The 72,089-nt window shown below is 34.7% G+C and overlaps 6 protein-coding genes across 6 annotated transcripts; 4 read left to right on the plus strand and 2 right to left on the minus strand.

Moving 5' to 3' along the window:
- Positions 1-15,712: 15,712 nt before the first annotated feature.
- LOC133291661 (7-deoxyloganetin glucosyltransferase-like) lies at positions 15,713-27,232 on the minus strand. Its single transcript, XM_061489961.1, has 3 exons — positions 26,848-27,232; positions 20,486-20,733; positions 15,713-15,943 (listed from the first exon to the last, which is right to left on the minus strand). The coding sequence occupies exons 1-3, from the start codon at positions 27,230-27,232 to the stop codon at positions 15,713-15,715; spliced, it is 864 nt and encodes a 287-aa protein (XP_061345945.1).
- A 1,615-nt stretch (positions 27,233-28,847) lies between these two features.
- LOC133291662 (uncharacterized) lies at positions 28,848-30,455 on the plus strand. Its single transcript, XM_061489962.1, has 4 exons — positions 28,848-28,906; positions 29,062-29,156; positions 29,232-29,869; positions 30,120-30,455. Exons 1-4 carry the CDS (start codon positions 28,848-28,850, stop codon positions 30,453-30,455), a joined length of 1,128 nt encoding a protein of 375 aa, XP_061345946.1.
- A 3,439-nt stretch (positions 30,456-33,894) lies between these two features.
- Positions 33,895-36,345, minus strand: LOC133291663 (uncharacterized). Its single transcript, XM_061489964.1, has 2 exons — positions 35,184-36,345; positions 33,895-35,096 (listed from the first exon to the last, which is right to left on the minus strand). Exons 1-2 carry the CDS (start codon positions 36,343-36,345, stop codon positions 33,895-33,897), a joined length of 2,364 nt encoding a protein of 787 aa, XP_061345948.1.
- A 13,301-nt stretch (positions 36,346-49,646) lies between these two features.
- LOC133291664 (protein PHOSPHATE-INDUCED 1-like) lies at positions 49,647-50,690 on the plus strand. The gene has a single exon (XM_061489965.1). The coding sequence runs from the start codon at positions 49,647-49,649 to the stop codon at positions 50,601-50,603; it is 957 nt and encodes a 318-aa protein (XP_061345949.1). The 3' UTR covers positions 50,604-50,690.
- A 9,805-nt stretch (positions 50,691-60,495) lies between these two features.
- On the plus strand, positions 60,496-61,525 carry LOC133291669 (protein PHOSPHATE-INDUCED 1-like). Its single transcript, XM_061489969.1, has one exon. The coding sequence runs from the start codon at positions 60,496-60,498 to the stop codon at positions 61,423-61,425; it is 930 nt and encodes a 309-aa protein (XP_061345953.1). The 3' UTR covers positions 61,426-61,525.
- Positions 61,526-68,178: 6,653 nt separating this feature from the next.
- Positions 68,179-69,120, plus strand: LOC133291665 (protein EXORDIUM-like 2). Its single transcript, XM_061489966.1, has one exon. The coding sequence runs from the start codon at positions 68,179-68,181 to the stop codon at positions 69,118-69,120; it is 942 nt and encodes a 313-aa protein (XP_061345950.1).
- Positions 69,121-72,089: the final 2,969 nt, after the last annotated feature.

Genomic DNA, 72,089 nt, shown 5'->3' on the forward strand with positions numbered 1-72,089 from the left:
TTGGCTAGCTCAGTTTGCGACTCATCTAGAACCTGGTTTGCATCGTCTTGATGATAGGCCACCAAATGGTGTGACGAAACTCATCTTAGATGATCGAATTCATGTTAAAATTACGTAGTTTCTTATTTTTTTAGGTAGATAATCTAGAGGTATCCTCACACAACTTCCTTCATCCATCTTATCCTCGGAGTATTGCGCCTAAGGCTAGATCCTCCTTGGAACAGATGGTGCATTGAATTAATCATTGATATCGGAGGAAGTGTGAGACTAATCCTCCTTCGAGAGTTGTGTCTTTCCTGCGGAAGAACATCTTCACTAAATTTGCAGTCCCAAGAGCTATCATCAGTGACGGAGGGACCCACTTTTGCAATAAACAGTTTGAGAGTATGCTCACGAAGTATGGAGTCACACACAAAGTAGCTACACCGTATCATCCTCAGAAAAGCGAGCAAATTGAGATCTCTAATAGAGAGCTGAAAAGAATCTTAGAGAAGACTGTGGGAAGCTCCAGAAAAGATTGGGCAAAGAAACTTGAAGATGCACTCTGAGCATACAGAACAACCTTCAAGACTCCTATAAGTATGTCACCATTCCAACTGGTATACGGTAAGTCTTGTCATCTCTCGGTTGAATTAGAGCATAAAACAATGTGGGCAATAAAGTTTATAAATTTTGAACCAACTAAGGCTAATGAAAAGAGATTATTGCAATTACATGAGTTGGATGAGTTCAGGTTAGCTGCTTACGAGAATGCAAGGATATACAAGGAGAAAACAAAGAAGTGACATGACAAGAAAATAATTCCAAAGGAATTTGAGCCAGGACAACAGGTATTATTGTACAACTCACGTCTGAGGTTGTTCCCAGGTAAGCTCAAGTCTCGTTGGTCAGGTTCGTTTGTGGTTAAAAAGGTATTTCCTTACGGAACAGTGGAAATTTCTCCTCTTGATGCCAACAACCCTTTCAAGGTTAATGGCTGTAGGTTGAAATAATATCACGGAGGAAAAGTTAACAAGGATAAGGTATCTGTCCCGTTAGCTTCACTGATACTTAAAAACTTGTCAAAGTCAAGCTAATGACGTTAAACAAGCGCTTGTTGGGAGGCAACCCAACAGATTTATGCTTTTATTTTATTTTGTTACATTTAGTTTTTGTTTTTGTTTATTTTATTTTAGTTTTAACTTTTTATCCATGGTGATGTATATTTGATGAATTTCTTATGCTACTGCTTGTTTTTATTATTATTATGTGCTCTTTGTTTCTGATGTGTAGTCCATTGTTGAGGACAACAAAATTCTAAATCAAGAAATGAGGAGCACCAATATACAGTAGCAGAGTCAGATTTCCCTGTGAGGATGAGTAGAGCTTCAAATTTTTTTTCCAGATAAACAGGGAAACTTATTTTAAACTCTCCTCTTAATCTTAATTTTTTATTTTCTCCTCTTTATTTGATTTATTGATAATAATTGGATTATGCCAATGGAGAATTAGTCAGTGAAATTGATCTATTATATATATGATGACTTAGGATATATTTTATTTTTATGAGTAAGCATTGATTGAGTTAGTCTAAGAGTCAGCGAGAATAATAAAATTTCTGTATGAGTGATTGAGAAAGAGCATAATTTACTGAATTGCACACCTATAGCCGTTAAGTTTTGAGCCTAAACAGAAAATTCTTTCGGTGTGCACTTCTCTGTTGAAAATACTTCTAGAACTTGCTTTATTTCTCCTTGAAGTAGTTGTTTACATGCATGTTTGAAATGATTGAGGCATTTTTATTGTTCTAGCTACTTAACCAAAAAGCCAACCATTATGATATCCTTTGTGTAGTCCTTTGAGCCTAAGCCTGTTCTTTTCTTAATACCTGTTATTTTAATTAGTCACTCCACATACACATCTATCTTAAATAGGATTGGATTGTAGAAATTTTATGGTAGGGTGTAAACGTGAGTATTTCATCATGTAATTTTAAGTGGTGGAAAAGGAGGTTTGATGAGTTCAAAAAAAAAAACAAAGGTTGGAAAATGATGAAATTTTTTTTTATTGCTTCTATGCAAATAAAAGTGTTGAAAAAGGAAAAAGAAAAAGAAAAGTATTGGGTGTTGAAAAAGAAAAGCACAGAAAAATAAAAAAAAAATAATAAAATTAAAGTGCTGAAAAAGAAAAAGGAGAAAAGAGGGAAAAAAAAAGGATTATTAGTCTACGTGTTTACTCTTTACCATAATCTTTATGTGTTCGAATGCTTTAGATAATTCTCTCTTATTTATCCTTCCTTTAGCCAAGCCCTATTACAACCCAAATAAAGACCTCTTGATCTTTTATGCATGTTAATTAACTGTAGAGAGTGAGAATATGACCAAGATTATGGAAGTATTGATACAGTGAAAGGATGAGTGAAACACTTACCCCTTAGACAGATGAGTGATTAGTGATTTAATATTTATAGTGAGAGGTGTGTTGAAATTCAGTTAATATGTTTGATTGATAGATCTCATGCTTTGATTTTATAACTTGCTTGCTTCCAAGACTGCTTAGTTGGATGTTTGTTCTCAAACTTTGTTATCTTATACATAAGTCTGATCATTTTTAGATTGATATACTATGTGAATGTGACGTTGAGCATGATTTTTGAACTTTTGCATATATCCCATGTTCTTAATTTGATTCATTGCTGAGGACAGCAATGAGTAAATCTGGAAATGTTTGATAAGTGTCAAAGACACTATGTTTTTAATATCAAATATAATTCAAATACGAACTAATATAATTAAAAATATGGTGTTAATTAATAAAATCTTAAAGAATATTAAAATGCCAACAACTAGATAAGATTCTAATCTTTATTATTGTTTCGGGTTGTTTCACACTAGAAGAATAAATCCCTGATATCTGATATGATCTGATCTGATGAGAAGCTAGTTAGCATTGGATAAATATAAAGAAAATCAAGAAAATAAAGATTTAATGAAGATTTGGTCGTCCATGCCCTACTGCTCGCTTCAGCGAGAAGCTCGCTCTGTTGCTTGCTTTAGCGAGCACAACAGCGAGCTCCTCGGCGAGCTTGCCCAAAAATAAAAGCCCAATTTTAAGTCTTTAAATACAAACACGATGAAGCCTTCAGGACGGACATTCAGAAAAAGGAAGAAAGGCGAGCTCGGAGACGAACGCGCAAGCGGAGGAGACATTCTGGAGCGGAATTCCAGTAGAGGAGAAGGAGATTGAAGTTTCATTACTGATCATCAACCAAGTTTTATCATGAACCCTTTTTATCTTTCATCATTTTATTCTGAATTTATGAATATGTTAGGCTAAATTTATTTATGTAGTTAGGATTAAAGGTTCGATGTGAATCCTAGTTATGGTTTAATTTGGTTTCTTTAATAAATTGTTTTAGTTATTTGTGTTTTACCTTGCATGAATTTCCATATCCTTGTATGAATTGACCACTCTTATAGAGATTTGGGGGTTAGGGCTGGCAATAGACTTATTGGGATTTTAATCCTGACAGGGGTAAAATACCAATTCTTGCATGATCTAGACATAGGGTTGCTTGAGTTGTAAACTTCATAATTCATTGTGCCTAATTAGGGGTGTTAATGGGTCGAGCCGAGCCGAGCCGAGCTTTGGTCTTAAAAGGCTAAGCCTGTGTTTAAATGTGTCAGCATGACCAAGCTTGTTACCTGTTATGAATATAATTTCAGCCTGTGGCCTGTCTTATTTACAAAAAATAAAAGTCTGGTTTAGCCTCTTAGCCTGTTTAAAACAAAATAAGACAACAAAAATTTATCCAAACAAAATATACAGTCAACACCATTAGTAATTCCATAAATATTCATAAATTTAATGTATATCCAAACAGCATAATATAAAACAAAATCATTCAAAAAGTCTATTTAATTAATAAAATGGGATGAAATGAATTGAGGAGAGAGAGAGAGTTATCACAAGTAGTATAAAAAATATAAAATAAAAATAAAAATTAATATATTAGGCTAGCCTGAAAGGCTCTAAGGTCTAGCTTTTAAATTGGAGCCTGAGGCCTTTTTATTAAACGAGCTTTTATACAAGTCCAAGCTTTGTTCCAACAATCAATTTTAGACACAAAAGCTCAGGTCTTCACGAGCCGAGCCAAAGGCCCCTGTAAGGCCCCTGGCTCGTTTAGCACCCCTATGCCTAATGCTTATTCTAAGAGGGATTACTAAGACATTAGGATTCTAATTAGAGTAAAGGGTTAAGGTCACTAAGACATTAGAATTTAACCAACTAATTTTTAGAAGATGAATTGTCTGAAATAGCTGAGATAATTTAATATTGAAATTAATTTAAACTACTCTAGGAGGATTTGAGGTGAAATAATTCCTAACTGCAGTTCCGTTTTTGATATTCTAAATTTAATTCTCAATTCTTGCGTTCTTGATAATTACTGCAATTAATTTCGTTTTATTTTAAATTCAAAAATTATTCTCAACAACCAAATCGAATTATCCAAATTAAAGAGAATAGTTATAATAGTACTTGGTGATTTAATCCTCGTGGAACGATACTCTTTCTCACTACTTTATTACTTAAAATGATCGGTATACTTACCGTAATCGCCACAAACCTCCAAAGAATTCCAAGAGTAAGCAACCTTGGAGGTTACATTTCTTATTTTTTAATCATAAATTAAAATTTATTAAAATAAAACCTTGCGGCATTTATAGTTTTGCTATTGGAAAAATATTTATGTTTTTGCTACAGTAGAACTAAAAGCTAACTCTGATATAAATAAAGTTAAAAACTTAGTAATTATCATAAATAGAAATAGGCTAAGAAAAATAAAGAAAAATTCTTAGGATTTGTCCAAAAAATCATATGGCTAAAAAAGTAAATAAATATATTTAAAAATTACAAAAATTAGAAATGAAAAAAGAATACCCATTATAAAAACACTTAAAAGAAGGTGACAAAATATCACAAATGTGAGATAAACACCATAGGGGAGAGAAATTTCTAGGCATTCGGACCATAATCTCAAGTTCAGGTTCATTTTGGGACCTATGTCTTTTCTCTCTTCCTTGTGGCCACGATCCACAAGAGAAAATTACAAGAGCCCACTACGAACTTATGTGGAGAAGGAAAAAAAAAAAATCCTCCTACGTCAATGATAGTATGTGATGAAATTACATACTTTTCATTTTAAAGAAAAATACATAAATATACTTGAACTAAAAATAAAAATTATTTTAAAATTTGTCCCCACTACAAATATGAAGATGATGCCTTCTGTGAAAAAAATAAAAGAAAGGACGAAATATTTTCCATGTGTATATCTTTATTTACATGGTCTAATATGATGTCATTCTTACAAGCTCAACAGATGAAAGATAAAAGTGAATAGAGTTCACGACTTCGTCCTGCCGATACTGTAAGGGGTTTGATTTTCTCATGTTAAATGAGAATTCAATTCTCATGTTATAGAGATAAAAAGCATGTGAGACTCAGGTGTTAGAAAAAATTATATGTAGGACCCATGTCAGCACGAAAATCGAAAAGTGTGTAGGAAAATTTGAATTCTCTTGTTAAATGAGAATTATAAAACCCATAGTGTAATTACGGTTTGACGCAAAATTTATCACTCGGTAGTCTTTCTTATTATTTTTTAACATGTCCATGTAGGGTCCAAAAACATATCATCTTCAGACTTCGTCAAATTCAACCTGCCGATATTGTTTCCACTCTTGATAATAAAATCTTAATTGTTATTGAGTTTCCTGATGATCTCATACGGCTGCATGCATAGGGACGTTTGGTACACGGGATTTTGAGGGATTTCTGGGAAACTAAATTTTTCTAAATTTTAAATTTTCAGTTATTATCATTAATTGAATGCAAAAATCATATTTTTGAAAATCGAGATTCCCGGACAAATAAAAATTTCTCCTGTACCAAACGCCCCCTAAATACTATAGGTGTTAGACTTCGCCACAATCTATCACCCTTGTTCAGTTAAAAATTACAAAGAGTTCTTCATACACACGCTTTTTATTTTAGACTTTCATCCATACAGGAACTCTTCCTTGAAATTGGCATGAGCATTTATTGTGTCATGCAACTATCATTTCCAAAATCTTAAACTAATTAAGCGAAGACACATGAAACAAATTTGGGTTTTATAAGAGTTATGTTGTAGGAAGAGTGATTGTGTTATGTTATAGAGATTCGTTTTGCGTGCCGAATTTTTTTTTTTTTGCTGCGGGCCCACAAAATATTGTGTGTGTAGGAAACTTTTTGTGGTCATGTTAAATGATAGATGATAAACCCAACAAATTTACTAGAAGACTGAGAACACAATTATCGAATTTTAGATCACGTGATATAGAAGCTTTGATTCTACAGTCATGCAACTAATTATCCCGAAAACTCAAGCTAGGTAAAAGGATATGAATGATTTTTATATTATATTTCTAAAAAATTGGACGCTTATATTGTTATACATCTTAAAGTAATGAACCGATCGTCAATGCCTCAACAGTGGACAGCTATGAAGCACCGACACTTCAAAAATCCTGACGTGTTATGTCCGACACTTTTCGACACTCATCGACACTTCGACACTTCCCGACACTCCAATACTCTGTTGCAAAATCTCAAAAAAGGTTCAAAGTTTACGTTGCATTGCATTTTGAGTTCCAACTATTAGATTCTTTATATTATGATTACCATTTTTTTGAGTTTAATATAAACATTTCGAATATCTTATGTTTCTTTGCAAAATTGATGGGTATTATAAATTTAACTTTATTTTTTTGTTAAATTATTGAATATTAAATATTACTTATACTACATAAATTAAAAATATTATATAATATCAAAATGTGTCCTAAAGTGTCGAAATTTAACATTTTTTAGACTCAACGTGTCAGAGTATCGTGTCGTGTTGTATCCCCTCGTGTCGGTGTCGGTGTAACATAGATACACAACATGAGTTGTGTGAAGACTGGAGAGTGGGCTAGCTGGTATTTTTCCTCTGTTGTGTAGCAGTTTCTTTTTCTTTTCCTTGTTAGAAATCAAATTTGATTTTGCAACTATCCACGGTCATCCTAGAAGAATCAAGAGTTGCCCAACCTGAGGATTTCTTGAAGTTATGAGTTTAATGGATGGTCAATGGCGGTTGGGAATTTATAGCTACAAAAGCAAGACAAATTCAAATTGTCAAAAGCAAGTCAAGGTGGTTAGCAACGTGGCTAGCATCAAACTTAGCAAAATAAACTTCTTGTTAAAAAGGAAAGCAAAAACCAAATTGATTTAGCATATGGTATGAGTGTGTAAGAGTGCAGTTAAAATAAAAGAGTGTGTGCAGTAATTGAAAATAAACAAAGAAGAGATAGAGTGCCGAAGCACTAGTTGTGAGAAAGAAAATTATTGTGTGTGAAGTGAGAGACAAAGTGTTGTAGCACTTAGGTGTAATAGAAAGAGAGAGTTATTTTGTAAGAAAAATTTAACCAGAGTGTTGTAACACTTGTATTTTGTTTTTTGTGAAACCTTATATAAATTAAAGTTATATTGTCCTTTCTATTATTCTACGTTCTTATATTTCCAACAACGGAAATAATAACATAGTGGCAACAACAGAAGCAAGAGTAATTGTATCATTAATTTAGTTAGGACACTCAAATAAGAAAAATAAAACGAAAATAATAACTCCAAGCTTACCTGCAGTTAGTTAGGCTTTTCATCCTTTTATGCTATTACAAGAGGAAAAAGAAAGGAAAAGAAGAAAACTCCTGACTAGCAGACATAATATATTAATATCAAGATAGTAAAAGCAACAAGATTTGGAACTTGAAAAATCAATATTAAAAACGTTTTATACTCAGGTTTTGTATTTCATTGACTAATCAAGCTTATGAGCCTCCAGTAAAATCAACACTTCAAGCAGAATTGTGCAAAATATTTTATACATATTTATTTAGGGAAATACTATATTTTACATGAGAGTAATATTCCCCATTTATTTATACATGTTAGCTAGAGCACAGAACTGCCACCTCAGATACTTCAACTAGTGATAATGGGAGTGCTAATATCACATAATAAGTAGAGTTTTTCTTGTCAGGCGGGTCCAAGGGGAAGTCCGTGGCGGGAGGCCACCACCATACTTCAACTAGTGATAATGGGAGTGCTAGTATCACATAATAAGTAGAGTTTTTTTTGTCAGGCAGGTCCAGGGGAAAGCCAGTGGCGAGGGGCCACCACCAATGAGCTAAGACTACTCCAAGTACACTAAGTGGATCCGACACCATGTCTCAACCCAAAACCTTGAGGCATTGGGTTCATGGGTCCTTCCACTTATATACTCTTCACTTAGCCTATTACCAACCAAAGTGGGACTCATCACACTTGAATATTCTAATAATTCTCACTCCCCTTTTTTCTTGGGAGAAACACGTGGGCAACATTATAATGAAGAAGGGATAGAATTTTATACAAGGGGATAGATACTACATAATCAAATGAATGGACTTTTCTTTTTTGATCCCAAAAAAAAAACGCCTTGGTCCATACGTAATTTTAACGTGAATTCGATCATCTAAGATGAGTTTCGTCACACCATTTGGTGGCCTATCAAGACGATGCAAACCAGGTTCTAGACTTGTAGATGAGTAGCAAACTGAGCTAGGCGCCAATGATCACATTTATTCGCTTAACGCGGCACCAGTGAGGCAATGACATCCCACTGCTTTTGAGTTCACCCCTTGATTTCAGTGAGGCAATGACATCTGACTGTTTTTCGTAAAAAAAATTTACGTCAAAATTTTTCGATTGAAACGTGTTTCGTCAAAATTTTGGAGACAAATATTTTCGTTGAAAGTTTTGACGGAATTTAGATTCTATCAATAATTTTGACTGAATTTTTTTTCGGTAAAAAAATTATGTTAGTGATTATGGCAAAATCTGGTTCCGTCTCTAATTTTATCTTTAGTTTTGACAGAATTTTTTTGACTTATATGATTTTCATGAAAAATTTCATCATTATTTTTGACGAAATATTTTTTGTCGATAAATTCTGTCGGTATTTGAGACTTTTCTAATAATGTTACATTTAAAAATAATTCACATTTATGTAGTTTTCACATTTTAATAATAATGGTAGATAAGTAATTTTTAATATTTTCCCCTTCAAATTGGAGGAACTTTAATTTTAGGAAGGAGGAGGGTTTTGGAGGGTTTAGTAAAAATCCTCAATGTCTTCCTCTCATTTTTTTAGACTCACAAATAAGGGAAGGACTTATTAAAACCCTCTATTTTCTTTCCTTCCCCTCCTAAATCCAACTCCTAAACAAAACCTAAGGTAGTGTTTGGTTGGGGAGAAATTTTTTAATACTAGGGAAATGTAAATACTAGGGATCTGGAGGAAAAATGAGTTAGATAGAAAAGTTGTAAAAAAGTTGTTTGATGGGGCAAAATTTTATCAGGAAAATTGAATTAAATTTCTAAATGTGTATTTAGTTGAAGATAAAATATTGATGAAAAAATTTAATGAAATTATAAAAATATCCTCGTAAAAACACATATAAAACATCCTTCGAACCACAATAAATAATGTGTCAAACGGCTTTCTTAACAGTGCCCTTCTCCAATTTATCCGATTTTGTTCTACAATTCCACATGGTCAAACAGCTTTCTCAACAGTGCCCTTCTCCAATTTTTTATCATCTTTCTCGTTTGCTAGCCAACGCTCTTAGATGGGAAAATCAACTCAAAACCTTCAACCAAACGTGATTATGACAGATATCCACATGCAATTAGCCATCAAAATTTACACTTCTCCCCGTCCAAACACTACCTAAAGATTCAAATACCCAAGGTCACTGGTGTAGCCACCTACCCAATCTCCTCTTTCATCCCTGATGAGTCCCCCAAAGCCGCCTTTTCGAGTTCTTCCATTTGAAGTTCCATCAAAGTCTGCTTCTGTCTTTCGATATTATGATAGTACGGAGTGTTTGGAACCTACATTTTGTTGCATTGTTTTTTATCTTTTTAGAGTTACTTTGATAATCTATGCCAACTTTACAACACGTGGACAGATGTGAGATTCTTTTTTTCCTTTCACTATTTTAAATATGAAAACCATGTTTGAAATATCATTTAAAAGAAATAAAAAAGTAAAACCAATAAAATGTGGTCTAGAAGTAAATTTGATAAATGTAAGAACCTGCACCGTTAATTAAGGAAATTAATTAATTAATTATGTGAAATTAGCAAATAATTCCATAATTGACCCTAATAATTATTATGAGGCTTTATTAATTATAATAAGTGAGTAAGAATGCTGAAAGTCGTTTTTCGGAAGAAAAGTGCAGATACCGGTTCTGCTAGTCGGTATAAATGCGTACCGAAAAAGTATCCCGGAAAATTGTAATAATTGCATGAAAATTACTAGGATAATATGTAAGACTTTTAAAACGAGTTTCAAGTCAAAATAATGAGAACTGGTGCCGGAAACTGGCACTGGCTATGAAAAGCGCGTACCGAAAAGGTGCTCCAAAAATTATAAGAAAAATATGATAATTCTTGTAAAATTGAGTAGGTTAAGAATCCTAAGTTTGGGATTAAAATGCTAAGCGTAGCAATTAAAGTTAATACTGTGTGTGAATTGGTTATGTGGCTATAAATAAGCTTGGCACATGATCCTAGGTCATTTTCTTGCCTTGCTACGTGAGAGTTTTCTAAAGAGAGGAGCCAGCCACCTTGCCATCCTCTTACACCACCATTTCTTCATAGAAAATCCTCAAAGTAACCACCTTTCTCCATTTTTACTTCATCAAAACACCATGGTTGTGTGTGGGTGAACCTTGGGTGGGAGGAAAGCTCTTAGTTTCTGAGTGTAAGCTTCTGAGTTGCTTTGTTTGGGACTGAGTTGGGAGATACCTTGATAGAGGCCTTGTTCTTGTCTTTTGGTGCCAAGGAGTGATCTTTTGACTTAAAGAACTTACCTTGTGTGGTGATTTTCGTGCATCACTAAGGCAGAGGCTTGGGGCACGTCATTGAGCATCTAAGGCTCTTCTTTTTCTGAGTTTAAGGACCCCATAGGTATACCTTGAACCTTTCCTTTGATTTTTCATGAAAATGGCTTGTTTTGGTCATGAAAAGAGATAACTTTGATTAATCATGTTAAAGGTTGTTAATTTATGTTTAATAAGTAGTATTGAACATTTGTTTTGGGCTAAAAATGAACCTTGGACCTTGGGGAAGCCATGGAGGCTCAGTTTATGCAGAAAAATTCTGCAGAAAACTGTTCTGCCCGCGTGATAATCGATTACTTTTGGTTGGTAATCGATTACCATGTGCAGTAATCGATTACCTATGTTTTGGTAATCGATTATCTAGTTCAGTAATCGATTACCATGTCTGGGTAATCGATTACCACTTGTGAAAAATGACCAGAAACCAGTTTTAATGTGTGGGAAAGTCCCCATTTGGGCATGATGGCCAAAGAGGTTTGTGTTACTGTTGGGAAACAGTGATACCTTTAATTGTGGGACTTAATTCTTGATAATTATGATCTAGAAAAGACGTAATCGAATAAGGAGATGTTGTCATAATGAAATGAACCTTTAAAGTATGGTTATTGATGATATTTCTCATATAAACAGATTGTGATTGTGTTGTTTGTGGGTCTTGAGCTTGTGCGGACTCTTGGTATTGGATAGCTAGTTTACAAGGTAAGCTTTCGTGTCCTCGGTTTAGCCATGTTGTGGTTCCACCATGTCCCATGGGGGTAAGATTATATGCATGCTGTGTTACATGCTTTGAATAATTGAAATGCTGTTGAGCTTTATGTGTAATGGCTTTTAATATGCATGTGTTGTTCCATCTTGACGGTAAGCCTGAGTATGTGGCGTCATACAAGACGGTGATACGGGGTGGATGCAAGTGGCGTCTTGCACTATGTGTGAGTATTAGACGTATATAAATCCTGCATTTCTCTGGCCAATAGAATATTATTTGACACACATGACATGATTATCTGTTGCATTGCACTGATTTAGAACTGATGATGATAAACTGCTTTTGAACTTATATTGCACATGTAAGTGAGCTTGGGGTGGAAGATCCTTGAGGACTCACTGTCTTACTGAGATTTCTAGTTTAGAGATCCTACCCCACGTTTGGGGAATGCTTATTTCAGTATCAGGTAGTATGGGGGCCGATGCCTCAGGCGGCAGGAGGCCGGAGCTTAGCTGATTTATGTTATTACTACTTATTTGCTAGCATGACTGGACTAGTTGCTGTTTATGTTTTCCGCATTGAGATTATGTTATTATGTTGAGACTGATGTTGGGCTTTGTTGCCTTATTTGTGTGAGCATGGGGATTGTCCATGTCACTTGTTGTTAGTACTTTTAGTTGGAGTTGTATAACCTGATAGTGGTCTGGTCTACTTAATGTAGTTCCATGACTAGAGACTCACATTTATGTTATTTATATTTTGAGGTATTACAATTAGCTGTTTTATTGCAATTTATATACAGGCGGTGTTTTATTAATTGATTAATAAGCAAGTTGGTAATGATAACGACATCATAATTGAAAAGAAAAAGATATTCCGCAATTTTAATTAAGCGCCGCTTAATACGATATTATGATAACATTACTGGATATATACGAGGTGTTACAATAAATAAATTTGCTTGGTCGGAAGAAAAAGAAAAAGAGGAGAATGAAACAGTACTGACACTGCCAAAATCAAAGATAAAACCCCAAAGAAATTTCATATTGGATGAAACAATGACAACAAAGAAAAAGCATATAGCAACTGAAGAAAAGAAAGTTGAAGGCATATTCTTTACAAATGTTAATGACTCAGAAGAGTAGACAGTTCAAGATAGAAATGATCAAACTCCTTCCCAAGTCCTACTCCAACAACTCCTGCATCTACAGCATCAACAGGAAGAAGCAACAACAACAAAGAATTTGAAACTCTAGAAGTAAAGCCAAGGAGCCGTAGCAACAAGTCAGGGGGAGTATCAACAAAGAAAAAATGCAAAGGTAAAATGGTTCTAGTAACAGAAAATCAATCTTTCGTTAATGTGGCAGAAAAGCAAAAGAAAGAAGATATAATGAAAAGTGAGCAAAGTGAAAAACCAAGGATTACTTGGTCAAATTTAGCAGAGATCATGTATGTACCGGAGATGCCACAAACACCGATAAAGATTGTTTATCTTCCACCAGTCCCGAAGCCACCGGACAAATGTGTTCCATAAAATATGATTGGCATGTAAAGTCAAATTTGAGGGGGAGTGTTAGAAATCAAATTTAGACTTTGCCATATTATCTCTAATCTCCATCATGCTAGAAGTATTTAAAATATCGTGGAAGTCAAAAGTTGTAGAAGAATATGGATGCTTGTGGAAACCTATGGAAAATTAAAGACTCTAGAAGAAGATAAGTTGTAATATTATCCAAATATGTTGTCAAGTTTATCCTTAGAAACATTATGAAGCCTTATATATATATATATATATATATATATATATATATATATATAATTTGGAGATTGAAGTGGTCAAAGGTGTTGAACAATTTGTGGCTATTATAAGTTGTCAAAACCAATTTGAAGACTACAAAGTTGCAAGAATAGTCAAAGATCGTGGCTAGCGGTTGTAATAGGTTGTCAAGTTCAAGTTAAACTCTTTCATGTACACACACACACACACACACACACACATATATATATATATAGTATGTTAGGCATTAGATGAAAGAATAGAAAGTTAGAAAGTGTGTAAAAGTGTGAGAAAATAAAGTGTTGAAACATTTGTGAGAGAAAAAGAAAGAGATTTCTGATAAACATAAATAGAGAATAGTGTTGTAATACTTGTGTTACGTCTCTCTAAAAGTTTGATATAATAATATTGCTCTTCGTTATTGTATTTCCAACAAGTGGTATCAGAGTATACCATTATATTTCCAATATTCCTTCTCTCTGCATGTTGCTTTTTGTTCAGTGATGTGTGTCCAATTCACTATGTATTACGGGTCAAATTTAGCACTTAATTGATCTAAATTCAACCAAAACACATGAAAGATGTGATTTAACTATTAATTCTTTTTCAGGAATACTTTCATGAAATTATTATGTTATGTAGGAAATTTTCTCGTTAAAGAATACCAATTGGAAAGACAAAGTCCTGCAAAAGAAAGCTCATGGCACCAATCTCTCTCACAATTTGGCTTCAAAGGCACCAAAAGTCTAACACTTTTGTGAAGACGAATACGGTGGTGCCAAAGATGCCATTTCCTCTCACAAAATGGCGCTAGAAGCTCTAATCCGCGTGCTGTGATTAAAATGAATGCAGTGGCGCCAAAGGCGCCATTTTCTCTCACAAAATGACGTTTTAATTTGCCACTTTCTCGCTTTCGCAAAAGTTACACTGAAGATTTGAATTTTAAATAAAACAAAAAAGAATCTTTTCATTTTATGGCAATTTTGGATTTAATTGAAATTTTGGATCATATTTGATAGGGGACTTAAAAAGATACCGCTTCTTCATATAAAAAAGGGAATTCAGAGAAATCAAAAAGGGGCATTTTGGAGCACGAGAGAAAGGGGGTTGGACACAGTGGAAGAAGTAGAACATCAAATACCATAGCTAGAGATAGAGAACTTCATATAAAAGGAAGCTTGATGGATATCAATCATCTTTGAATTCTTCTTTTCTTCTTCTTCTTCATGATTTCATCTGTTTTATTTTCATTCTTTATTTTCTTTAAGCCATCTATGTCTTGATAATTTTCATTTGTAGTTAGGGATATAGATCCGGCGTGAATCTTATTTATGGTTTAATTTTGTTTCTTTAATAAATTGTTTTAGTTATTTGTGTTTTACCTTGCATTAATTTCTATATCCCTGTATGAATTTATCACTCATATAGGGATTTGAGTGTTAGGATTCACAATCGACATATTGGGATTCTAATCCTAACAGGGGTAAAATACCAATTCTTGCATGATCTAAGCATAAACTTGCTTGAGTTGCAGACTTTATAATTCATTGAGTTTAATGCTTATACTGAGAAGAATCACTAAGACATTAAGATTCTAATTAGGAAAAAGGTTAAAGTCACTAAGACATTAAGATTTAACCAACTAATTTTAGAAGATGAATTGTTTGAAATATCTGAGATGAATTACTATTGAAATTAAGTTAAACTACTCTTGGAGGATCTGAGATGAAATAATTTTCAGCTACAGTTTTAGTTATTAAAGTCTTAATTCATTTTTTTACTCATCTTTATTCTTAGTCTGAAATTATTATTAATTACAATTGTTTTTATTTTCATTCTTATTCAAAATTACTCTTCCTACATAAATCGATATGTCCAAATTAAAGGAAATAGTGAGAATAGTATTTGATGCATTAATCTTCATATGATGATACTTTACTCACACTTTATTACTTGTACGACCGGTATAATTGCTGACATCACAACATTCGGTGTCTTATATCTAACGTCGTTGGCCCATAAAAAAATGGTGAAATAACGTACAATGGAGAGAAGAAATAATATGCTTCTGAAAATCATAGGGAATAGGATTTATTATGCCTCTAACATATACGAAACACTTAAAATGACAAGTATTAACTAGCCTCCTTGAATGGGGAAGTACTACAAATGAAATTCAAATTCCAAGATTAGATGCGCAGACAACTCCATTGTGGTCTAACTTGATTTCAAGTTCTCACTCAAAAGAACTTGACGAACCATGTTATCAAAATTCATAAATGAAGATCCATCTTTGTGAATGGCGACATCTTCTGCCAATTTCTTCCATTCCAAGGCTTTCTTGGTCAACACTTTTCCCTGCTGCCCCTCCATCAACTCTCTCACAAGGCTCTCAACTCTATTCCTCTTAACATCATCACCTCCTATCTGCAACCCAATCCCCCATTCCTTGCAGCATGTTGAAAGTATGCCTACAAAAGCTGCAAAGTGGGATATTTTATTTAGATTTTAGGAGTTTGTTATTTTCTGTTTTAGTATTTCAAATTTGATATGTTGCTGATTCTGTTTGTTAAGATTAGGATGTTATTATTCATGCCTACAAATAATGAGATATCTGATTTGTTCAGTTAGACTTTAACTCTATTTAAAGAGTTATTCAATAAAAGTTATGTGTATTCTCTGCACAACACTTTCAACCCTCTTTTCCTCTTCTTTTACTTTTCTTAAAACAACAAATTGGTATCAGAGCTACTATTCTGAGGGATCTGTGAGACTGAGTGACAAGCCCAACCACAATTCCTAAACACAAACACAAACACACACAAAACCTTTTCAGAATGAATTTAGAAGGTTCATCCATTCCAATTGCGCTTCCAGTATTTGATGGTCAAAATTATCACCTCTGGGCTGTTAGAATGGAAGCTTATCTTGATGCAAGTGACCTTTGGGAAGCTGTTGAACAAGAATACGAAATTCCAACCTTGCCTGATAATCCTACTATGGCTCAAATCAGAAACCACAAAGAGAGGAAGCAGAGAAAATCAAAAGCAAGAGCAACCTTATTTGCTGATGTATCATCCACTATTCTCACCAGAATAATGACATTGAAAACAGCCCACGAGATTTGGGATTTTTTGAAGCAAGAGTACGATGGAAATGAGAAGGTTAAAGGGATGCAAGTGTTGAATCTGATCCGAGAATTTGAGATGCAAAGGATGAAGGAATCAGAAACAATTCAGGAATACTCCAACAGGCTTCTTGGTATAGTCAACAATGTAAGACTTCTTGGTACTGATTTCAGATTCTAGAATTGTTCAAAAAAATTTAGTTACAATTCCTGAAAAGTTTGAAGCCACAATTGCATCTCTGGAGAACTCAAAGGATATGTCAAGTATTTCCTTGGCAGAACTATTAAATGCTTTGCAGGCACAGGAACAGAGAAGAAAAATGAGACAAGAGGAGGAGGTACAAGGTGCTTTTCATATAAAAACACAAAATTCTGGAGGAGGCAAAGATAAGAATAACAACAAATGGAAGAGTGAGAGGGGTGAAGGCTCCAACAAGCAGCAATATGAGACTTTTCCACCTTGTCCACACTGCAAAAAAACAAATCACCCTCAAAGAAAATGTTGGTGGAGGCCAGATGTCGAGTGTAGAAAATGTGGCAATATAGGACACGTAGAGCGGATCTGCAAGTCTAAACTGGAAGAGGCAAAGGTGTCCACAGATGAGCAAGATGAACAACTCTTTGTTGCAACATGCTTTGCTACAAGCAACAGTTCCAGTGATTCATGGTTAATAGACAGCGGCTGCACAAACCATATGACCAATGACAAAAAGTTGTTTATTGAGCTTGACAACACCATCGTTTCCAAAGTAAAAATTGGAAATGGTGATTTCATATCAGTCAAGGGAAAAGGGACAGTTGCTATAGAAAGCTTAACAGGTTTGAAACATGTTTCTGATGTCTTATATGTTCCTGACATAGATCAAAATCTGCTTAGTGTTGCACAGCTTGTTGAAAAAGGCTTGAAAGTCATATTTGAAGACAAATGGTGCTTGATCAAAGATACAGAAGGAAGAGATATATTTAAGGTGAAAATGAAAGCTAAAAGCTATGCTCTTAATATGATGGAGGAGGAGCAATTAGCTTTTTCAAGTACTGTCAGCAACACTAAATTATGGCACAAAAGGCTTGGACATTTCCATCTTGCTGGACTTCTATACATGCAGAAACAAGCCTTGGTGAAAGGTGTGTCATTGATTGAAGACAAGATGGATGATTGTGAGGCTTGTCAATATGGCAAGCAAGTCAGAAAATCATTTCCTCAAACAGCATGGAGAGCAACACAAAAACTGCAACTGGTACATACAGACGTTGGAGGACCTCAGAGAACATCATCTTTAAATGATAATAGATATTATATTATATTTATTGATGACTGTACTAGATTTTGTTGGATTTATTTCTTCAAGTCCAAATCTGAGGTTGCTAACATTTTCTGGAAATATAAAGCATTGGTGGAAAATCAAAGTAATTGCAAATTGAAGACAATAAGGTCAGATAATGGGAAAGAATATACAAATGATGTTTTTGAAAAATTTTGTGAAGAGTCTGGAATTGAGCACCAACTTACAACACCTTATACCCCACAACAGAACGGTGTAAGTGAGAGAAAGAATAGAAGCATTATAGAGATGACAAGGTGCATGCTACATGAAAAGGAGCTGCCAAAAAAATTGTGGGCAGAGGCTGCAAACACTGCAGTCTTCTTGCTAAATAGACTCTCTACAAGAGTTCTGCAGAAAAAAACTCCATTTGAAGCCTGGTTTGGTTACAAACCAGATTTACAAAATTTAAAAATTTTTGGTTGTGTTTGTTTTTCTTTTGTTCCACAGGTTAAAAGAGACAAACTTGATAAAAAGGCAGAACCTGGAGTTTTCATTGGATACAGTAGTACTTCCAAAGCTTATAGAATTTTCCAACCACAAAATGGAAAAATTCTTGTAAGTAGAGATGTTAAATTCATGGAAGACAAACAATGGAAATGGGAAGAGACAATAAATGAGTTGCCAAAAATTCCACAATACTTTGATGATGATATAGATGACATTCCAGTCAGAGGTACAAGACCGCTATCTGAAATTTATGAAAGGAGTAATGTAGCTGTTCTAGAACCTGCAGATCTCAAAGAAGCAGGGAAGGATGACAAGTGGGTAGATGCTATGAAGGAAGAGCTAAAGATGATCAAAAAAAATGACATGTGGGAGTTAGTGGACAGACCTCAACACAAGCAGCCTATAGGTGTCAAATGGGTTTATAGAACCAAACTTAATGCAGATGGTTCTATAAATAAATACAAGGCTAGGTTAGTGGTGAAGGGATATGCTCAGATGTTTGGAGTAGAATTTTCAGAAACATTTGCTCCAGTTGCACGCCTTGATACAATTAGAATGCTGCTTGCCTTGACTGCACATAAGGGATGGAAAGTTTACCATTTAGATGTAAAGTCTGCCTTCTTAAATGGTTATTTGCAGGAGGAGATATTTGTGGAGCAACCAGAGGGATTTCTAGTCAAGGGACAAGAGGATAAGGTCTACAAGCTAAAAAAGGCTTTGTATGGTCTTAAACAGGCTCCCAGGGCCTGGTACAGCAGAATAGATGATCATCTTCAAAGTCTTGGATTCATCAAAAGTCCAAACGATGCAACATTATATGTGAAGCTGTCAGATGCTAATTTAATTACAGTTTCAATCTATGTTGACGATATGCTTGTAACAGGAAATGATGAAAAGCTAATGCAGGAGTTTAAAGATGAAATGCTTCAAGTGTTTGAAATGACAGACCTTGGCTTGATGACTTTTTTCTTGGGAATAGAGGTGAAGCAAGATCATGATGGAGTCTTTATAAGCCAAAAGAAGTATGCAAAGGAAATACTAAAAAAAATTCATATGGAGGACTGCAAAAGCACTTCTACTCCAATGGACCACAAGGAGAAATTTAGCAAGGATGATGGAGCTGATAAAGTTGATGAACATCATTACAGAAGTCTAATTGGTTGCTTAATGTACCTTACTGCAACTAGGCCTGACATTGTATTTGCAGTAAGTATACTTTCAAGGTTCATGCATTGTGCTAGTGAAGTGCATTTTCAAGCCACCAAAAGGATTGTGAGATATATTAAGGGCACTATAGATTATGGTGTTAAGTATTATCACTTTCAGAATTTTGAGCTTCATGGATATTCTGATAGTGATTGGGGAGGCTCAATTGATGACATGAGAAGCACAACTGGTTATTGTTTCAGTTTTGGATCAGGAGTTTTTTCATGGTGTTCAAAAAAACAAGATATTGTAACTCAAAGCACTGCAGAGGCAGAATATGTGGCAGCCACTGCGGCTGTGAATCAAGCAATTTGGCTGAGAAATGTACTTGCTGATTTACATATGGAGCAAAATGAGCCAACGCAGATCTTTGTTGATAATCAAGCCGCTATTTCAATTTCAAATAATCCTGTTTTTCATGGCAAAACTAAGCATTTTAAGATCAAGTTGTTTTTCTTAAGAGAAGTGCAGAAAGAAGGTGAAGTCAAGCTATTGTATTGCAAATCTGAAGATCAAAGTGCAGATATTTTAACAAAAGCTCTCCCAAAAGCCAGATTTGAAGCTTTGAGATTTAAACTAAGTGTTTGCAGCTATTAAGGCAAGGAGGAGATTTGTTGAAAGTATGCCTACAAAAGCTGCAAAGTGGGATATTTTATTTAGATTTTAGGAGTTTGTTATTTTCTGTTTTAATATTTCAAATTTGATATGTTGCTGATTCTGTTTGTTAAGATTAGGATGTTATTATTCATGCCTACAAATAAGGAGATATCTGATTTGTTCAGTTAGACTTTAACTCTATTTAAAGAGTTATTCAATAAAAGTTATGTGTATTCTCTGCACAACACTTTCAACCCTCTTTTCCTCTTCTTTTACTTTTCTTAAAACAACACAGCAAAATCGATAATTAGTTGGTTGCTCAGAAAAGAAAGGCCAACATATAACTGGCACTCCATTACATAAACTTTCAATTGTTGAATTCCAACCACTGTGTGTCAAGAATCCTCCAATTGCTGGGTGAGCTAACACTTCCTCTTGAGGACACCAATTTGACAATAGACCTCTCTTTTTTGTCTCTGTGACAAACTCCATAGGAAGAACTGCGTTTTCACCAACCACAAGATCAGGCCTAATGACTTACATGTGGTATCAGAGCATGTGTTTAAGAATTTATGTTTTTTCATAAATAATTATGAATGGATTATTGATTCATGAAAAGTTAGGGTTACTTCTCAATTTTTGCGTATGAAAAGTTGGAAAACATAACGATTTATGTATCATTTGCACTGTGCATTTCGGTTTTCCATATCCATTAATAAAGTTGTATTCGCACGGTTTTCCATATTCATTTACCATGATAAAGATTCACGGTTTCAACACATTCATTTTGAATTAAAGACCTCGGTTTTTTGTGTCTACGGAAAGCCTTTGAATTAATGGACAAAGAAGTGCAGTTCTTGTAATGGGAGAAACCGTGATAATTCATGTTGTTTTGGACGTGACGTGCATCATTGTTGGATTACTTGATATTTTTGAATCAATTAACCGTATGAAAAGAATTTGCCATTCTTGGTTTTAAGAATTTGTCATTCTCGATTTTTGTGTCCATTTGGTTTTGAATAGAAAATTGAGTTCTGATGCAAATTTTGAATTCACAAAAGACGAAACCGAATGCATATTGAATGGATTCTGTGCTCGGGATTAATGGATATTCATGTTTACATTATCGAAAACCATCAAATTCATATTAACGTAAAGGGTAATTCATGTTTTTCGTTTTCGTTGAAGTTAATGTTTATATATATATATATATATATATATACAGTAATGAATTTGATTATGTGATGTGATTGGATTAAAATTAAATGTGAAAATTTAATCCTATTATTGTTCATGAAATATTAAAATTTTGGAATTAATTATGGTAGATTTGTCAGTCACCAAAGTGGCCAAATTTTGAAGAGTTATTTTAATTCCAAATATTATGAATTTTATTTCAATTACCATGACTGTGATGCTATGAATAGTATGATATAATTTTCTGGTTGTGGTATATTGAAGTTCATTATTATAGAACAGTTAGGGATCAACCCAAAGGTTGATTATTTGTTTTATAAAATGAACATGGATGTTGGTATTGTTGGCATATTTTCTCACATTTGGACATCCAAAGATGACAAATATTTATGATAGGGGTATGCATCATTGCCAAATTATGTGAAATTCTTATAGCATCATTATAGTTAATGTTGTATGTTAATGGATCCCCAAAGGTGAACATTGATATGCATTTAAGTTAGAATGTTTGAATCTGTGAAGTATGTTAGTATGTGACATGTATGACTCAAAGCATTAATGTTTAAATGTTATTCCTCGCAGTACCGGTTGCTACACATTCCATGCTCTCAACTGTTACAGTTTTTAATGGGCTAAACTTCTCTGAATGGAAAGAGCAAATCCAATTTTACCTTGGGGTAATGGATATGGATATGGCTCTTAGAGAAGAGATACCTGGTGCTATTACTGATGAAAGCACTGAGGATGAAAGGGACCATTTTAAGAACTGGGAAAGATCTAACAGATTAAGTTTGATGTACATGAAAATGAGCATTGCAAGCAACATTAAGTCAGCTCTTCCACAAACTGAAAGTGCCATCGAAATGATGAAACTTGTGGAAGAACGCTCCCAAACAGCTGATAAGTCTCTTGCTGGGACACTTATGAGTACACTGACCACCATGAAGTTTGATGGTTCGCGTACTATGCATGAGCATGTTATTGAAATGACAAGCATTGCGGCAAAACTGAAAGCATTGGGAATGGCTGTGGATGAGAACTTCCTGGTGCAGTTCGTATTGAACTCATTACCGTCTGAGTATGGTCCTTTCCAAATGAACTATAATACCATGAAAGACAAATGGAATGTGCATGAATTGCACAGTATGTTAGTTCAGGAGGAAACCAGACTTAAGAATCAGGGAGCTCATTCTATCAATTATGTAAAGCATCAAGGAGCTGAAAAGAATGAAGGAAAGAAGCATGAGAAGAAAGGAGGAGGAGGAGGACCCCTTAAAGTGAATGAGGCCTCTTCTTCTAAAATCCACAAAAAGGAAAGTAATGCAAAGATGAGGTGTCATTTCTGTAAAAAGGAAGGGCATTTCAAAAAGGATTGCCTGAAACGTAAGGCTTGGTTCGAAAAGAAAGGTAAGCCTAGTGCTTATGTATGTTATGAATCAAACCTGGCTGAAGTTCCTTATAATACTTGGTGGATTGATTCTGGTTGTACTACTCATGTTTCTAATACAATGCAGGGATTTCTTATGACCCAAACCACAAAGCCAAATGAAAAGTTTGTCCTTATGGGCAATAGAGTGAAAGTTCCGGTGGAAGCTGTTGGGACTTACCGTTTAATTCTCGATAGTGGATTTCATTTTGATTTATGTGAAACTCTTTATGTACCTAGTATATCTAGGAATTTGGTTTCAATTTCCAAACTTGATGTTGCTGGTTACTCTTTTAAATTTGGTAGTGGTAGTTTCAGTTTGTACAAGCACAATCATTTGATTGGTAATGGTACTTTATGTGATGGATTATATAAATTATGTCTTGATAATCTTTATGCTGAAACACTTATGACTCTGCATCATAATGTTGGTACTAAACGTGCCTTAATTAATGAATGTTCTGCTTACTTGTGGCACAAACGTTTGGGACATATTTCCAAAGAAAGGATGAAAAGATTGGTAAATAATGAAATCCTTCCGGATTTAGACTTTACTGATTTAAATATTTGTGTGGATTGTATTAAAGGAAAACAAACAAAACACACAAAGAAAGGAGCCACAAGGAGCACTCAGCTTCTTGAAATTATACACACTGATGTATGTGGTCCGTTTGATGTTAATGCTTTCAATAAAGAAAAATATTTTATCACTTTCATTGATGATTATTCACGTTATGGTTATGTCTATTTGCTGCATGATAAGTCTCAAGCTGCAAATGCTTTGGAGATTTATATTAATGAAGTTGAAAGGCAATTAGACAGAAAGGTGAAGATTGTCAGGTCTGATAGAGGTGGTGAATATTATGGAAGGTATGATGAAAGTGGACAACATCCGGGCCCATTTGCTAAATTTCTGGAAAAGCGTGGTATTTGTGCTCAATACACAATGCCCGGTACACCGCAACAAAATGGTGTATCAGAAAGGCGTAATAGGACCTTACTGGATATGGTTAGGAGTATGTTAAGTAATTCTTCTTTACCTGTTTCATTGTGGACTTATGCTCTAAAAACTGCCATGTACGTATTGAATAGGGTTCCTAGTAAGTCAGTTCTAAAGACTCCTTTTGAACTTTGGACTGGAAGGAAACCTAGTATAAGACACCTGCATGTTTGGGGTTGTCAGGCAGAGATTAGATATTACAATCCGCAAGAAAAGAAACTGGATGCAAGAACAATCAGTGGTTATTTCATTGGTTATCCAGAAAAATCGAAAGGGTATAGATTTTACTGTCCTTATCATACTACAAGGATAATTGAATCTGGAAATGCAAGGTTCATTGAGAATGGTGAAGTTAGTGGGAGTGAAACACCACGTAAAGTGGATATTCATGAAGTGAGAGTACAAGTTCCATTACCTTGTAGCTCTAGTAAAGTTATTGTTCCTTATGTTATTGAACCAATCAATAATAATGAAGGACAAGTTAATGATCCCACTACTCATGAAGAGATCATTGTTGATGAACCGAATGAACCCATAGTAGAAGAACCACAACAAATAGCATTAAGAAGATCTCAAAGAGAAAGGAGACCTGCTATTTCTAATGATTATGTGGTATATCTACAAGAGTCTGAATTTGACATGGGTATTCAGGATGATCCAGTAACGTTTTCACAAGCCATGAATGGTGAAAATGGTGATAAATGGTTAGATGCTATGAAAGATGAGTTGAAATCTATGGAACAGAATAAGGTCTGGGATCTTGTTGAGTTACCAGAAGGGTGCAAGAGAGTTGGTTGTAAATGGGTCTTTAAGACCAAACGTGACTCTCATGGTAACTTGGAACGTTACAAGGCCAGACTAGTTGCAAAGGGATTCACTCAGAAAGATGGCATTGACTATAAAGAAACTTTTTCACCAGTTTCAAAGAAGGATTCGTTAAGAATTATTATGGCATTGGTGGCTCATTATGATCTAGAGTTACACCAAATGGATGTGAAAACCGCTTTTCTAAATGGAAATTTAGATGAAGATGTGTACATGGACCAACCAACGGGGTTCATAGAAAAGGGTAAAGAGCACATGGTGTGCAAACTTAAGAAGTCAATATACGGACTTAAACAAGCTTCACGGCAATGGTACCTTAAGTTCAATGATACCGTTGTTTCCTTTGGATTTAAAGAAAACATCGTTGATCGATGTATATATCTGAAGATCAGTGGGAGCAAGTTCATCTTATTGGTTCTGTATGTTGATGATATTTTGCTTGCAACTAACGATCTTGGTCTTTTGAATGAGACTAAGAAGTTTCTCTCTAGTAACTTCGAAATGAAAGATATGGGTGAGGCAGCTTATGTGATAGGAATAGAAATATTCTGTGATAGATCACAAGGACTGTTAGGTTTGTCTCAGAAAGCATATATTAATAAAGTTCTAGAGAGATTCAGAATGGAAAACTGCTCATCGTCTCTAGTTCCAATTCAGAAAGGAGATAAGTTTAGTCTCATGCAATGTCCTAAAAGTGAATTGGAACGAAAAGAAATGGAGGCAATTCCGTATGCATCATTAGTTGGGAGTTTAATGTATGCTCAAACTTGTACGAGACCAGATATTAGCTTTGCAGTTGGGATGTTGGGTAGATACCAAAGTAATCCCGGTATGGATCACTGGAAAGCAGCAAAGAAAGTTCTGAGATATTTGCAAGGAACTAAAGGTCACATGCTTACTTATAGAAGGTCTAGCAACCTTGGAGTGATTGGATACACAGATTCAGATTTTGCAGGATGCGTAGACACAAGAAAGTCTACATGTGGTTACCTGTATCTTTTAGCTGAAGGAGCTATATCATGGAAAAGTGCGAAGCAGACTGTAATAGTTGTGTCCACTATGGAAGCTGAATTTGTGGCATGCTTTGAAGCCACAATTCAGGCTAAATGGCTACGGAACTTTATTTCAGGGCTTGGATTGGTCGACAATATTGAAAAGCCGCTGAAAATTTATTGTGATAATTCCGCAGCTGTCTTCTTTTCTAAAAACGACAAATATTCCAAAGGTGCTAAACATATGGAATTAAAGTACTTTGCCGTTAAAGAAGAGGTTCAGAAACAAAGAGTGTCTATAGAGCATATTAGCACCGATCTTATGATAGCTGATCCCTTGACGAAGGGATTACCGCCCAAGACATTTACTGATCATGTATGTAGAATGGGCATTATGTCAGCTAATGAATGATGATAATTATTGTTATGTATTAAGTGTTGACACTCTGAGCTCATTGATGAATATATGTTTCTATTATTGTCTTATTTTCAATTTATGAATGCATGCAAGTATATGTGATGATATTGAAAATATTTGTGGTCCATTATGAAGACATTATTGTTGGACATAATGTGTACTTCCTATTAAAGTATCATGTTAGGAAGAAGAGTCAATATAGTAGTACATGGAAGGGACTATGCCGACTTGATAGCATACAACCGCCATGACTCTTGTTGATTTTATTTCTAATAATGAATTATGATGAAGTCAATGTATGGAACCTTTAGCCTAATAAATGCGCATTATAATGAATGTTGATTAAATCATGAAGGGACACCTCATGACATGAGTCAAGTGGGAGAATGTAAAACTTATTGTGTCTCATGTATAATATTAAGTGTCAGTTGATTTAATTAATAAAAGGGCATAATGGTAATTGACAGTAAAGGGAAGTTATTAAAAGAGTAACTGCTGATAGGTGCAGTTACATAAGTGTTATATGGTCAGTTTTCTGTGTAAGTGTCTCTGACAAGAAAGAACGCTCCATCTGGGTCTGCCTATGATAGTTGTATTCTATCCCTATCAAAGAAGATACAAGAACAGTGAAGGGTAAAGACTCAGAGAAAGGATCTCACCATCAAAGTTCTTCCGCAATTATGGATAAAGGTATGTTTATGTGAAACTCATAAATTCTGAAGATCCTCTGTCATGTTCTTGAATCATTACTGTTGAACATGAATAAATGTATTACTGATGAAATTAACTTACACATGACACCATCAGAAACTATGCACGTAACAGGAGGGATATTTGTGGCGTTGTTGAGTTTGTGAAGGAGGTTCTTGAATGGAGTTAAGCATGTTTTTCTGACGGAGTCACACAGGGAAGGTGTATCCTGTGTGGCATCCACATCAGACTCTGGTAGACCGTCGGGGATAGTTTCAAAACGGAAAGAAGGGAAGCCGTTCAGGGAATTTGGACCCTGAGATTTAAGAAGGCGTTTATGGTTGAACTCTGTGTTAACGAAAGTGATGTGAAACCCTCTGAAGTGGAGGAGCTTCGCTAGTTTGAGCATTGGAGTTATGTGGCCCTGAGCTGGGTAAGGTATACAATTCGCATGAGGCTTCTTCTCTGCCATGCTCAAATAACTCATTGTGGTGGCTAGCTTTCTGTTCTCTAATGTAGTAATAGTTTCTTTGATGGAGTTGAAACAATGCATGATGCTTATATACTAACATAAAATATATACATTATTGAAAAAGTGATTATTATTTTAAACATTAAATAAATAAAAAATTTGTAGTATGAAAGGAGGAGGGTGGGTGACTACTTCTATTAGTGACGTAGGGAAGTGGCCATTTATATAAAATTTATTTTGTTAATGAAAAGTCTTATAAAATCGATCACTATAATGTTTAATCTTAAGTGATGCCAAATTCAAAATTAAATGATATGTATATTCTTTTAGAAGTGTAAGAGGTCAAATTCATTGCGTGTTATGTCATTACGTGCAAGTATTTATAAATATTCTTTTGAATTCCGTCGTGACTTTGATAGCAAAATTAATTTATGTAAAGTAATATTTTGGTTCTTTCGTTTGTTTGTGTGTAAGAGGGATCGAGTAGCAGAAAAAATGTTCATTTTCTGCATCGCTTTAAAAAAATTATGTGAACGTACGTACAGCTAGACCATGTTTTATGACTCGTATTTGGAAAGGATGACCCCACTAAGTATGTGATTGGTTTAATTTTTAATTGATAATTTTATCAAAACATTATAAAAAAAACTATTCTTAAAATAAATTAATAAAAGGACATGAATAAGAAATTAATGAATCCTCTCATATAAAATAAGGTCATATGAGAGGATTTTAATCCTTTAAATACAAATCAAAGTTTATTATTTTTTTATCCTTTTATTCTAATGTATATGAAGGATGATAAGACACTTGCAAAATCAGTATTACCCGCCCTTCCTGCATACACCACGCAGTCAGTGATGCTTGCTCGAGATATGAAGGACTCCATAGGTTGTGTTTTAGCTGTGGCAGGTATGGCCACCGCCAGGAGAACTGTGCAGCTGGGAAAGTCCTTTCCCAGGATGGGAAGCTCAAGGTGGTGACAGAGAATGGAGGCCCAAGCAAAGTTTCCTTGGAAGTGAAAGGAAAAAAGGATGACCCAAATGTTTTTGGGGAATGGATGGTTGTGAAGAGAACGAAGAAAACACGTCGGTTGAAGGCGGTTCCTGAAGCTCCGGTGACCGGAAAGACAAAACCAGGGCTAGGGAACGTGGGAAAGGGACAGGTCAGTCCCCAAGATAAGGATGTTAGTCCTAGGAGACAGACTGAGCAGTACAGAGCCGTCAGGAAGGATGTCGTTCCAAAAAAGATCTTAAAGCCTTCCAAGCCTTTGGCGGTGCAGAAAGAGGTCACCCCCCAAATCGTGAAAGTCCTTAGGGAACAAAAACCTGCTGCCAAAGCGCATAACATGGATGCTGAAGTCAACGTCCCCACCTTCCCCTCAATTGGGAGCATACCGAGGACCAGCAATATCGTGTTCTAGGATACGGTCAGGTCCAGTTTAGAAGAAAGGAAAGGGAAGGTGACTTTAGGGAGTCGAGGCCTGAAATCCAAAGCAAGAACTCCTAGGAAAGACAACAAGCCCTGCATTGGGCCCAATAAGAAGTTGGCTGGCCCAAAGCAACATGTTGAGGTGAGCCCAGACAATCCAATTCTACCCCTCCAGATTGATAGTGCCAATATATTGGCCATGGCCGAAGACAACGAGAGGAAAAGGGCCAAAGAAGAGGATATCCAAAGAATTATGAAGTATATGAGAAAGGACCAGGAGAATATCTTGTTGGATCAGGCCCTAGTGGTGTTGGGGCCTTCGACAAACCCCTCATGACGGAGCCCAAACCTGGGTGGAACCTGGCTACCTTTATATTGTGTTTCCTTATGAATTTATTTATCTGGAATTGCAGGGGTGTCCATAAAAAAGGTTTCATAGCTCTTATTCGTGAACTAAAGTTCAGGTTTAACTTCAAAGTGATGGTCCTTCTGGAGACTAAGTGTAGTGGTGAGAAGGCGGATATCAGAATCAAATAATTGGGTTTGAACAAATTTTACCGCCAAGAGGATGTTGGCTTTTCAGGAAGATTTTGGGTCCTTTGGGACGACACTGATGTTCACATCCAAATTCTACTCTCCCAGCACCAAATAGTTCATGCGAAGGCTCACCATTATGAGTCTGGGAAGGACGAACTAATATCCTTTCTGTATGCAAGCCCGCGAAGGATAGACAGACGCTGCCTTTGGGAGTCTTTTAGCAAGATTGCTTCCTCCATCTCTAACGAGAGTTGGATGGTTATGGGTGACTTCAACGCCATGCTCCTTCGATCCGAGAAGAAGGGAGGAAGTGACTTTTGTTGGAATAGTGCATCTGAGTTCAGGAATTGCTTGACAGATTGCCTAATTAAAGACATTGGTTTCTCAGGACCCAGTTTCACTTGGAAGAGGAATGAGCTTCAGGAAAGGTTGGATAGAGTCTGTGTGAACGAGAGATGGAATACTGAGTGGGAAAACAAGGAAATGGTACATCTTCCCTTCTACTCGTCGGACCACCGCCCAATCCTTATTACTAACAGTAATACAGATGACCATTTACATGGGAATAAGCCTTTTCGCTTCCTAGCTTCATGGCTGACAGCCGAGGATTTTGGTGACTTGGTCTCTAGCTGTTGGAGGAAATCCAAGAATTGGTCAGAGGCTATAGATAACTTCCAAACTGAGGTGATGGACTGGCACATTAATAGCTTTAGAATCACCCAACGCCAAAAAAATAGACTCCATGCTAGAATCAAGGGCATTGAGGACCATCTCAGCTTCAGGTATAACCATAATTTGGAAGTATTACTTAAATTCCTTTGGAATGAGCTTGATTGTATCCTCATCCGAGAGGAAATAGATTGGTTTCAAAGATCTCGATGCAATTGGATAAAATTGGGAGATAGGAACACGAAATTCTACCATTCTAACACAGTTGCTAAGAGAAGAAGAAACAAAATCAAGGCTATCAGGAATGAGGAGGGGGACTGGGTTCTGGAACCCCAGGAGATCATTAACCTTGGCTGTAGATTACTTTGAAAAAATTTATACTGCAGAGGAAACCTCTCTGGATGATTTCCCTGTCAGAGGAGCCTTCCCCCATCTAGAGGAAGTAAATCTTGCCGGCCTTGGGGAAGCACCATCCAATGAGGAAATCAAGAGCATTGTCTTTAACATGGGGAAATTCAAGGCCCCTGGTCCAGATGGGTTGCAAGCTGTGTTCTATCAGTCTCAGTGGAATACTCAGTGCATCAATATGTCAACTCATTAAGGATATTTTCTCTAATCCGAAAAAAGTTTCTGAGATAAACCAAACCCTCTTGGTCCTTATTCCGAAGATGGAAATTCTTGAAATGATCAATCAATTTCGCCCTATCAGCCTTTGCAATGTATCCTTTAAAATTGTGACCAAACCTATTGCTAGCAGATTAAGGGGGTATATGCAAACCTGGATATCTCCTAACCAATGCAGCTTTGTTCTTGGGAAGAATGGGAATGATAATGTGGTGATTACTCAGGAAGTCATCCACTCTATGAAACTGAAAAGGGGCCCTAAACAATGGATGACTATTAAGCTTGATCTTGAGAAGGCTTACGATCGTTTGGATTGGAGTTTTATTCATGAAATCCTTGTGGATATTGGGATGCCTGGGAACCTTATCAGTCTTATTGACATGTGTGTTGGATCCGCATCCATGAACCTCTTATGGAATGGCAAAAGGACGAAAGATTTTAAGCCTGGAAGAGGGCTTCGTCAAGGAGACCCCTTATCCCCCTATCTTTTCGTTCTGTGTGTAGAGAGACTAGCCTATTTGATCTAGGTTACGCTTGATGTGAAAGTTTGGAAACCGATAATCCTAAGGAAGAATGGGCCCCCCTAACCCATCTCCTTTTTGCGGATGATATTATCTTGTTTGCCGAAGCCTCCTTAGACCAAGCTCAGATAATTAACCAGATTCTTCGTACCTTTTGCCAAGCATCTGGTCAAAGTGTGAGTAAGGAGAAATCGAGAGTGTTCTTCTCGAAAAATACCTATTTTCACAAAAAAAAAAGGAGATCAGTGAATGCCTCAATATCAGCCTCACTGGTGACCTAGGTAAATACCTTGGCATATCTCTCCATCACAACTGAGTCTCTAAAGACTCTCTATCCCAGATTCTAGAGAGTCCAGACCCGCATGAACAGTTGGAGCCACAAAACCCTATCCTTGGCTGGACGTGTTACACTAGCCAAATCAGTATTAGCCGCCCTTCCTACATACACCATGCAGTCAGTTTCCTTCCCTCTCCAACTGTGCGATGAGCTTGACAAGACAACTAGAAGGTTTATTTGGGGATCAACACCAGACCATCAAAAAATCAACTTGGTGAACTGGGACATCTTATGCTCCCACAAAGGTAATGGTGGAGTGGGAATGAAACAATCTAGGCTTATGAATAAAGCTATGTTAATGAAGGTTGGGCATGGAATTCTCTCTAAACCAGATTCTCTTTGGGTGAAAGTCATTCGCAATAAATATGGGGTTGGGGATGATTTAATTCCGAATCTGAGGAGTCATTCAGCTAAGTCTAATTTGTGGAAGGGGATCCAAAATTCCTGGCAGGAGGTGACTGCTAACTCAAGGATCCTGATTGGCGATGGGAAGAAAGCAAAATTCTGGCAAGACAGGTGGCTGCCCACTTCGAATACCTTACTGGAGGAAGCTTCTGCTCCTATTCCTGAAGAGAGTCTCCCTTAGAGTGTAAACAGGTATGTGAGTCTCAGTGGAGATTGGAACTGGAGTCTTTTCCAACACCTTCTCCCCCTTAACATCATTAACATCATTGCGGGTCTCATTCCTCCTCTCCCGGATGATGGAAATGACCAAGTTATATGGAATGACTCAAAGGATGGCTCCTTTTCAGTGAGTGATGCTTACTCGAAGCTTGCCCTAATTTCCCAGCCTACAAATGAGCTCTGGACCATTCCATGGAATTGGAAAGGTCCCCACAAGATTCAGTTTTTTCTCTAGTTACTTCTCTATGATAGGATCCTATCGAATGAACAGAGGGGGAAGAGAGGGTTATGCAATTCAACCGCTTGTCCTAGATGTCACAGCGCTGTGAAGATAGACTCCACTTGATCAGGGATTGTGTCTGGGCTCGTAGGGTCTGGAATCTACTCATCGAGCCAAAGTGCCATGCTCAATTCTACAATCTACCTTTGGATCGGTGGCTGGAACAAAACATGAAGAAAGGCACAGGTAATCTAAAGGACAACAAAGCTACCTGGTTTGGTGCTGCTTGCTAGTGCATCTGGCTGGACCGGAATGAATTTATTTTCAAAGACAAAGCCCCAAATGCTTTTAGCACTTTCCTCCGAATTAGAAACCTTGTGGAGAACATTCACCTTGGAGAGTTTATGCATACCGCAGCGAACATTATACCCAGGGCTAGATCTGTTGCTTACTTCAAATGGATTCCCCCCAGATGGACTGGATCAAAATTAATACGGATGGATCCAACTCTTTGGATGGGAGTCGCACTTCTTGTGGTGGAGTATTTCGCGATTCTGAAGGTAATTGGTTGGCTGGGTTCAGGAAAAACATGGGCCATGGGAGTCCCCTCTCAGCCGAGTTGAATGGGATCCTTCAAGGTCTAAGACTCGCCTGGGATAGGGGCTTTAGAAAGGTTTGCCTTGATAGTGACTCAACCACTGCCATCGATCTTGCTAAGAATGGTTGTAAGAGTAACCAATTGTTTCGGTCTCTAGCTTTAAGGATCCATTCGCTTATAAACAGAGACTGGATGGTGGAGCTAGCTCACGTCCACAGAGAAGGAAATTTCGTTGCGGATTGGCTAGCTTCCTCCCCTTCTAGTCAGGGATAGGACCCTGAGGTCATAGATTCGCCTCCCTTAGATTGCTTCAGTCTACTGTTAAGAGACCAACTGGGAGTGTCCTCTCCCAGGCTGGCTTTTGTTTAGTTTGTTTGTTTTCCGTTTCTTATTTTATCCACACACACAAAAAGAGTAAAAATTTCTGAATTTACTGCATCTGGTCCAGTTAGCTCGACGTTAGCAAAAAGTTCAAATCTCCATGACGGCAATAAACGTTAAACATACTATATAAACCATGTATACTTGACCTTCTTATGAATACATAATTTGGACGTCCGTTTCCACCATTTTAAATTTTTTTAATTTTGATGTATGAGGCCTGCGTTTGACGTTATGATCACAATCTCAAGCTATGAACCAGCAAAAACTATATTAGTGCACGAGATGAATATTATATATAACTTGGTATAAGATAAGTTAAACAATATAGTATTCCCCTTGGGGCAGTGGCGGAGCCAGAGTAAAAATTTAGGTGGTGCCAACATTTTTTGACAAATTAAATTATCAGAATATTTATTGTAATTACGCAAATTAATCAAGAAAAAAATTTACTATGAATTCTAACATAGTTATCTAAATTATATATTAAATAATGTCACATAACATTGAAAATTCAAATGAACAATTATCAATGATTATATATCAAAACAAACATATAAAAAGACACTAACCTTTCCGATAAGCATTTCAAACATAAGAATTTCACTTTCCTCCCACAGCATAATAAGTAATGAACCAAGCATTGTCCTAAGGATATAAAAACACACAAATATAATACATATATGCATAATAACATTTAATAAATAATTTAAAATATAATAAAAAAATGCATACCTAAAATTGTAAACGACGCTCTTTTAAATTGACGAAATCTTCAAGGATAGAATCTGTAGTAAAAGTTTCAGCAATCTCTCTTTCAATATACACAATCAAATTATTTGCAAGAAAGTCATCCTCCATTTTGTTTCGAAGCCTTGTTTTCACAATTTTCATTGCTGAGAATGCACGTTCACCACTTGCTGTTGAAACTGGTAGAGTTAAAATAAGACGAATTAGCCTATCAACCAAATGATAGGAATTTGACTTTCTTGTCTTAGCTAATCCTTGACACAACTCAGAAATTAAAGATAAATTATGAAGTATTGGATGTTTTGGGATGTCCTTGTGAAAATGCTTCAATTGACAATTCAAATTAATTCTCTCATGCTCAGAAAAATCAAGAGGATAGTATTTTTCTGCAAGACTACAAATATCATCAACATTAAATGCTTTGTGACCATCCTTCGGATCTAATGAAGAGCTAAGTGATAAAAGTTCCATCGATTGCTCATTAAACCTTCTATCTAACTCTTGTATTTGAAAGTCAATGGTTAAATTAAAGATATCAAAATGATAGTGATGATCAATAGTTATTTGATTATGTTGTCGACGACCACGACTTTCAATATATTGAGCATCAAAATCTGGAACATCTATTTCATGAAGCTTGGAGAAATTAACAACACCTTCAAGTATTCTTTTCCAACCATCATCTCGCAATTCTTGAATAAGTTCCTTTGTACTTGAAACTAATTGTACAACATTCAAAATATCTTGAGATTTTTGTTGTAATGCTTGACAAAGAATTTCAGTGATACTCATGATCTCCTTCATCAAAAGTAAATTAAAAATAAACTCAAAAGAAGTTATCATCTTATAAGCTGCAGTAGCATCTCCTCTTTGAGAATAATTTGAGCCTTCAGTACAAATTTTTTCAAGTACTGAACATGATTCATTGTACCCACGTTGAAGACTGCATAAAGAATAAAAATGAGAACCCCATCTAGTATCACTAGCCCTCTTTAGTGTACCTACCTGGTTAGAACCTGTACCAGTTTCAAGCTCACCAATAGCCTGCAAATGTTCAAATTCAGAAATTTGGGCAGCTTGGAATTGATCATGACGCTTAGAAGAAGCAGTGATAATAGTGATGATGAAATTCAAATTCTGAAAGAATTGATAAATAGAAGAAACTTCCTTAGAGGCAGCAACCAAGGCTAATTGTAATCGATGAGTGAAACAATGCACATAATAAGCACAAGGACACTCTTTAAGAAATAGTGCTTACAATCCATTCCATTCACCATGCATGTTACTAGCGCCATCATATCCTTGGCCACGGATATTCTGCATATCAAGACAATAATGTGAGAGTATTTCAGTAATAGCATTTTTAAGTGTCATAGAAGATGTATCTTGAACGTGACAAAGATCAAAAAATCTCTCTTTTATGAATCCATCTTTGTCAACAAATCTTAAGACAAGAGCCATTTGTTCCCTTTTAGATTCATCACGTGCTTCATCCACAATAATACAAAACTTAGAGTCCCCAATATCTTTGCGAATCTGTTTTCTCACTTTGTTTGCCAGAACATATAAAATCTCCTTTTGTATTTGGGGTGAGGTATACTTAGTTGTTAATGGAGCATTCCTTAGAACAACATCTGCAACTTTTTCATTATAAGATGCCAAAAGTTTGATCATTTCAATAAAATTACCACTATTTCTTGAATTAATAGTCTCATCGTGCCCTCTAAAAGCACATCCTTGAAAAGCAAGCCAACGAGCAACATCAATTGAAGTCTTAACACACAGCCTATTTTGTTCAATTTGTTGGGAGCTTTGAGCATGCATAACTTTATCAATATGGCAAGACTGATTCATTAAGTCTACACATGAGATGAGTGCATTAATATGTTGTGAACAAGGATCATCTCCCATGTGACTTAGAAAAGCACAATACTTTCCATTATGAACTCTATGCCAACTGTTAAAACCTTTGATTGTGAATGCATCCCAACCATGTCGTCCGCCGACCTTTTTAGAGAAAAGATAGCATGGTAAACAAAATGCAGCATCTACGTAAGGTGAGTACTCAAGCCACGAAGAAAATTCTTTGAACCAAGACGCTTGAAAACGTCGAGGATGCTTTTCCTTTGAAAACGGATAGGAGCATTGAGGTTGATATGGCCCAGCTATTAAATAAGCTCTTCGTATCTCATCGACTTCATTAGCTGAATATTCCCAAATTGGCTTACGCTTGCCTGGATCACATTCAAAACTTTTATTTTTGACTATAATAATTTCTTCAGCATGCTCAATTCTATGACACTTGGAAGGAGGTTGCTCATGAGAAAGTGCATCACTTTCAGAAATTATGTTTGCAGGAGCATCACTGGTAGCACCATCAGAGGCTACTTTCTTCTTAAAGAATACATCTATACTTTTCTGTTTATCCTTGCCCATATTTCTTCAACCTATTCAATTTTCAAATTTAAGAAATAACAAATGATTATACTACACATTATGGGTGTTTAATTTGTAAACTTAAAACATTGAATTTTATAAATAAGGATTTAATAACCATTGATTTGTAAACTTCTTTACTTAGGCACGTCTGTTTCTATACATTTTTTTTTCTTTCTGTACATCTTCATTTTTTATTGAAAATAAAGATTTATTTTTATATTCTTATCCTCTCTCTCTCTCTCTTTTTTTTCATAGAAGCCTCATTTCAAATAAAACAAGACAATTATGATGTTATTTTATATAACTAATAACCATTAATTTATATGTATGGGATTTTTTTATACTTTGAAATCCCTTGTCAACTTGGAGAGGTAACATTCACACTTAATTATTTCGAAGGAGATATATTAAATTATATTCTTATATGTCTTCTTAACCAAGCCGATGGGAACTTTATATTAACAATAACTCTAATTTGTAATTTGTAAACTAACCAAATTAAAACCTGAATTCAATAAAACCAATAAAACAATAACTCAAGCAGCCAAACTTAATTAAATAAAATCAATAAAACAATAACTCACCGATGGGAACTTTCTTCTATTAATTAATTGTTTTCGAATGCAAATTTCTTCCAAATGTTTGATACCTTAAAACCAATAAAACAAACCAAGTAAAACATCAACAAAAGTACAGAACATTGGAACCCAGATAACAATAAATCAAAAAAATGAAAAAAAAATAAACATAATCTGATAATCGTCAATAGCTCACCGAAATAAAAAAAATAAAAAAAAACAATATAAAAATAAAACTACCAGAGGATGAGGATGAGGGGAAGGGGAAGCAACTCCATCAGACCATCAGCAGTACTCAAACTTCATATTTTTCCTTTGAGCATCACTACCGGACTACCCTTTTTTTTTAAAGCTTTTAAAGCTTTCAAAATGAACCCCTTTCTTGCATCTCCCTCCATGTTGTAATGAGAAGACCTTCGAGCAACGTGCCTGCCGGGTTGCGTGTTTGTTTGGGTAATTTGTAGCTAGACTAAGGTAGAGACAGAGAGCAGAGATTTGACTTCGATAATTTGTAATTGTAAATATATTTTAATTAAGTCACAAGAAGTGATAAAATATTTGGGTAATTTGTATTAAGTTGTGTGTTTAATTTCTATTTGTATATCAAAAAAATATTTTAATTTTTAGGTAGTGCCAAATTATAATTTTAACCATGACTAAATTATAATTAATTATATGATTATATATAGTAAGTACAATTTTTTAAAAGTAAGCTGGTGCCAAGGTACCAGCAGGCACTAAAGTGGCTATGCCACTGCTTAAAACCAATATAACAAACCAAGTAAAACATCAACAAAAGTATAGAACATTGGAACCCAGATAACAATAAATCAAAAAAATGAAAAAAAAAATAAACATAATCTGATAATCGTCAATAGTTCACCGAAATAAAAATAAAAATAAAAAAAACAATATAAAAATAAAACTACCAGAGGATGAGGGGAAGGGGAAGCAACTCCATCAGACCATCAGCAGTACTCAAACTTCATATTTTTCCTTTGAGCATCACTACCAGACTACCCTTTTTTTTAAAGCTTTTAAAGCTTTCAAAATGAACCCCTTTCTTGCATCTCCCTCCATGTTGTAATGAGAAGACCTTCGAGCAACGTGCCTGCCGGGTTGCGTGTTTGTTTGGGTAATTTGTAGCTAGACTAAGGTAGAGACAGAGAGTAGAGATTTGACTTCGATAATTTATAATTGTAAATATATTTTAATTAAGTCACAAGAAGTGATAAAATATTTGGGTAATTTGTATTAAGTTGTGTGTTTAATTTCTATTTGTATATCAAAAAAATATTTTAATTTTTAGGTAGTGTCAAATTATAATTTTAACCATGACTAAATTATAATTAATTATATGATTATATATTGTAAGTACAATTTTTAAAAGTAAGTTGGTGCCAAGGTACCAGCTGGTGCCAAGGTACCAGCAGGCACTAAAGTGGCTACACCACTGCCTTGGGGTTGGGTAAAAAACTACATTTTAAATTATAATGTTGGCGGCCATGAACTAAAGTATTTATCATTTTGTTTTTATGTACTTATTTGAAAGGGAAGAGTGTGTATCATTTTAAGAGATGCAAATTAAGTTGTGTTATTTTAAGTGAAAGAAAAAGATAGATCATAGAGGAGAGAGAGTGGAAAAAAAAGTGTGGGCCTACCTCTTTATTAGAGTGAAATAACACAAATTTATATCATTTAAAAGGATAAAAAAAATTTCCCTATTTGAAAGATGAGAACTTTTTCCAAATTTCAGCATTCAAGGGCATAATTTGTTTCGGTTTTCATTGGCGCAATACGCTTGAGTCGGCCTAACCAGGTTCATTAAAGGGTCACATCCTTATTTTCTCATAGAGAACATATGGATCTCAAGGCAGAAGATCTTACACTTCTCTGCAAAGCTCACTACAGTTATGTAGTGGAACATGTCCTCAGGCACATATATAGTGAGATATAGGGCAAAACAATTATGGCTCTTCTCCCTAGAATATTTTTTATTTAAGTTTTATTAATCTCATTTAACATAAGATAGTTATCTTATGTTGTAAAAAGAAAATAAGAGAGTCCCACCATTACAAGAAAAAAGAAAAAAAAAAAAGAAAAAAAAGTGAGGTACGAAAATCGAAGTGAAAGAACATAAAAGAAGATATCTTATGTAAAAGGAGAGTAATATTTTCTTTTTTATTTATATATACTCATTCTTACCATCTTAGGAGGAATCTACAATTCTTAACTTTCACGGTCAAATATAGAGCCATCATGCTCTTTACATATTCCTTTTCTTCTTAGCCATATCTGAAATAGCACTCAAAATATTGAGAGAGTTTTGACCCATGTCACTGTGTCTTGAAATACCAATATAATAATAATACACTTCATCCCTTGAAGAATACAGACTTGGTCCACAACAATTCACTGTTCATATTTGATTCTTTATAGTTTTGCCTCGAAAAATTCTCAACGAGTTTCAAAGGTTCTTTATTCGTAATTCAAAAGCAATTAAGGATTGATTCTAAAAGATATTAATTAGACGTTAGCATGAAAGCTACATCCCAACGTTGAGTTGATCAAACCATATCTTACTTAAAAAATGTAACTAGCACCGAGTAAAAGAAAGGAAGAATGGTGAATAAAATACGAGCATTAATTACAGTTCCTTCTGATCAATTTAAAATCTCTTTTCTACACAGTTTACCAAAGTTACACACTATACTAACAATAGTACATTTTTCATGGACTAGTTAACATTATGGATATGTCATGTGGACTTTAAGTCAAAAATTTCAGCAGTTTTCATTATTTTATTTTTATATATTATTCGTGGGATAGATTATAATTATTTCCAATTTATTTTACCATCTCTTATTACTAATTTTGTTATCGTTGGATCAAAATCAAATCAACAGTTACAAAATAATATCAAGTGAGAGCCCTTTAATTGATTTTGATCCAACGATAACAAGATTTGTAGTAAAAAAAATGCTAAGAAAAAAAGTTGAAACATATAACCTCCTCCATCATTCATTATTTTTAATGGAAATCACTTAACTTTTTATATTTCAGTAGTTTTTTATGAAAAAAAAAAGTCAGAAGCTTTTGAGTTCATGGATCTAGTTTACTATTAAAAAAATTTAATGATACTTGATGGTTCATATATAATTAGAACTATAAGAAGTCAGCTATATATTTTTAAAATCTTGGGATTTAATTAAAATTTTGTAAATAATATAAGTAACTAAAGATTAACTTTTGGATACAACTAAAGATTAATTTAACGTTTTAAATATGGAAAATTATACTCTCATATTGTATGAGATTCATCTCTCATGTTATACTCACATAAAAAGATGTGTTTTTTTTTAATTGGTGGATCCCACTTTATTTCTCTCATAACATAAAATAGCTTCTCTTCCACTAACTGAGAAAAGTAAAGTCTTTTAAACATCTTATGTAATAAACTCCCTATAGAGAGCATAATAAGGGACAATTTTTTTTTTTTAGATATTTTAATTGATTCATCGCTTCGCGACTAGTTCGATTTGAGATGGGTCTCAGGATTAAAACTTTAAATCTCTTTCAAAGATAAAACTCAAAAATTAAATATATACTCTGATCTCTAATTGTTCACTTTTGTGACACTAACTAAACTACCAACAACTTTCTTTGATTGTAAGGGAAAAAGTAAGCCTCATTGGGCTTACATAGACATGACATTAATGGGCCGGGATACTTTGTAAGCGAGAAAAGACAAAGTGTAAATGAGCTTTAAGATTTGGGCCTACAATTATAATTTTATCATGATTAGACAGGGTATTACTTTGTTGTATTATTATTAGTCTGGACCTATAAAATGTTTCTTTTGCCGAGTATACGGATCCTCTAGAATTATATCTGCAGCGATATTCATTCCATGGTATTTAAGTGCATTTGATAAACGCATTAGAATGAGATATAATAACATATAAGATTTTTATTTAATATTGTATGTTTTAAAAATAAAACAAATCAGTGCATGAGATTACAAAAAAGTATATGTTTTGATTCTAAGGGTGTCAATATAGGTTTTGACACGCGGGTCGCGACACGACACGAAAATTCGTGTTCGGGTTGACACGCAAAAAAATTTGTGTCGTGTTCGTGTTGGAAAAAATGACACGTAAAAAATTCGTATCGTGTTCGTGTTGATGTATGCGTGTTCGTGTCGACCCGTATTTTTTAAAATTATTTTTTTTGTTTTTTATTTTTTTTAATTTCAATCCCTTTTTTTAATTTTTTTTGTTAATTACCGTTTTGACCCCTATTTTGCGTGTTATTCGTGTCGTGTCGTGTCAATCCGCAAAAAATTTGTGTCGTGACAGTATTGAAGATTTTGACACGAATAAAAATTCGTGTCGTATTAATATTGATGTATTCGTGTCGTGTCGAATTCGTGTCGTGTCAACCCGGTTTGACACCTCTATTTTATTCTACTAAAAAAACAGAATAAAAAAGAAGAGAACATAACCATTTTATTTTGTCCCTGCCCGAACATTGATTAAAGTTTGGTATTCACTTGAATTGGGTAATTTTTTTTTTTTTAACTATTTAAAATTTGTGTTGCTCCCATTCACGGCGTTATAAACATACCAATAGGGGTGTGTACAAGAACAAAAAATGAACTGAACAGTAAATTGAACCAAATTGTTCTTAAAATAATTTATTTTTGAAAATCAGTTCAGTTGAATTGATTTTTAAAGAATCAATTCAAGAACCGGAACGATTTTTAGAAACTAGTTCAAGAACCGAACCGAACCGAACCGTTTTTGAACCAGAAATGTTTTATCTTTTTATTTCTTTAATTTAATTTTTTCTTTTCTTTTTTTCAGAATAGGTTTATTCTGAACCGGTTTCGATCTGAACCATTTTCAAACTGAATCTCTAAATCTAACCGTTTAAATAAATTTGGTTCAGTTCTTCAAAAAATTCAGTTCAATTCGACCCATGCACATCCCTGCATACTAATCCACTAACATATATTTCACAAGTGTCAATATCTTATGCTTTATGTCATTAGGATATAACTGTAACTTAGCAAAAGAAAAAAGGCGATATATATATATATATATATATATATATATATATATATATATATATATATATATATACTTAAATTTAGTTAATATATATTTCAATTATCTTAAAAATAAAAACTTTTATTTATTTTTTTCAACTAGGAGGAGAGGGCAAATTTATCTTTCTAAGTTATATTAACTACAAATTAAGATTCACAATTATGTTTACATAAATGAGAACATTGATCAATTTGCATTTTCGATTTGCACTTAGAATTTTGTTTTTACATTTAATTTAAATCATTAAATGAGTACTTAATAATGATAATTTTAAAAAATTGGAAAGTATAGAAGGGAATTCCCTTTGTAATAGTAATTGAACATAATAGAATATAAATTAATTTAAATTTAATCTTTTTTAAAAATCAATATAGACTCTTTATACTTTTATATCAAAAGTTGACTTACTCGCGGGATGGAGTAATAGAGTTTGATGGGCCTCATTTTCTGAAACATGATACGCTTACATGCTTTTTTTTTTCTTGATCTTTAACGTGACTCTTTAGGTAATGTGTTTGTTGAGATTTAACTTAGATCATATTTTATAATATATTAAATATAGTCTAATGATATATATGATTATATTATTCATATATTTAATATTAGTAAATTGAATGTAATACTTCTAGAATATATGTGAATTTCTCATATTAGAGACTCTGTGTTATTACTTTATAGAGGATTATTCGCAAGTCTAAGATCAATGTTGAAGTGTAAAAGCCCACCCAAATAAATAAAAGTGTCCTATTATTTATACACCCGAATTCTTATATCTGCATCTTCTGAGGAAAAAAGCAAAGAGATAAAGAGGGGCTAACCTCACTATCTCCATCCCTTCTTTGGGAACTCGGTTTCCTCAACTCGGTTGGGACAAATCAGTCTCTCAACTCAGCTTCTACAGTCTTCGTGCGGAAGTCAATCAAACAGATCTTAGATCTCAAATCTCGACAATCTGAACTTGGCCTGAATTACCAAGTCGTCCATCATAGCGGAAAAAACGAAAAATACAAAGGAGGTGGAATATATAGAGAAGGTGGAATCTAGGACTTAGGATTTTTAAGAAATCTCTCAATGAGCTCGGGCTTAGCGTTGAAGGAGGAAGCCCAACAAGGCCATCACCATCCACTTTTTTTTAGTGTCCCGTGGAGTGAGTGAGAAGCTCTCCCCAAGAGCGATGTTTGAAGTCATGTAATCAAACACATGCGTAACTAGTGATAAGATAGGATGTAGAAGCTGAGTTGAGGGACTTATTTGTTCCAACGAGTTTCCAACAGTGGTATCAGAGCCCGGGTTCGACGGATCTGAGAGAGACGAGATGTAGACCAGTAGCATAACTCATGACCGAGATATGTTCAAGCTAACCGCAAATAATTTTATTTATTGGAGACACATGATGAAAGATCATCTCTACTGCAAAGATTTACACGAGTTCCCACCACCTTTTTGCCTTGTCTCTTTCCTTGTCTCTTTTTCCACAGTATGGAGAGACATAAAGGATAAGTCTTAAGAGTTTATTTGAATTGTTTCAACTTATTATTAGCCTTCAGACATGCTCCATGCTTGGTTCGTTCGAGCCCATCCTAGTAGATAGGATCCAAGCAACTTTTTGTTGCTAATTCTGGAATATTAATACTGTTCGAGTCCCGGATATGATCAGACAACCTTTCACTACAATTGGTATGTGTTTTTCCGTAACATTACTAGTGCACGTCCCTACTAATTTAATAAAAACGGGTGGATAGGTGTATCATTAACGCTAAGAGACTACTTACTGTTTTAGGAACCCTCCCTTTTTGTGGTACAAAAACGGGGCGGTAGAACCTTCCGATTTAATTCATATGAAATTGCTTCCTATCTTATCGGATTGGACTAAATGTAAAGGTAGACATGCTGGTTTTATGGGGAGCTAACTTGAAAACATGGGGACACATTGAACTATATTGTTCAAGGTAACAGCTCCCTCACTTATCTACCACACCCTAATAAAAACTCTCATAAATTCCACCAAACATTCAAGAGGAGAATATGCTCATTCAAGATTCATCGAGTCCATTGATTAATATATTAGCTTATAGCTACCCGCTCTCTCGCTTATCACAAACACACGTAATTCAATATTGTGCAGGAATTCCTGGAAAAAAAATGCACTATGGGTAATATATAATTATAAGAGATATGTAAAAAAAAAATTAATATTATAACTATATATTACTTGTAATAGATAATTATTATTTTTTACAAGAATTTATAACTATATATTATTCATTAGTGCATAATTATTTTTTCGTTGCAGGAATTATTGCATCATGATAACTATTTTTTGCCATTCAATATATATATATATATATATATATATATATATATATATATATATATAATTTAGTCAAAACCCGAAGTTCCTAAATAAATATATAAGACGTATCCTGCGTGCTAGGACAGGGAATCATTAAATTGGACTAATTTAGGGTTAGATTCGTGGGACCTTGTTTAATTGTTATATTTGTCAATTGTCGAGTTTATGTCTGAAAAATTGAATCAGGACAAGCTCAGTCCAGAGGTGAATGCACCATCCAAGCGCTGGGATTGTCTTTGCGACTATCGGGAATTTAGGCCATTGTAATCGGACACCAGGCAACTATTTATTTCGTATTTTATGTAAAAGTCACTTAAAAAATAGTAGAGCTGGCCTCGTGAATCAAGCCTTATTGTTAATGTTTATGATTAGATTATAGTTTTATTCTCGTGATTTTAGGTTATGGATTAGCAAAGTTATAAAATAATGTGGGCCTTGTTTAATTACTAGTGCAGCGTATCTGACCCATCATGTAGAATGGAAGGACGAGGCAACTATTGTTAAATATTAAATAATCATTTGATCGAAGGCAGAGACTGTACCTGAATTGAAGAAATTCATTAATTTGTCTGTACCAAAATTAAGTGATAGAACTCTTCAGCAAGGGATAAGTTCTCGCAAAGGAACATGATGAAAAAGAGTATCATACCAGTTTTATTTTTATTTTTTTTTATTTTTTTTTTTGTATACATAGAGGGCACAAGCCCAGAATAAAACACAAAAATTAAGAAGTAGGAGAGGCAACATCCTCTTCAGTCTGAACTGAGTCCTTAAGCAAGATACTAGTTAAACCATCAGGTGGGTCTTAAAAAATGTGATACATCCTCCTTGAGGCTCGAATGAGTAACCAACCAGTGTGCACATTATTTTAAAATGTTAAACAAGTCTATCTTAAAACTTTTCCCATTTTCATGTGGTCCTTTATTATATCTCCAATAGAAAAATATCTTCAACACTTTCAGTAACCCTGAAGATATACTCCTCCAATAGAACTGAATATTGAGCATATAAGCATCTTATAACGACAAACTATTGAATGTTAAGGTGATCATCAAATTAAAAAAAAGAAAAAAAAGAATTGAAACAAACCAAAAAAACTTTATATTTGTATTTATAGGAAATAAGACATTTAATTTAAGATTTCTGGACCATTAACACATTAGTCAGAAATTTTACCTTTGTACATAATTTTCTTTCGCCCTGAAATCTCAGCTTTAAACAACTTATTGACTCATAATGTATCACCTTGACTGACGATAATTATGTTCTTGGTTATAACGCCTAATGGTGATTGATTTTATGGATTCTATGACATAGGGAAAGGTAAGAAAGTTTTTGTGGGTTAATGATAGTGTTATTCGGTGATGTGGACTGTGGACAGACAAACTTCGACGTGGATTGGTGAAATTGATGTTTGTTGTTAATAGTTTATCTTTAGAGTTGCGATGCAAAGGCACATAGAGTTTGTAACGTTGCAGTCGTTATTAAATGGAGATTATAAATCTAGTGGCCACGCAACAGTTTTGACAATGGTAGTCTATTCCATGGAGTTTACAAATCTAGTGGCTAGGCAGTAGTTTTGACAAAAGTTTGCATATGTTTTATCAGGGACGATTTTGAAGTGGATGTGTTTCATTTGTTATGGAGGTTTGATGAAAAGAGGTTCTATGTGGATGGATTAGGCTAATAATATATTTTCATGATTTGACTTGTATTTGTTGGAAAATGGAATGAGGGAGCCCAAAACCCTTTGCAAAGGATACATTCACCAATGGGCCAAATGACAAACCATAATAAATGGGCCGACACCACATCTTAACCCAAAACCTTAAGGCTGTAGGTTTATGGGTCTTTTTGCACTTATATAGTCATCACTTGGTCTAGGTCTAGCCAATGTGGTACTTCATTACAACTCATACTTGAATACTTCCAACATCTTCCCCTCAAGTATGAGACCCAACATCATGCTCCCCCCTTAAAGGCAACTTCTGCGGAAGTCTTTGTTCTTTAAGTATTGGAGTCACACTAGCCTTCTGCGGAGGCCTTGAAACATCACCATCTCTAAATACCCAGCCCAGCCAAACCTTTGGCTCTGATACCACTGTTGGAAAATGGAATGAGGGAGCCCAAAACTCTTTGCAAAGGATACATCCACCAATGGGCCAAATGACAAACCATAATAAGTGGGCCGACACCACATCTTAACCCAAAACCTTAAGGATGTAGGTTTATGGGTCTTTTTGCACTTATATAGTCATCACTTGGTCTAGGTTTAGCCAATGTGGTACTTCATTACAACTCATACTTGAATACTTCCAACAGTATTTCTTATTTTAAAAGTACTGTAAATTGTTATAAAAAAAAAAAAAAGTACTGTAAATTTTTGGGGAGTTTGAAAGCTTATTCACTTGATGTTTCAAGAGACATATTTTTTGGTAGATGAGTTGTTTATAATTATTTTTTACAAGTTGAAGAAAATTATATATAAGGGTAGATTTTTTATTAGTGTTTTTATGAACAATTCCCAAATTAATATATGTTACGGTCTCTTGCTATATGATAGATTAACTCAATCCATGATTTGACTTCCGGTTTTGTTTGGAGTTCATTATATATTATTTGTTGCTGGTATATTTGGTGCTGGAGAAATGAAGTGACCCAAGATAGCTCTCACAATGGGGGATCGCCACCTTGACTACTTGAATGAGATACAACTTGCCTTTGTAGACACAAAGCCATTGTTGTGACTCTATTCCTCCAGGGATGTTAGCTGGTAGTCTCCTTTGACTCAATATGTTAAACTAAATATAGATGGGGCCTCAAAGGGTCAAACGGCTGAAGCAGCTTGTGGAGGGCTTCTTCATGACCACAAGGGAGTTTGCTGCAAGAATTAGACATTTTGCTGCTTTACAAGCAAAAATGTGGGATGTGTTAAAAGGGTTGGAGTTACCTTGAGAGGCAGGTTGGAGAAATATTTTGGTTGAAAGTGATTGTCAAACAGTCATTGCATTATTTTCTAAGGAAGACACTGAAGTTTGTGAGTCCCATCTAGTGACTCGAATTTGAGCTTTTGCTAGTCGTCAATGGAATGTTCAATTTATAAATGTTCTTCGGAAAGGCAACCAGTGCGCAGATTGGTTGGCAAACTATCTGTTGGTGCACCTAGAGTTGCTTGATAAGGCTCATTTCTCTCACACCCCCCTCTCCCCACACAGGACTATGGTGTCAACTCTAGGCCGACAATACGAATGTGATTTTTGCTAGACATGCGGAGACTCGTTAGAAGCTTTACTATCTAATATTTTCTATGTTTTATTTTTCTTTGCTTTATGTCTTTACTTCAATGTATCAAAAAAAAAGTGTATATATATATATATATATATATTTCTCGATACAACAATTTTTTATTTGAATTCTTTAAATGTATTACTTTTTTATTTAATTTATCTTTTTTTTTCATCTAACATCCTTGTTAGCATTCACTTATCTCACATAGAATATTTTCTCTTAATGTAGACAAATAACAATTTTTAACAAAAATGTAGTAGAAAGAAGGGTTTATTCGTAAAAATAAGGATTTATTGGTTCTCCATCAACACGAGATAAAATTATTCTCATCAATCTCAAAAAGATCATATCATTTTGGGTTGAGAAAATTAATTAGGCGTATTTTAAGAATTTTAATTTATTTTTTTCTTATATGAATCTTAACAAAATATTCTTTATTAATTCTCTCAATCTACAAAATAATATAATTTTAAAATTGATAGAGATAATTTTATCTCATGATGGAGAAACGATAGATTCTAAAAATATTGGGCAAATATATTTTATTTTTTTTCAAATCCTGAAGGTAAAGATATATTCTCAAAAAAAAAAATGATCATGAGAGTAAGAGCTCAACTATTACTGAAAAGGGCAAGATTCTCATCTAGTTTATAATAATTCATGAATGTAAGAGCTCATAAGTATTTTAATTTTCTACCTTCTTTATAAAGGTTATAAATGGTGACGTCATTTTCAGTAGAAATGGAAGAATTCTCTACTGAATTTTGCCCTTGTCCCACCTCGCAATAATAAAAAACAATGTACATTCATAATCGATCCTTAAAAAAATATCGTATACCAAATTACCAATATAGGATGTATTTAAAAAAATTAAATTAACCGTAATTTTTGCTGTTATTTGGCTTGTATTTAAAAATAAAAATAAAAATTACCGTCATCTTTTATACATGGAAGAAATTTTTACATTATCATCCTCGGGTCACGTGCCAATAAGATGTGAGACTTGAATTGGGTTTCCGTTCAAGCAGAGCTAAGTGGACATTAAACCCTAGCATGATAATGTGTAGCAACGTGTGGGGTCTAAGTTATGTAGTCTAGGTGGAGTAAAGTATCCACTATGTGAAAGTCACGTGCATGGTGCATGGATCATTAGAGGGGAGGGCGTTGCATCACGTGCTTCCTCGGATACCTCCAGAGGGATTCATAAACTGCGATTGGGTTTGTGTGCCAGTTGGATCCATACACTCTTCCCGAGATAAATACACACCATCCAGACTGTCATCCCAACGTCTCTCTTCATAATTTCACTCCTCTTCTTCCCATTCTACCCTGCACTCCCCCTCCTTGCCACGCTGTTACTCTTATCCATTCCTGGGGCCAATTTCGACAACCACTTTTGTTTCAAATATTCTAACTGGCCCAAGCTGTATTGCTTTTGTCACGTAGCTATCCCCACAAAACAAAAGCCCTTTCACTAATTTCCACAAAGGCTTCACTTTCTTCTTATGTCTTGCCAGTAACACAGCTCTCTTTTTTAATGCTCTCCCACCGCGTACCATTGGGTTGTTTCTCACGCCCCACTAACGATACACGTGCTAGTTCTGCGCGTGGAATTAACTCGAGCGGGTGAGATTAGAGTAGAAACAGTACGGTTTTGGGGGGTCCCTGTTAGCACTTAGCATACTTACTGGGGAAGCCGTGGCTCGTAAATGCCAGAGGGGCTAACCACTTCCCTCGCACAAAAGTCACGCTTTAATCGCTGTCTCTTTCTTGGCAAGTTCTACTTCTACCCTCAGTCACAGTAAAAACACATTTTAATTAATAAAAACATCCTCCAATTTAAACCCCAGCTGGGACCTATATATACCTCACTTCCCATTTCCTTCAATCTCACAACACAAAATTACAAGAGCTATCTCAGCTTATTGATCCATTTTTTTTTTTAAAAAAAAGGCCGTTATTCGAAAAATGGCTGTTGTTGTTTCTCCTCAATGTTTTTTTCAAATCATCCTTCTCATTTCTTTGTTTCAGTTCTCTTTAGCTACTAGGAGGCTGAATGAGCTGGTTCAGGACCAGTCTCAGCTTCTTCATTACCACAATGGTCCTTTGCTATATGGCAAAATCTCCGTCAATCTCATCTGGTATGGTCAGTTCAAACCATCCCAAAAAGCCATAATAACCGATTTCATCACCTCCCTCTCATCCCCAATGGCTCAGAGCAACCAACCCTCTGTTGCCACGTGGTGGAAAACCACCGAGAAGTACTACCACCTCAGCTCCAAGAAGTCTAAGTCTTCTTCTTTTTCCCTTTCATTGGGTAAGCAGATTCTCGACGAGAACTACTCGCTCGGAAAGTCACTCACTTCCAAGCACCTTGTTGAATTGTCTTCCAAAGGAGACCAGAAAAACACAATTAACGTTGTTCTGACATCTGCCGATGTGGCCGTCGAAGGTTTCTGCATGAACCGATGTGGCACTCACGGGTCTTCCTCGGTGGGTCACGTGAAGGGCAAGAACTACAAGTTCGCTTACATCTGGGTCGGTAACTCCGAGACCCAATGTCCAGGTCTATGCGCGTGGCCATTCCACCAGCCAATCTATGGTCCCCAAAGCCCACCGCTGATTGCCCCCAACAACGATGTGGGTCTTGACGGAATGGTTATCAACCTGGCTAGCCTCTTTGCCGGAACTGCCACCAATCCTTTTGGAAATGGTTACTTCCAGGGTCCTGCTGAGTCTCCACTTGAAGCTGCATCGGCATGTCCTGGGGTTTATGCTAAAGGGGCTTACCCCGGTTATGCTGGTAACTTGCTAGTGGACTCTACTACTGGTGCTAGCTACAACGCACATGGTAATAATGGCAGGAAGTACCTGCTTCCTGCTTTGTATGATCCTTCTACATTATCGTGCTCAACGCTTGTGTGAGGATTTCTATAGTGCTCGTCGTTACTGTGCTTCTGCTACTTTATTAGATACTGGGGGTTAATTAGTAGGTTGTACAAATAAGTATTAAGTAGGATTGATTCATTGATTTGTTTATTTCTTTTAGTTTTGCGGATTAATGATATAAAAGCAAATTTACTTCGGTTTGCTTTTACTTTTAATATATTATTCTGGTTCTAAACCTGCTTGGAATTTCTGTCTTCTTTGGCTAAACAGAGTTTTGTTGCTAAGTCCTTTAGATTTCAGACGATTGAACAGGCTTATTATTATTTACCATTTACAATAACTTTATGGTGCTGGTCCTGGTTGGTCCTCATAATTAAAACTTGTAGAGTTCCTGGATTGGGTTACTAGTTACCTCATACTTGAATCTGGATACTATAATTTATGGTACAAATTTAGTAAGTATTGTTATAATATTTATACACACACATACACTAGGTTTATAATATTTTTATTATTGTGTAATCTGGTGTAAAATATTTTAAAAGGCTGATTTAATAAGTTGAATGGTAATAATGTTATTAGTTTTACTGCTTTTATGTTCGTTGGAAAATTAAAATTATTTTTACAGTATTAACATGTCTATTAAGAATATTAAAGTAATAAATGGATTAAATATACCTAATTCAAATTTTTTATTTTTATATAATTTTGATTCATTCAAATAAATAAGTCAAATTTGAATTTTCTTCCCCTCAAGGGGCTTTTGGTTGAATAATATGGTTGTTGTCTCTCCTTTGTGTCGAGTCTGTCTACAGAAGGGGGAAGAGAGAGAGAGGTGAGAGAGACGCGTATCCCCGATGTCCTACCAAGAGTTCTCAAGAAGCTAACGCCTTTTCTAACGCTTTTAGTCCCAAAGAGAAGATAAGAAGAGGGGGAAGGAAAATTTTCTTCAGTAATACAGTACTCCTGAATTTTCTACTTTATTTTTTTTAAATCACTCTTTTAATTTATATTAAAATAATTTATTTATTACCAATTTGATAAAAATAAAATACTTATCATATTATGAATAAAAGATGCATTGCAAATTCAGTGCTACCATAATAATACTAAAGATTTGTTTCAAAAGAGGCTGCAATTCTAGAGTGTGTTTTTGTTTTTTATAAGCTGCAATTCTAGAGTTAATTATAGGATGTTTGACCATTTGGGATCCAAACGTGAATGTTTAAGTGAAAGAGTTGCACATTAATTAAAATGGATTGAGTGAGTACTGTATAAGTGAAAGGATTTATGATTTATCAACAAAAAAAAAAAGATTTATGTATCTAATGGCTTAAGGTTTTGAGTTTAATTATGGTGTTTCAAGTCTACTTAATATTGCTGCTCACTTGGCTCATAATTGGCGGTCTCTTCCCGTCATGAACTTCCCTTGCACGACCCAACAATTAATATCATTGGCTTGTGGTGATCCGAATATGTCTTGACTTGAAAAGTCAAGGTCTTGATTAGAAGCCAAGCATTGATGAATCCCATAAATATTCAACCATGAATATTCGAAGAAACTTCTCCTTGAAGGGGAAAGAATGTGAGCGTAGGACTCACACTTGAGGGGAAATGTTGAAGAATCTAAGTGTGTATGGACTGAGTGAGCACCATATAAGGGGAATGACTCTTGCACCTAATACCTTAAGACTTTGGGTTTAATTGTGATGTTCTGAGCCCACTTAATGTTCTGCTCACTTGGTCCATAGTTGGCGATCTTTTCCAACCATGAGCTTCCCTTGCACGGCCCAACAACCAAAATAGTATTTTGGCTAATTTAGTACGCCTCAAAATTATTTTTTTATGGAGAATATTTAGTTCAAGGATTGGCTCCCACATAATTGTTTTTATATATTTTTAGAGGGAAAAATGTGTGTCCTTCTAAATGACACATACTTATATCCTTTTAAGAGAGACAAAGAAAAAAAATATGGAGGGAAGAGGTGGAGGAAAAAGTTTTTAATTTAAATTTTAAAAAATACACTACTTTAATCTAAAAGAACCATCATTTTAAATGATACATAATTTTTCCATTTTCAAATGTTTTTAACGAGTTTCGATGACATCAATAAAGAACTCATTCATAATTGGGGCTTTGTCTACCAAAAATTAATATTATTTTAAATGACTTCAATAAAAAATAAAATAAAAAAATCTCATTAACATTATTTTAAAATTAATGATTTATCTACCAAAAAAATAAAATAATGATTCTGGATGGCTGAGATTGTGAGATGAATTCTCGAGAGGTCTCGTAGAACCTGAAGTGTAGAGCTATAAATGAGTTAGATTGGCCTATAGCCTAACCTATCTGGCTTGACTTATCGGGAAATTAGATTAGAGTTATGCTTATAAATTAGTCTTTTTTAAAAATAGGCCAAAGGCCAACTAAGTACCTTAAAGCCCGTAAATCGACCTGTTTAATTTTTAAAATAAAATAATATATTTATCAATTATCATAAATGTTATTCTTCTATCCCAAAAAAATAATATTTGTTGTCATGAACATTATTTAAAAATATTTGTATTCTATTTAACAAATCTGTTCAAGGATTTTTATAATTTGGATTCTTGGTAGAAATATTATGTAATAAATAAGACATTTTATTTTTTTTAATTGAACTTAATTTGTAATAGGCAGGCCTGACCAATAAATTAAGCTTTTAATAAGTTAATAAGCCATATAGACTCAACGTATTTTTTCTTAGACTCAGGTCATGAAGAGCAAAGTCTGGTCTAACTTGACCGATTCACACCCCTACTGAAGCAGAAAAAAAATTAATAAGTTCTTCAAGGAGCATTCATAAAATTCATTAAAAATATATATATATATATATATAAAATTTTTTGCGAGAGCAGTATGCAAAACTGAATACCCCTACTGAAAATTAATTTTGACAGCATACCAAATATATAAAATTCAAATAACAACGCCCCAAATAATCAAATGGCCGTTAATACTGCCTCGCGTCTTAGAATAGCAATTGAGCTTAATTAAATCCGTTGGTAGCCGGCTAGCAATTAAGAGTAAAATAATATTTCTCAATCGCCTCTAAATACTTTGCTTATAGATAAAACAAGTAGGGGTGTTCGCGGTATGGATTGGATCGGTTTTAGAAGCAAAATTCATCTGATTCAATCCCTTCGGTTTGACCATGTAATCATCCATTCGGTTTGGACTTTTTTTCAAATCCAATCCGATTTTTTTCGGTTTGGATTGGATCGGTTCTCGGTTTTTTGAAAATCGTAAAATTTATTTCATGCAGATAACATCTTTTATATATATATTGGCTTTGTAAACAAAATTGAAATACAAAAGTATCAGTAAATGATAATATTGTTTTTTTTGGGGGGCAATGAGATATGGAACTCTACGCAGATGAAATTTTGTTGATGAGATGCGACTAGGTTTTATCTTGGGTTTAGTTGATGGGTTAATGGATCTTGGGTTTAGAAATTTTTGGATTATGATTGGAGAAAGACCAAAGTAAGTAGAGGGGAATTAATATATTGGATCGGTTTGGATTGGATCGGTTTTCATTAAGCAATCCGAAAACCGATCCAATTCAATTAAAAGTTGCGGTTTTTTTTCGGTTTTTGATTTTTCGGTTTTCGGTTTGTTCGGTTATCGGTTTTTTGGTTCAATCACCGCAGTTTGAATCGGTTTGGATCGGTTGATGAACACTCCTAAAAACAAGTATGTTTCCGATTACCAAAAAAAAAAAAAAACAAGTATGTTTCCTTTATAATTTTAATTGTTTGTTTAGTGATTAACAATGTGTTTATGAGTTCTATTTTATTTTATTTTTTATTTCAGAGGACATTCTTAATCTGAAGTATAAAACTCTGTCATTTTATAAAAGGGAATAAGAAGAATAATGTTGTAGGAAAATTTTATAGTTATGTTATAGAGATAGGAAATGTGGGGCCCACATGTGTTTTCAAAAATAAAAAATCAAAACAAGTGTGGGTCTCACAATCTTTATCTCTATAACATAATCTAACAACTTTCCTACAACATTATACTTCTATTTCTCTATATAAAAATATAAAAAGCAACAACTTTTTTCCATTTGAGAATTACAGCACCATTTTTCAAGTAAAGATGGCAAAACTCAATGCTAATGCTAGTAATCATCGAGTTCAAACTTCAAAGTTGTTACTCATATCGGTCTTTGCAATAGCTAAACTTAGCGAATTTCTTCTGTATTATCGTTGTACCGAGTTTTTGATGCATTTTTTACTCATAATATAACATGTGTTTTTTTTTTTCCAAATTACTCTTTCACCTGATATTAAAATAAATAAATTATTAATAATTCGACAAAAATAAAATATGTATCACATTGTGAGCGAAAAGATATATCGAAAAATCAATACATGGGTTGCATTGAAGAAATTTATCTAAACTTGATCCCTCCATGACATGGAACGGTTTTATATTTTAAATTTTAAATTATAAAATCATGATCTTGAACAATAATCGAACCCTATGATTGAGAACTGTGTGTCCAATTACATAATTAATATATGTGGGCACTGGGCACAATATAGAAAATGTGCATCCAACAAACCATTTAAAATCATCCATTACTAAACCTTGCAAAAGAACAAATATATCTCACGGAGTAGTCCCACTTCCAGCTTTCTGCAAAAAATATCTCCATCAACGAAGAAAGAATGTTCTGAAACATGCTCTCCTTATTCATGTACACCGTCCCTTGTTAATTAGCCGCATCACATACATTTGTCCTTTTTCAGCCATTACCGCCATTTTCTTGTTGAGTGGTGGTATTTGTTTACTATCGGTTACACTTTCTTTTATCCTTCCTCCTTCAGGGTACTAAAAACGTGAAATTAAAATTTCTTTTTTCTCGAAAACAATTATTTTGAATTATTCAAGTTCTTTACATTCGCCTATCGAAGTAATTTAGTTGGTCTGCCCTTTTTTTCTAAAAAAAATTCACAGACTTTTCATTATTATTTTGAATTTCATTAAACTTACTCAAGTTGTATTTTATATGGCTCAATTTTTTACACCTACTGCAATGAATGTGCAGATTAGTAAGAGGTCGTTTGTTTCAGCTTTTAGAAAAAATAACTTTTATCACTTCCTTATTTTAAAAGTACTTTTTACAAAAGTTAAAACTATTTATATTTTTATAAAAATATTTAGTTTTTGAAAAAAATATTTGACTTTTGACTTCTACTTTTTTTAGAAGTTAAAATTTTTAGCTTCTGAAAAAAGTAAGTTTTTGACTTTTTTTGTGATTTCTCCTTTTTTTAAAAGCAGACATCCAAACGAACTAAAAACGAGAAGTGCTTTTTTTCTTAAAAAAAAGCAGCTTTTGAAGAAAAAAAAAGCTCATCCAAACGGACCCTAAATGATGTTATGTTCATAAAGACTAAAATTAATTATTTTAAGTGAGAGATGTAATATATATTTTTTCAAATTATAAGAAGAGAAAATGAAAAAAATTTGTATTAGAATTTTCATAATTATTTTAATAAAAATGATTTAATATTTATGATCTATACGGAATCGGTAAAAATCTCATTTAATTGAGTGCTTTTTTATGTATACAGAAATATTTGTAATATTAATTAACGTGGGTGACAATATAAGCTTATTGATTAGTGTAGATGATAATACAATCCCGCTGACACGACATGAAAAATTCGTATTCGGATTAATTCATTTTTAAATTTATGTCGTATTCGTATTAACAAAATCTGACACACAAAAATTTATGTAGTGTTTTGTGTTAACTCGCAAGCCACCAATATGAAATTAAGCTTAATTAATCTCCATACAAATTATTCGTGTGATTATATCATGTCGTGTCAACTCATATAATAAACGACATATTTTGAGATTGACAAAAATTTTGTAGTATGTTAACCTGCATAATAAATAACACATTTTGAATATGCAGATTCATATTACGTCAACATCATAATAAATAAATAAATCTTGTTTCTATTAAAGGTTTGAACTTATTTTCGAATTCGTAAACCCGAATGAAGAGGTGAATCTATTACAAATCATCAACGAGGGTCCTCTTCCTCTTTTTCTGTTTTTAGTCCGTGCCTCTTTTGTTATTGTTAAAAGTTAAAACCAACATTTTGCCCTATTTTGTGACCATAGACTATAGAGTAACTAATACCCAAAACCCGCGAATACCCATCATGCACGTTTGAATTGCAATTTTCCAATTTTGTCGTATTGTAAGCATATGTCACTCTCAATAATCAATTATACATTTTATAATTTAAATATTTGTAATCACTATTTAAAATTTATCTAAATTAATCACGTATATTTTTAATGAAAATAACATTTATTATTTTAAATGATATAAATTTATGTCATTTTAAATAAAATAATCGTGTTTTAATATATAATTATTGATTTTTTATATTCTTTCTCCTTTATAATATATTCTCTTCTTTTTCTCTTCCTAATTTTGTAGAAAAAAATATAAAAAGTCAATAAATATACACTAAAATATAATTATTTCACTTAATCTGACACAAAAGTATGATATTTAGAATGATAAATTTTCAATTTTTATATTTTTAATTTATGATTTTAATGTTTTAAATTTGTTTGTATAAGGTACAACTTTTTATTAAAAAATATTGAAGAAACACGGCACGTAAAAGCTGGCACCTCCTTGTCTTAGCCCTACCTACCTTATCTGACTTGCCATCTATGGTACTGCTAACAGTAGCACTTTATTGGGCTTTTTGACCACTGTAGTTCTTTATTAATAATTATTTATCAAATTGTCCTTGATTAGAAACTATTATGAAAAATTAACCCTCCAAACAAACATAACATCAATCTGTCCCTGTTTGGCCGTTGACCACGAAGGATACCCGGGTACCCCACTCCATACCCGGGTATATTTTAAAAAAATCAACCATACCCGGGTATGTAGGGGGTACCCGGGTATTGTTCTTCAATCTGGAAATTTTTTGAATTATTTACCCGGGTAGGTAATGAGGTACCCGGGTAGATTTCGCGTATAGGGTTTTTTAAAAGCCCCAGCAGCCCCCATTTGGAAAACCCACAAAGGGTACCCGGGTAGAGAGCTGCTGGAGTGCGATTTAGTCCATTCTGGAAGCACGTTTGATCGATCATCTCAAGACTTTGTCATCATCCTTGGCGCACGGTATGGGTTCCTTCTACCGATTGAAATTTCAAGATTTGTTATTTTTTTTTCGTTTGAATTTCTGATTCATCATAAAATTCGGCCTGACCTTGATGTAATCATGTATGCATTTTAATTTATTGCTTTGCGTATTGTTAATTTTCGTTTTCAAAATGCATTCTGATTTGTTGCTAATAAAAAACCCTAACCCTAAACCTAAACCTGTTTATCCATATTCTCTGAAATTGAATTTTTTTTTTAATTTTGTTTTACAGTGTTATTGCATGGAGGACAGACGCGCTGGGAAGAAGAGAGCGGTGAATACTGAAGGGAGGAGCAAGCACCGACATGATGTATCTTCCTCCTCTTAGCCTCAGGCTGTGCATCAGGCTCCGGACCTAACAGGGTCAACATGAAGTGGTGAACTGACAGGATCAACATGAAGTGGTGAACTGACAGGATCAACATGAAGTGGTGACATGACTGGGGTACCCAGCCTTACAGTGCTCGTGTCAGCGTCAAAATTTTCATCCACGTCAGTGTCAGACGAATCACCCTGTGAAATAGCACTTTCAGATCCTCCCTCATCTTCGCTGTCCACATACTCCTCATCTTCATCATCTTCATCCTCATCCATTGTTACCTGAGCAGGTGCAGATGATCGTACAATTGTATCTTCTTGACCAATACAGTGCGCAGTGGTTGTATGCACCGGTAACGACAAAGACTGACCAGCATCAAATTCAACATATATCTCAATCATTTTTAATACTTTCCATCCAACATACGCATCTGTGATGAACTCCACATCTTCATCATCATTGATATCGTTACCAATGTAGTATATTGTATCCATATCCACAACAGTCTCTAACCTGGCTATCATGCGGTGGATGGAATGGATGCCTTCTGACCCCATTTTTTGGAGAATTCTGTCCTTGAGTTCATTGCATGTAGTGCCCACTTTGATTTTCATCGCTTTTGTTTTTCCTTCAAATCAGACACCATTCGGACCTTCAAAATGCCTCCCATTGTAGTAAATAACTATAGGTACCATGATAGGACTTGAACTCATCTTTCACACGAAAATTTGGGTTTAGGTTTTGGGTTTGGATCTTGGTTCGGATTTTTTAACACAAAATGGAAATGTGGAGGTGTAATGCCAATGTCCTACCAAGATTAAGCTTTTTGAGATGATGAGATGAAATATATGTGTGATGTTTCAGAATAGCGAAGTGAAGGAAAACTGATTTGGGGAGAAAAAACTCTACCTTACAACAATGGCCGAAACCCTTGGTATTGGGTACCCTATTCGCGAAATCTACCCGGGTACCCCATTACCTACCCGGGTAAATAATTCAACAAATTTCCAGATTGAAGAACAATGCCCGGGTACCCCCCTACATACCCGGGTATGGTTGATTTTTTTAAAATATACCCGGGTATGGAGTGGGGTACCTGGGTATGCTTCGTGGTCAACGGTCAAACAGGGGCAGATTGGTGTTATGTTTGTTTGGAGGGTTAATTTTTCGTAATAATTTCTAATCGAGGACAATTTGATAAATATTTATTAATAAATGACCACAGTGGTCAAAAAGCCCACTTTATTGTGGTAAAACAACATATAGGTTTCCTTATATTAAAGTAACAAGGATACCTTATAACCGAGCAATGTGTTAAGTAGACGAGTGGCGACTGGCGACTGGCGACTGTTAGTGATAAGTATATTGTTTTTGTAGAAAAGGAACACAATAGTTAATATTCTTCTTAATCTTATTACTATTTATTTTCGAAAAATAATTAATTTTTGAAATGTAGGATGTTTAGAATTTTAAAATAAATGAACCATATTATTTTATTTTATATTAGATTCCCATATTTTAAAACTTTGAAGATTGAAAAGGTGAATTGGAAAACATAAGACATACATAAGGCCAGACAATTTGCAGAAAATCCAGTAATTAAGACAAATTTTAATTCCTTATGCTGAAATAGTTTCTACCAGTGATTATACACTCTTCAGTCAATTAGCTGAAAAAGAGATCTTCTCTCATGGTGTAGAAATACATATAGTAAGATCCATTATTTAAAGAAAAAAAAATTACGATTTTCGACAGGTGTGTAGGAGATAAAACTACTCTTATGTAACATAAAAGTAGTTTTTCCCATTAACAAATACTAGTAATGGGAAACTGTGGGTTAATATTTATAAACGATTAATATCAAGAAACATTGAAATCGTTCCTGAAGTTTAGAAATTGGAAAGTGGGGGTTTAATTATGAAGCAGGTCCAGCTCTAATTGCGTGAAAAATGAAAATAAAAGGCACGCCACTTCATTGACCAGTCTAGTTTGTCTCCCTGTCTGATCCAAGTGCTGTTTTATTGTGTCCTGTTCCCCTTAGCTGGCCATGCCCTGTCCAAGCAGGACATGTATTTATGAGCTATGACTAATTGACTATTCACTAATAAATAATTCGGTGGCGACATGAAAAGCTTGAAATGAATTTTGATTACATCAGAATTCAAAACAGCAACGCGTTATCAAGCTGGCACCTCACTCCGCTCTACCCCTTAGCGCTCTTTCCCTGCGCCTTCCTTTTCAATTTTTTTTTTCCCTTCCCTCTCCACTATATATACTTACTACCACATTACTCTTCTTCACACAATCCTTACAACATTTCACTTATTCCTTATTAGTTCCTCTATATACAAAATAGTAATACAAACAATGGCAATGGCCTCTAGTGTTCTTTTGAAGCTATTCCTCGTTATTTCCCTGCTCCATTTGAGTTCAGAGGCGAGGAGACTCGCTGAGTCAACTCAAAACGACCAGCAGTTGCAGTTCCAATACCATAAAGGCCCTCTTCTCAGCGGCAAAATCTCCATCAATCTTATCTGGTACGGAAAATTCACTCCTACCCAGCGAGCCATCATTTCCGATTTTATCACCTCTCTTTCCTCACCCAAATCCATCACAGCCCAACCATCTGTCGCCACGTGGTGGAAAGGCACCGACAAATACTACGAGCTCATAAAGTCACCAAAGCAAGCCCTTACTCTCACCCTTGGTTCCCAAATCCTCGACGAGAACTACTCTCTAGGAAAATCACTCACCACGAACCACATCGTTATGCTAGCGTCCAAGGGTGCCCAGAAAGATGCTATTAACGTGGTTCTCACAGCCGCTGACGTGGCCGTTGATGGTTTCTGTTCCAGTAGGTGCGGGACCCACGGTTCCAGTGGAAAGGCCCACAAGTTTGCTTACGTGTGGGTGGGTAACTCAGAGACACAGTGCGCGGGTCAATGCGCGTGGCCCTTCCACCAGCCGATTTATGGTCCACAGAACCCACCGTTGGTTGCGCCCAACAACGATGTGGGCCTTGATGGCATGGTCATCAACGTGGCTAGTCTATTGGCTGGGACCATAACGAACCCTTTTGGGAATGGGTTCTTCCAAGGACCCAAAGAGGCACCTCTGGAAGCTGCTTCGGCTTGCACTGGGGTGTATGGCAAGGGTTCTTACCCAGGCTACGCTGGGGATCTCTTGGTGGACCGAACAACTAGTGCTAGCTATAACGCCAATGGCGTCAATGGCAGGAAATATTTGTTGCCAGCACTCTTCGACCCAACCACCTCAGCTTGCTCTACTCTAGTATAACACAAAACATGATTCGTGTTAGTGCTAGGCAACGACCAAAGATATTTTTTATTTAATTCTTTTATTGATTCATTGTTGTATGAATAATGATTAAATATATGAAATTGAATGTACCGAAGAAAAAGTAGATATGAATTAATGAAATTGAGTTAGTACCTAAATGGTATTTCTTGTCTTCGTCAATACCCGCAACATAAACCTATGCTGCATAACTTTCTTTTACTCCTTGGAACTCACATTTGATTTTCAAAAAAAAATTTATAAGAGTTATGTCGTAAGAAAAGTGATTGTGTAATGTTATAGAGATTCGTTTTGTGTGCCTTAATTTTTTATTTATTTTTTTGTTTTAAAAAGTGTGAGTCCCACAAAATGTTGTGAGTGTAGGAAAGTTTGTTGTGTTATGTCAAAGGATAAAACGAAAACCTTTCAAAAAAAATTCCTCAAATGTGATTCTGTACATAGGGCCGCGACTCCTCAAATGTGACTCCACGTGCTTTTTAACTATTTTGCCCTTAATTAATTATTTAATAATTATTTTGTCCCTGATTGGAAACTATCTACTAATCTGCCCCTCTTTAATCGACTAAGCCAAAAATGTAATCGACTAAATGATCGAATGAAGATTTAGTCGATTAAATCTTCCTATTTAATCGACTAAATCTCTCATACACAAAGTTGTTCTTATGATAAAGAGGTAGATTTAGTCGATTAAGTTGAAGATTTAATCGACTAAATCTTCATTCGATCATTTAGTCGATTAAATTTTGGCTTAGTCGATTAAAAAGGGACAGATTGATAAATAGTTTCCAATTAGGAACAAAATAGTTAAAATGCCTGACTCCATGGGCCTGACAAATGTTGGAGGGCTTGAATTGAACTATGAAAACACCAACAAACTAACTGCCTTTATGCCCCCACTGGTAAGCTCTGTTTAATTTTTTTTTTTTTAAATAATTCACCCTAATTTTTTTTTGAGGAAGTTGACTCTTATGGTATTCACATAAATTTTAAGTTTTTGAGTCAGTTATGAGAATAATTTAAAATGTGGGGTGAATCAAGGTAAAAATATTTAAATTCTTTTCAAAGATAATATGTGAAGATTGAACCGATCCTTTATTACGATAGCTATCACCATTGGTAGTAAGCTCTATTAAATAAACTCGAAGAAGAATAACTACAGTGGACATAGATAAATTTAAGTTATAAAATATTTTTAAATTTGTGACCCAACAGTTTAAACACTTGATTATGAAACTGCAAAGCATTTTTGAAGTTTTGTAAATTGCACAAACTAATTAAAGAAAAAACATGTAGCTTAATTAGTCACTGATTAGTTTCTATTGAAATCTTTTTTTGTAAATGCTACGTAAAAAAAAGTAGTAAATTATCCAAACACTCAATTTAAGTGAAGTTCAAGTCTGCATAGAAGAAATTGTTGAAAGCAATTTTTAAATGGCTTGAAGAGACTACCTCAATTCCATTCATTATATATAGGATTTACAGTCATTAATAAAAGGAAAAAAAATATAATCTAATTAATTGATTGTGGATAGAATCCCTAAAATTAAGAATTCTATTTCCTAAAATAAAAGATATTAACAAGATATTATTTAACAGGTATAATACAAATAATAAGTTCAAGTATTCCAAAATACTAAAACCAAAATATAATATGAATAAATAAGCCACTAAAATATATATAAATTTTGATACTTTAAAGAAATTCTATGTTTTGAAGTTTTATAAAAACTGGTTTAAGTATTCAAATTTTGACAAATAATCAATTTGTGCAAGGAACGGAATAAAACCAGTGAAGTGGATCATACTAAATTAAGTTTTTTTTTTTTAATATAGTACCTTGTTTTTATATATAACATAGATTTTACCATGAAAATTATGAGTTTAATATTTTTCATATTTTAGGAGATAGTTTTATTTTTAATATATACATAAAAATATATAGATCCATATTTTTTTTTATCTTCTCTTCACATGACCTCGTATGAGTTCCACATATATTTATATATAATTAGGAGATAAATTTATCCACTACATCATTACAAGAAATCAAATCCAAAAACTAATCACTTCTCTTTTCAAAAACCATCCCACCTGGGGAAAGGTGCAGTCCATTCCTTAACATTTGTGCCTCTTATAAAGCCATACAATTTACAAGTTAAATCAACCGACAACCAACATGTAGAGTTTGGTAGTCTTTCTTACTCAATGATGCGGATAAAATTTGTTCCAGAAATGTAATATAAAATTATTAAACATCGTTTGCTTATAAGTTTAAAATTTTAGATTAAATGGAAACCAAAAAAAAAAAAAAATTAGATTAAAACAATTTTTTTATATGATAACAGAGTCGGTATAATTAAGAAGTCATGAGTTTAAACCTCACCACCCTCAATCAGTCATTTTATTAATATAAATAATTAAATATTATAAAAATTTTCAGCACAGGTAAGTTGGGCTCGATACATTCTCCACCCTTCAAATTCAAAGAGCTATTATATAAGGAGGTGTGTTAGATAAATATAAAATCGCTAAAGGCTCATCACTTAATAGCTTGAGCTTTTAGGAGAAATGATTGTTTATGATATCAGAGTCTTCGTGATCACGGGTTCGATCCTCAATGACCTATTTCTAGTGGAATGAAGTCAATATAAGGTAGAATCAAAAGAATGAGCTTGTATAATATCCACGATTCAAAGTCCAAATAGCTATTGCACAAGGGTGTGTGTTGGAGAGATATAAAATCCTTAAAAACCCTTGATTCACCAACTTAAGTTTTTGGATTGAAAGATGTCTTTGTAATTTTTATTTAAATTATGATTTTGGAGTTTCAAAGAAAAAGGAAGATATTATTAGAAAGATTCAGATATCAGTTTTTTCCCTTTCATTTCTCTTTTTCTCTCTTTATTTTTTAATTTAGTTGTGGCAATTTGTGACTGGGAGGCCATGTTCCTATGGGGTCAAGGTTTAAAATAAATACAAGTACACTCAGAACAAACACAATTTATGTCAAAATTTTCTACACGAATACGATCTACTCATTTAGTAGGTCGCCACAACATGATATAAATAATCCATTAAACAAAAAATATCTCGCTTATATTATGCGGTTGATACGTTAAGAATAACCAACTAACCTCAAAGTGTTATGTTTATTATGCATGTTAACACAATACAATATAAATAAATTTTATAAAAATTAAGGCAAGTAAGTGTTTTGTTGCAAGTTGAGTCAATTGACATTCATATAGTGTGAGATGATCTAAACCATTAATAAATTAATTAATAATCATGATTTTATAACGTCATGTCCCAATATTTTTCCTTTTTTTTATTACTATTAATTCACTTTTACATGATTAGAATTCTGCCACATGACATAATAATATCAAAGAAGACATGAAAAGATCAATTTTCCAAACAAACACGTCCAACCACCCTAAATGCATAGTTTAAAAAAAAAAAAAAAACTAGTAATATACACAGCAGAACCATCTCTTCTCCATCAACTACCCACTTTATTTGCACACAATGACACAATGCAGCGAATATCCAAGAACTGCAACCAAACATTGAATTTGGGATACGATTCGCCAACGGTTCTCCATACATGAATTAGTGCCTGATATGCTTGGTTCAGATCATATGATCATATTCATCATCGAATTATCGATCAGCAATAACCACTTAAATAAGGGAAGCTTTCGTTCACCAAAGCTTATATCTTACTCTGCATGTCTCCTGCTTTTCTAACCTTTACATTTGGTTTTATATTTTGTCCCACCTTTATTCCCATTAACACAACCCTACCAGGTAGCAACAAGTAACAACCACCACGTTGTGCCTTGCATCGTGTAACTGCCGGAAATTTCTAATATACTACCGCCTTACCCTATTTTCCATACATCTATCCTGTAAAAATTAAACACCTAAGCACACACAGTAAAACGTCAGCGAAGAGGAGAGAGAAAAGTAGAGATAGTCGCTAGCGACAGACTTATTAAATACAGTACAGGTGTCCCATTTTGAATGGCAGTAGTACCCACCATTAAGTGCGACCGCGGTACTAAAGATGCGCTCGTAACTGCCATTAGTTCTCGTATCTAATATGTGACTAAACCATTAATTTGTTCTTATCCCTTACAAATTAATTAATGGATAGGGTAGGTCTGCTATTAGTTCACTATTCCATTCACCGTAATATAACTTGAAAGTAAGGACAATTCTTATACCCAAAAAAAAATGTTAGATAAACATTAATTACAAAAATGACTTATTTAAAATGTTTATATGTGCCAGATGAGATGGTTGAAGTTTTAATACTTTATTACAGGACGGATTGAAAATTTTCTTCCTATAACCTAAGGGTTAGTGAAAGAAGTTGGGTATTATTTTCAGAGTTATGAAGCATTGGTTACGGGTTGAGAAAAACCCATTCCTACACACCCAATTGCCAAACCCAAAACCAAAGTGAATAAATTAATCATAAATTTATACTGCGGGTGTTAGAGTTATTGAAAATAGATTGATATATAAGAACTCATGAAGTTAATGATTTTGTTTTCAAAGTTAGCAAAGTAAATTTATTCCTATAACCTTCAGACTGTAGGGTTAGTAAAACTAATTGGATCTTATTTTCAAAGTTATTTGGTTACAGGTTGAGAAAAACCCAAAATCAAAATGAATAAATTAATTGTAAATTTGTCTTGCAGGAGTTAGAAGTATAAAAAATAAGTCGATAAGAAATCATTTTTTGCAGGCATTTGTATCTTCGGCTGTTGGTTTGGAGTACTTATCATTAATCTGGCCTTTATAATAGGAGCCCCAAAATATCATCTACGCTGTAAAAAAAATATATGCGGGTACTTCTTTATTTATTTGTTGCAATCAATAAATAATGAAATATACATGCGTTGATTAGGACACTCGCACAATCTATTGCGAAAATTTCACAAGCTGTAATTTCTTTGATAATCGAATGATACAGAGACATAAACACGATATTTTAAAAGGAAAATAATGTGTCATTATAAAGAATATAAAATTGTGTCATCTTGAGTGTGAGAAACAGATAAATCATAAAAAAAAATGAGTGGACAAAAAAAAAATATGAGTCTCACTTCTTTATTAAAATAACACAAGTTTAATAAAGAGGTGAGAGGTTTACTCTCATAATGTGATCTCTCACTTCGAAAGGATTAATCTTCAGCTATTGACAAGAAGATACTTTAGGAAATCAAAAAAAAAAAACACAACTTGTATCAACTAAAAAGTAGAAACATTTTTTCCTATTTTAAAAACAAATTATTAACAGCCAGACTCTGCCTTGCAAAAAAGCGTACAAGTTACGATTAAAGCCATTTAGTGCTGATTTATTAATCCGCGTTGCCAATTTCCTTGTGGGGCCAATTTTATCTGCCCCCGTAGTTTGCCAGTTTCATGCGTTGATTAAGACTCTTCACAGGAAACCTATTTGCGAAAATTTCATTGGGTGTACTTTCCATGATAATCGAATGATACATTGACAAAAACACTATATTTAAAAACACATTTTTAATAGCTAGTCTCTGCCTCGCAAAAAAGTGACTTTTCATGAAGTTGAATGCTAACCATCTGAGTACAAGTTCCGATTAAAGCTATTTAGTGCTGATTTATTAATCCGCGTTGCCAGTTTCATTGTGGGGCTATTTTTTCTGCCACCATATTTTGTCTGGGTTTTGTTTAATTGATGCAAGTGTGCTTCTCGGAGGCCGAATAGTTGGGTACCTCACCTGGTCCAGTTTTTCATTCAATTCCTATATATGAACTAACCTAGATTTGACCTGTCAATGTTACTATAATTAAGCGACGCATATAAATATTGAATGATAAACAATTAATATAAATACGTAAAAAATCATGAATTATATATGTCCTGATCTATGAAGCACCGACACTTCAAAAATCCTAACGTGTCGTGTCTCACACTCACCGACATTCCAACACTTCCCGACACTCAAATACTCTTTACAAAGATTCAAAAAAGGTTCAAAGGTTATGTTGCATTGCATTTTGAGTTCCAACTATTAGATTCGTTAGATTACGATTTTATTGAGTTTAATATAAACATTTGTAATATCTTATGTTACTTTGCTAAATTGATGAGTATTATAAGTTTAGCTTTATTTTTCTGTTAAATTATTGAATATTAAACATAATATACACTACATAAATTAAAAATATTATATAATATCAAAACGTGTCTTAACGTGTCAAAATTTAACATTTTTTAGAATTAACGTGTTAGTGTGTCGTGTCGTATCGTATCTCTGTCCCGTGTCGGTTCAACATAGGTCCTGATGATGTACTATAAAATTTTACTTTTTTATTTATTAAAGTTTTACGTTATACATATAATATACACAATATTGCATAACTCGAATTTCATTTAAATGAACATATGATTTACGTTAAATATATACCGGATTAGGATAAGAACGTAACGATAATCACAGGTGCAAAACATCAAGAAGATGTTCCTAGAAAAGGCCTTGGCCTTCAATATTATATCTATGTCCAATAATTGGTGGATCAGATTCATCCGCGCACGTAGGTTCCGTTATGTTAATTGTCAAACCTACGCGGTTCCTACAAAGTTAATATTAATCAAACCATTTCGAAATCATATAAATACTCGTTTCAAGTTGAAATTTATCTGACAGTACTACTCCAACCAGCTAATTAAGCAAATCAGCAATGGCTTTTCTTCATCCTTTCAGCTTCACACTTTTTGTTACCTCCATTCTATTCGTTTTATCTAATCTCCCAAACAGTTATGAAGCTACACCCTTCAATCGCATGCTGGCTTTGGTTCAGCCAGAACCGATTGTTCTCAAGGATCATAAGGGTCCACTCCTAAAGGGAAACGTCACCGTTCATGTCCTCTGGTATGGAAACTTCACCCCTACCCAACGCTCCATCATCATTGACTTCATCAAATCCCTTAGCTCTGCTTACCATGCTCCATCTCCCTCCGTCCGATCATGGTGGCAAACCACCGCCAGATACAGAGGAGGTCCCTGCACCCTCGCCGTAGGGAAACAGATCCTCGACGACACTTACTCCCTCGGCAAATCACTCAAAACGACGCAGCTCGTAGCCCTCGCTTCCAAAACGGTAACAAAAACGCGCGGTAAAGAAATTCGCGTCGTGCTCACTGCCGCTGACGTGGCGGTTGAGGATTTCTGCATGAACCAGTGCGGGACCCACGATTCGGGTCGGGTCGAGAAGAGTAAGGCTGTCTACGCTTGGGTGGGTAACCCGATGGCGCAGTGCCCGGGGGAGTGCGCGTGGCCGTTCCACCAGCCAGTGTACGGCCCACAGACTCCGCCGTTAGTTCCGCCTAACGGCGACGTCGGGGTGGACGGAATGTTGATAAGCTTGGCGACGGTTCTGGCGGGAACGGTGACGAACCCGTTCAAGAATGGGTACTACGAAGGGTCGGCGGTGGCGCCGCTGGAGGCTGTGTCGGCGTGCACCGGCATTTTCGGGAAAGGGGCGTATCCGGGTTACCCGGGTAACGTTTTGGTGGACAAAACGACGGGAGCTAGCTACAACGCAGTGGGTGTGAAGGGTCGCAAATTTCTGTTGCCGGCTATGTGGGACCCCAACACTTCCACCTGCAAGACACTCGTCTAATTTCATAATAATTCTTTTAATTTGGGTGCATGCGTGAGACAAAGAAAGGGGCTCTCTTTCTTTGTTTATTTCTTTATTTCTTTATTTCTTTTTCCTACTAAACACGTATGACATACAATATAAGAATAAGGATAATGTTGGAATGATATTTTTGTCAAAAAAATTAAAAAAAATACAGTTGTAGATCAAGCAGGTTCGAATCTGCTATTTGTGACGGTAAAAAGACATCTTCATAAGGATTCCATGAACCAAAAATGAAAGAGGCTAATTTAACTGAGTTGTTTTGGTGGACACGGCTGGTTCTATTTGAACTTGGCACCGTAAAATGTTTTCATTGGATTGAAGCCTAGGTGCATTTGATGCACAAAGTCACGCGACAAGTAGTTGAGTCACCGTAAATTTTTATTTTATATGATATCGGGTAGTCTATCTTGCACCGACATTGACACGAGACACGCGATACAATACGACACGACATTCAGACACGTTAATTATAAAAAATGTTAAATTTTGACACGTTAGGATACGTTTTGATATTATATGATATTTTTAATTTATGTGGTGTATATTATATTTAGTATTCAATAATTTAACAAAAAAATAAAGCTAAACTTATAATACTCATCAATTTTGCAAAGAAACATAATATATCTCAAATGTTTATATTAAACTCAATAAAATAATAATCGTAATCTAACGAATCTAATAGCTGGAACTCAAAATGCAACGCAACGTAACCTTTGAACATTTTTTGAGTCTTTGAATGAGTATTGGAGTATCGGGAAGTACATCTAATATAGGTTCGGTTTTCATTATTCTCAAGGCCTAAAATATTTTCAATCCATTATCTCCTCTTATCTCCTAATTGTGCGCTACAACAGGTATAGTAAGCTGTCTAAAAATATTTTCCAGCAACGTAAATCAAAAAAAATACAAAGATATCATGCTGCCCATAATTGTTTTCAGTGAAACAGTGGACAGTGGGTAAACAACAGCGTTTTTTTTTTTTTTTCAGCCACAAAGGAGGGTAGAAACCATATGTACAGCAACCCTTTGTCAAGAAGATAGATTATCCTAAGGCTTACTGACCCTATTTGGTGCGCTAAAGAGAGTATAAAGTGTTGTCCACATAACTTTGCTTAAAGAAATTCTAGATACATCTATATAACATGCAACAGTACCACTTATTAATTTTTAGAATCATTCTTAGGTTTATATCTAGAGCTTTTTAAGTTATGACTCAAGGGTGTATAAAGGCAGAACCTAGAAACGTACAGAGAAAAGCCTTCTTTCTATAATGCCTCACGGTTTACGCAAAAAGAATAAAGGGAATTTTAGTGCCTACCTCTTGAAGAAGCACTAGTGAAAATCGAAGAGATGATCAAAGCTTAGTAGTGTTGGCTTCTTTATGACTCCACGGTTACAAGGGAAAGGTAAGCGAAGTGTATAATTTTCTTGATTACTCTTAGAATCTTCTTCAAGTGTCTACGGTCAAGAAGGTGAGAACAAAAAATGTATTCTGAATTTTTCCTGGGTGCTACCTCTACTAGGAAATCACGGTTTGGGTGATGGAACAAATTTGGGATTGATGATGAATTTGAGTTCTCTCTTCTTTGATGGTCACGGCTGAGGAAATTTAACAAGGTCCCTCTTTGCTCTCCATGCAACGTTTGGGTGATGAAAGAATAGGGTTTGAGTGTTGTTTTAAAGCTACAAGATTCAGAAGAGTTAAACCCTCTTACTTCAAAAGAACGCCTCTGCAAATTTCTGAGGCTGTGCATGATCCTCCAGTGGGGGTACTGATGTGTAACTCATAGGGTAATGGAGCTGGGGTAATACCTGTCTTCATAGCTATATGTTTTGCCATAAACGAACCAGATGCTCCAGAATCAAAAATAGCAGAAATAGGACAACCATTAAGAATTATGTTACCTCGAATTAGATTTGGATACTTCTGGGCCTCATTAGCATCAAGGGTGAACACTCGAGCCTGAGCAGGTTGCTGATTAGAATATCTAGGACAATAAGGAGCGATGTGTCCTGGCTGACCACACCGATAGCATGTATTGCTTCCTCGAAGAAGTTCTATCTTAACATGTAACAAAGAGATAGTAGCAAAAGACAGAAATTTACCGTCTCTCGGAGGAACAATAATCTTTCCTGCTTGACAGTCCAAGGTGATCCTGTTCTCCACCAACCAGTCCATACCGATAATCACTTCGAAATTGAAAACCGGTAGAACCACTAAGTTGATTGTATCGATGCATCATAGCTAGTAGTACATGTACGATACTCTAAATTTTAAATCGTTTTGTTTAATTTGTTTTATGCTTAGAAAATGTATTGGGTAATATTTTAATATTTATTATTTAATTTTTTTCATGCTATAATTATTATTAATATTGATATATTTTAATTAATTTTTATAGTATAGATATAAGATATAAAGTCTTTTTTAATTAATATTTTGTTTATTATTTGCTCTTAATCTACAACGTCATCTTCTTCCTCCTTAATTTCCAATATGCAGCCTCGTTTCTTCTTCGTTCAAAAGGGGAGAGAGCAAATAGCATTCTCGTGCTGGAAGAGAAACGACGTTCATAAAGAGAGCAAGAGATGGTTTTTTTAATTCTTTTCATATTTTGTGCTGCGGTAAGGGACAAATATTTACCTCAACATTTAATTTGTTAAAATTTTAACATCATACATAGGATAAAGGATTTTGTGTTTCACTCCTTAGTTTTATAACAAGTGAAACGCATGGCAACTGAATAATGTGTATCTATGGTTGGACCACCAATATGCTACATTTAATTATTTAAATACAACCCAGGGCCAATGTAACGCAAATGATACATGGCCATCTGACCTGACCCATTCTGAAACTAAAATTAAAAAGCCCATTAGTGGACCAGCCTGTTCTTCTCCTCCTTCATGTCTTGTCTACGTTAACTTCATTTTCCAGAATA

The sequence above is a fragment of the Gastrolobium bilobum genome, unplaced genomic scaffold, assembly GCF_033153095.1.
Source record: "Gastrolobium bilobum isolate Gb01-03AN ecotype WA unplaced genomic scaffold, APGP_CSIRO_Gbil_v1 utg1076, whole genome shotgun sequence".
Lineage (NCBI taxonomy): Eukaryota > Viridiplantae > Streptophyta > Magnoliopsida > Fabales > Fabaceae > Gastrolobium > Gastrolobium bilobum.

Bases quoted from the DNA above. Each gene is read 5' to 3' on its own strand.
- LOC133291664 (XM_061489965.1), top strand. From the start codon at position 49,647: ATGGCTGTTGTTGTTTCTCCTCAATGTTTTTTTCAAATCATCCTTCTC.
- LOC133291661 (XM_061489961.1), bottom strand. From the start codon at position 27,232: ATGAGTTATTTGAGCATGGCAGAGAAGAAGCCTCATGCGAATTGTATA. The intron at 20,734-26,847 runs GTAAGTTAATTT...ACCACATGTAAG, and splicing joins AGTTTCTGATGGTGTCATGT to TCATTAGGCCTGATCTTGTG. The intron at 15,944-20,485 runs GTTTTAAGAAAA...ACATGCTGCAAG, and splicing joins ATTATCGATTTTGCTGTGTT to GAATGGGGGATTGGGTTGCA.
- LOC133291665 (XM_061489966.1), top strand. From the start codon at position 68,179: ATGGCTTTTCTTCATCCTTTCAGCTTCACACTTTTTGTTACCTCCATT.
- LOC133291663 (XM_061489964.1), bottom strand. From the start codon at position 36,345: ATGGGCAAGGATAAACAGAAAAGTATAGATGTATTCTTTAAGAAGAAA. The intron at 35,097-35,183 runs GTGAATGGAATG...GATTACAATTAG, and splicing joins TGGCGCTAGTAACATGCATG to CCTTGGTTGCTGCCTCTAAG.
- LOC133291669 (XM_061489969.1), top strand. From the start codon at position 60,496: ATGGCAATGGCCTCTAGTGTTCTTTTGAAGCTATTCCTCGTTATTTCC.
- LOC133291662 (XM_061489962.1), top strand. From the start codon at position 28,848: ATGGCCGAAGACAACGAGAGGAAAAGGGCCAAAGAAGAGGATATCCAA. The intron at 28,907-29,061 runs GTATATGAGAAA...CTGGAATTGCAG, and splicing joins GATATCCAAAGAATTATGAA to GGGTGTCCATAAAAAAGGTT. The intron at 29,870-30,119 runs GTGATGGACTGG...ATTCTAACACAG, and splicing joins TAGATAACTTCCAAACTGAG to TTGCTAAGAGAAGAAGAAAC.